Here is a 72,089-nt window from a genome sequence, read left to right as displayed (position 1 = left end):
CAGAATTCGCTGGGGGCAATTTAGGACCTGATTTCGACCCAGTTTTCGGCCCGGAATAGCAGACTAGAGCCAGAGAACATGCAGAAACAGAGAACAACATTCATTCTACACAGCTTTCAGTTTTAGATCTAGTTTTCACTCCTCCTCTAGGTTTTTCTCTTTAGGTTTTAGAATTTAATTTTCAATTGGTCTTAGCATTGGAACATTGAGAAGAGTTATTTCCTCATCAAGACTTCGTCATTCTAGTTCGTTCTCTTAACTTGGTTTATTTCTTCCATGTTCTTTGCTTTGTTCAATTTTGTCATTTGAATACTTTTATGATTATTTAATACAAGAATTATTTCTTTCATTTTAATCCATTTTACCTTCCAATAATCATGTCTTCTTTTAATTCCCTTTCATATGTTATGGATTTATTATTTACAATGAGCGAGTAGTTCCCCTCACTTGATGGGGAGTTGATTTAAAGGAATTCTTGAGTTGGAAGGATTGAAAGAGAATTTGTAATTGGGTTAACTGTTGGATTGCTATCTTGTCACTAACACCAATCCCTTTGAACTAAGTAGGTTGCAACTCGTGAACAGATCTATCATTCCAACTTGTTTGACTTTCCTTTACCTAGTAAAGGATAACTAAACAGAACAACCATTAATTATAAATTAATCCTAAAATCACTCCATCAATAATAGAGATTCCAACTAATCAACTCCCAGTCAAGGCTTTTATTTATATTATTCAAATTTCCTCAATTTAATTTTCCATCTACTTAACTCAACTTTTTAGAAACATCTAATTAATAAAATAGCACACTTTCTTGCAACTTGTTGGGAGACGACCTGGGACTCAAACTCCCAGTAATTTTTAATTTAAATTCTCTGTGACATATTTCTAAATTGATAGGCAGATTTTCGGTGAGTTAAGAACTATACTGGCAACGTAATTAATTTAATAATTTTTAATTCACCACTTTCTGTGCTCCATCAGTGCTTCCAGTTGTTTATTGTAGAAATGTGTTCCCCCATCACTAATGAGTGCCCTGGGAACTCCAAACTTGCTGAAAATGTTCTTTCTTAAGAAGCTCATTAGGACCTTGTTGTCATTTGTGGCGGTGGCAATAGCCTCCACCCACTTTGACACATAATCTACAGCCACAAGTATATAACTATTTGAGTAGGAGGATGGAAAAGGCCCCATGAAGTCAATCCCCATACATCGAATAGTTCTAGCTCCATTATAAATCTATGTGGCATCTCATTATTCCTGGGTAGATTGCCAGCCCTTTGGCATTCATCACACCTTGACACCAAGTCCTTTGCATCCTTGAAAATGCTTAGCCAGTAGAATCCACATTGGAGCACCTTGGCTGCTGTTCTTTCTCCACTAAAGTGGCCTCCATATGCAGATCCATGATATTGCCAAAGCACCTCTTGTCCTTCTCCATGGGATATACACCTCCTCAAGATCCCATCAGCACACTTTTTGAACAAATATGGCTCATCCCAGATATAGTATTTGGCATCTTTGATGTGTTTTCTCCTCATGTGTTTGTTGATGTTGGTTGGTAATTCCCCAATGGCCTTGAAATTGGCTATGTCAGCAAACCAAGGGGTCTCTTGTATCATCATCAATTGCTCATCCGAGAAGCTTTCATTCACTGCAAGATGGTGTGCTCCTTCTTCTTCTTGTAGGATCCTTGAGAGGTGGTCAGCAACTTTATTCTCTGCTCTACTCCTATCCTTAATTTCGATGTCAAACTCTTGGAGTAGTAGGATCCATCTTATTAGCCTTGGCTTGGACTCTTGTTTGGTAAGCAAGTATTTGAGTGTTGAATGATCAGTGAATACAATTACTTTAGAACCAATGAGATATGATCTAAATTTATCAAAAGCAAAGACAATGGCAAGTAATTCCTTCTCTGTAGTGGTATAGTTCCTTTGATTCTCATTAACGACCTTGCTGGCATAATAAATGACATGCACCAATTTATCCTTTCGCTGTCCTAAAACAGCACCCACAGTAAAATCTGATGCATCACACATCAACTCAAAAGGTAGATCCCAACATGGTGGTGCTATGATAGGTGCAGAGGAAAGTTTGTTCTAAAGCTCCTCAAAGGCTAACTTGGTGGACAAAATTGTGATCACATGCTCTTTGTACTTGTATGAAATTTAATAATTGGCTTTATTTGAATTCACAACTCCGTTCAACTAAACCAGCAAGTGTACTGGGTCGTCCAAGTAATAAACCTTACATGAGTAAGGGTCGATCCCACAGACATTGTTGGTATGAACCAAGCTATGGTCACCTTGTAAATCTCAGTTAGGCAGATTAAATTGGTTTATGGGTTTTCGAATAATTAATAATAAACAGAAAATAAAAGGGATAGAAATACTTATGTAAATTAATAGTGGGAATTTCAGATAAGTGTATGGAGATGCTGTGCTCCTCTTGAATCTCTACTTTCCTATTACAGTCGTCCAATCCTTCTTACTCCTTTCCATGGCAAGCTGTATGTAGGGCATCACCGTTGTCAGTGGCTACATCCCATCCTCTCAGTGAAAACGTTCCTATGCTCTGTCACAGCACGGCTAATCATTTGTCGGTTCTCAATCAGGTTGGAATAAAATCCCTTGATTCTTTTGCATTTGTCATCACGCCCAGCCTTCAGGAGTTTGAAGCTCATCACAGTCATTCAATCCCAGAATCCTACTCGGAATACCACAGACAAGGTTTAGACTTTCCGGATCCTCATGAATGCCGCCATCTATCTAGCTTATACCACGAAGATTCTGTTGGGGAATCTAAGAGATATGCGCCCGGCCTAGAGTAGAACGGAAGTGGTTGTCAATCACGCGCGTTCATAGGTGAGAATGATGATGAGTGTCACGGATCATCACATTCATCAAAGTTAAGTGTAGCGTATATCTTGGAATAAGAATAAAAGAGAATTGAATAGAAAGTAATAGTAATTGTATTGAAACTTGAGGTACAGCAGAGCTCCACACCCTTAATCTATGGTGTGCAGAAACTCCACTGTTGAAAATACATAAGTGAAAGGTTCAGGCATGGCCGAATGGCCAGCCCCCAAAACATGATCAATAGTCTCCTAAGATGAAGAATAAAACAAAACTGAGACCAAAGATGTCTAATACAATAGTAAACTATCCTATTTATACTAGACTAGCTACTAGGGTTTACATGAGTAAGTATTTGATGCATAAATCCACTTCCGGGACCCACTTGGTGTATGCTTGGGCTAAGTTTGATCTATCCACGAGCTGAGGCTTTTCTTGGAGTTGAACTCCAAGTTATAACGTGTTTTGGGCGTTCAACTCCGGATCATGACGTTTTTCTGGCGTTTAACTCCAAACAGCAGCATGTACTTGGCGTTCAACGCCAAGTTACGTCGTCAATTTCCGAATAAAGTATGGACTATTATATATTGCTGGAAAGCTCTGGATGTCTACTTTCCAACGCCGTTAAGAGCGCGCCATTTGAAGTTCTGTAGCTCCGGAAAATCCATTTCGAGTGCAGGTAGGTCAGATTCCAACAGCATCAGCAGTCCTTTGTCAGCCTCTTTCAGAGTTTTGCTCAAATCCCTCAATTTCAGCCAGAAATTACCTGAAATCACAGAAAAACACACAAACTCATAGTAAAGTCCAGAAATGTGAATTTAACATAAAAACTAATGAAAACATCCCTAAAAGTAGCTTGAACTTACTAAAAATTACCTAAAAATAATGCCAAAAAGCGTATAAATTATCCGCTCATCATAACACCAAACTTAAATTGTTGCTTGTCCCCAAGCAACTGAAAATCAATTAGGATAAAAAGAAGAGAATATACTATAAATTTCAGAATATCAATGAATATTAATTATAATTAGATGAGCGGGACTTGTAGCTTTTTGCTTCTGAACAGTTTTGGCATCTCACTTTTTCCTTTGAAGTTTAGAATGATTGGCTTCTCTAGGAACTTAGAATTTCAGATAGTGTTATTGACTTTCCTAGTTAAGCATGTTGATTCTTGAACACAGCTATTTATGAGTCTTGGCCGTGGCCCTAAGCATTTTGTTTTCCAGTATTACCACCGGATACATAAATGCCACAGACACATAACTGGGTGAACCTTTTCAGATTGTGACTCAGCTTTGCTAGAGTCCCCAGTTAGAGGTGTCCAGAGCTCTTAAGCACACTCTTTTTGCTTTGGATCACGACTTTAACCACTCAGTCTCAAGCTTTTCACTTGGACCTTCATGACACAAGCACATGGTTAGGGACAGCTTGATTTAGCCGCTTAGGCCTGGATTTTATTTCCTTGGGCCCTCCTATCCATTGATGCTCAAAGCCTTGGATCCTTTTTACCCTTGCCTTTTGGTTTTAAGGGCTATTGGCTTTTTCTGCTTGCTTTTTCTTTTTTCTTTCTAATTTTTTTTTCGCCAATTTTTTTTTCCGCAAGCTTTCTTTATAACTGCTTTTTCTTGCTTCAAGAATCAATTTCATGATTTTTCAGATCATCAATAACATTTCTCTTTGTTCATCATTCTTTCAAGAGCCAACAATTTTAACATTCATAAACAACAAGATCAAAAGACATATGCACTGTTCAAGCATTCATTCAGAAAACAAAAAGTATTGTCACCACATCAATATAATTAAACTAAATTCAAGGATAAATTCGAAATTCATGTACTTCTTGTTCTTTTGAATTAAAACATTTTTTCTTTTAAGAGAGGTGAAGGATTAATGGAATTTATTCATAGCTTTAAGACATAGTTACTACATACTAATGATCATGAAATAAAGACACAAAACATAGATAAACACAACATTAAAAACCGAAAACAGAAAGGCATAAGAACAAGGAATGAATCCACCTTTAGTGGCGCCTTCTTCTTGAAGGACCAATGATGTTCTTAAGCTCTTCTATGTCCCTTCCTTGCCTTTGTTGCTCCTCCCTCATTGCTCTTTGATCTTCTCTTATTTCATGGAGAATAATGGAGTGCTCATGATGTTCCACCCTCAATTGTTCCACATTGTGACTCAAATCTTCTAAGGAGGTGTTGAGTTATTCCCAATAGTTGTTGGGAGGAAAGTGCATCCCTTGAGGCATCTCAGGGATTTCTTGATGATGAGCTTCCTCATGCATCTCTTGAGAACCGTAGAGGGTCTCTCTTGCTTGCTCCATCCTCTTCTTGGTGATGGGCTTATCCTCTTCAATGGAGATGTCTCCTTCTATGATAACTCCAGCTGAGTAACATAGATGGCAAATAAGGTGAGGAAAAGCTAGCCTTGCCATGGTGGAGGGCTTTTCGGCTATTTTGTAGAATTCATTGGAGATGACTTCATGAACTTCTACTTCCTCTCCAATCATGATGCTATGAATCATGATGGCCCGATCCACAGTAACTTCAGATCGGTTGCTAGTAGGAATGATGGAGCGTTGAATGAACTCCAACCATCCTCTAGCCACAGGCTTGAGATCCAGTCTTCTTAGTTGAACTGGCTTGCCTTTGGAGTCTCTTCTCCACTGAGCTCCTTCCACACATATGTCCATAAGGACTTGGTCCAACCTTTGATTAAAGTTGACCCTTCTAGTGTAGGGGCGTTCATCTCCTTGCATCATGGGCAAGTGAAACGCCAACCTCACATTTTCTGGACTAAAATCTAAGTATTTCCCCCGAACCATTGTGAGATAATTCTTTGGATTTGGGTTCATACTTTGATCATGGTTCCTAGTGATCCATGCATTGGCATAGAACTCTTGAACCATTAAGATTCTGACTTGTTGCATGGGGTTGGTTAGGACTTCCCAACCTCTTCTTCGGATTTCATGTCGGATCTCCGGATACTCATTCTTTTTGAGCTTGAAAGGGACCTCGGGGATCACCTTCTTTTTTGCCACAACATCATAGAAGTGGTCTTGATGGCTCTTGGAGATGAATCTTTCCATCTCCCATGACTCGGAGGTGGAAGCTTTTGTCTTCCCTTTTCCTTTTCTAGAGGATTCTCCGGTCTTAGGTGCCATTGATGGTAATGGAAAAACAAAAAAGCTTATGCTTTTACCACACCAAACTTAAAATATTGCTCGCCCTCGAGCAAGAGAAGAAAGAAGAGAAGAAGAAGAAGAAAAAGAGAATATGGTGGATAGGGAGAGATGTAGGTTCGGCCAAGGTGAAGAAGAGAGGGTTGTGTTATGTGAAAATGAAGTAGAATGGAAGGGTATATATAGGAAGAGGGGAGAGTGTATGTTCGGCCATTTAGGGTGGGAATGGGTGGGAAAATGTTTTTGAATTTTTGAAGGTAGGTGGGGTTTATGGGGAAGAGTGGATGGATGTGAGTGGTGAAGGGGGTGATTGGGAAGAGGAATTGAGGTGATTGGTGAAGAGTGTTAGGAAGTGTGACATGGGGAATAGTCATCACAAAAACTAGGATTAGGAGGTAAGGTAAGAATATGTTAGGTGGGGATCCTGTGGGGTCCATAGATCCTGAGGTGATCCTGTGGGGTCCACAGGTCCTGAGGTGTCAAGGAATTCCATCCCTGCACCAAATAGGCATGTAAAATGCCTTTGCACACCATTCTGGGCGTTCAACGCCCATGTAAAGCATGTTTCTGGCGTTGAACGCCAGTTTCATGCTTGTTACTGGCGTTCAGCGCCAGCTTTTCTTCTCTAGGCACATTCCTGGCGTTCAGCGCCAGAATGTTGCTTGTTTCTGGCGTTCAGCACCAGAATGATGCTCTGTTCTGGCGTTGAACGCCGGCCAGATGCATCTTGCTGGCGTTGAACGCCAGCCTGTGCTTCCTCCAGGGTGTGATTTTTTTCTTCTGCTGTTTTTGATTCTGTTTTTAATTTTTATGATATTTTTGTGACTCCTCATGATCATGTACCTAATAAAACACAAAATAACAATAAAATAGAATAAAATAAAAATTAGATAAATAAAATTGGGTTGCCTCCTAACAAGCGCTTCTTTAATGTCAATAGCTTGACAGTGGCTCTCATGGAGCCACAAAGGTGATCAGGTCAATGTTGTATAGTGCCAACACCAAACTTAGAGTTTGGATATGGGGTCTTAACACCAAACTTAGAGTTTGGTTGTGGCCTCCCAACACCAAACTTATAGTTTGACTGTGGGGGCTCTTCTTGACTCTGAACTGAGAGAAGCTCTTTATGCTTACTCTCTTTTGTCACAGAGGGATGGCCATGTGCCTTAAACACAAGGTAGTTCCCATTCAATTGAAGGACTAATTCACCTCTGTTGACATCTATCACAGCTCCTGCTGTGGCTAGGAAAGGTCTTCCAAGGATGATGCAATCATCCTCTTCCTTCCTAGTGTCTAAGATTATGAAATCAGCAGGGATGTAAAGGCCTTCAACCTTTACCAACACGTCCTCTACTATTCCATAAGCTTGTCGCAATGACTTATCTGCCAATTGTAATGAGAACAAGGCAGGTTGTACGTCAATGATCCCCAGCTTCTCCATTACAGAGAGTGGCATAAGATTTATCCCTGACCCTAGATCACACAGAGCCTTTTCAAAGGTCATGGTGCCTATAGTACAAGGTATTAGGAACTTGCCAGGATCTTGTTTCTTTTGAGGTAGAATTTTCTGAATCCAAGTATCTAATTCACTAATGAGCAAGGGAAGTTCACTTTCCCAAGTCTCATTACCAAACAACTTGGCATTCAGCTTCATGATAGCTCCTAAATATTGAGCAACTTGCTCTCCAGTCACATCTTCATCCTCTTCAGAGGAAGAATAGTCTTCAGAGCTCATGAATGGCAGAAGGAGATTTAATGAAATCTCTATGGTCTCTATATGAGCCTCAGATTCCTCTGGATCCTTAATAGGAAACTCCTTCTTGCTTGAGGGACGTCCCAAGAGGTCTTCCTCACTAGGATTTTCGTCCTCCTCCTCCCTTGTGCATTCGGCCATGTTGAGTATATCAATGGCCTTGCACTCTCCTTTTGGGTTCTCTTCTGTATTGCTTGGGAGAATACTGGGAGGAGTTTCAATGACTTTCTTACTCAGCTGGCCCACTTGTGCCTCCAGAATTCTAATGGAGGATCTTGTTTCACTCATGAAACTGAAAGTGGCCTTTGACAGATCAGAGACTATATTGGCTAAATTAGAAGTGTTTTGTTCAGAATTCTCTGTCTGTTGCGGAGAAGATGATGGATATGGCTTGCTATTGCCCAGCCTATTGCGTCCACCATTGTTAAAGCCTTGTTGAGGCTTTTGTTGATCCTTCCATGAGAAATTTGGATGATTTCTCCATGATGAGTTATAGGTGTTTCCATAAGGTTCACCCATGTAATTAACCTCTGCCATGGCAGGGTTCCCAGGATCATAAGCTTCTTCAGAAGCTGCCTCTCTAGTACTGTTGGATGCATGTTCCCATCCATTCAGATTTTGAGAGATCATGTTGACCTGTTGAGTCAACACTTTGTTCTGAGCCAATATGGCATTCAGAGCATCAATTTTAAGAACTCCTTTCTTCTGAGGTATCCCATTATTCACGGAATTCCTCTCAGAGGTGTACATGAATTGGTTGTTTGCAACCATGTCAATGAGTTCTTGAGCCTCTTCAGGCGTTTTCTTTAGGTGAATAGATCCACCTGCAGAATGGTCCAATGACATTTTCGAAAATTCAGATAGACCATAATAGAATATATCTAATATGGTCCATTCTGAAAACATGTTAGATGGACACCTTTTGGTCAGCTGCTTGTATCTTTCCCAAGCTTCATAGAGGGATTCACCATCTTTTTGTTTGAAGGTTTGAACATCCACTCTCAGCTTGCTCAGATTTTGAGGAGGAAAGAATTTATCCAAGAATGTAGTGACCAGCTTATCCCAGGAGTCCAGGCTATCCTTGGGTTGTGAATCCAACCATATTCTAGCTCTGTCTCTTACAGCAAAAGGGAAAAGCATGAGTCTGTAGACTTCAGGATCAACTCCATTCGTCTTTACAGTCTTACAGATCTGCAAGAACTCAGTTAAAAACTGATAGGGATCTTCAGATGGAAGTCCATAAAACTTGCAGTTTTGTTGCATTAATGCAACTAGCTGAGGTTTCAGCTCAAAATTATTGGCTCCAATGGCAGGAATGGAGATCCTTCTTCCATCAAATTTGGACGTTGTCTTTGTGAAGTCACCAAGGATTCTCCTTGCATTATTATTATTTTCGGCTGCCATCTCCTTCTCTTGTTCGAAAATTTCTGAAAGGTTGTTTTTGGATTGTTGTAACTTAGCTTCTCTTAATTTTCTCTTCAGAGTCCTTTCAGGTTCTGGATCAATTTCAACAAGAGTGCCTTTATCCTTATTCCTGCTCATATGAAAGAGGAGAAAACAAAAAAAGAAGAGGAATCCTCTATGTCACAGTATAGAGATTCCTTTATGTTAGTAGAAGAAGAAAGGGGAGAAGAATGTAGAAGAGGGGATTCGGATAATTAGATGGAGAGAGGTGAAGAGAAGTGTTAGTAATTAAATAATTAAATAGAAGAAGAAAAGAGAAGGGAAATTTCGAAAATAATTTTGAAAAAGAGGTTAGTAATTTTCGAAAATTAAAGATAAAATATAATTGAAATTAAAATTTAAAACAATTAATTAATTAAAAAGAATTTTTGAAAAAGAGAGAGGTATTTTCGAAAATTGAAGAGGGAAAAGTAGTTAGGTGGTTTTGAAAAAGATAAGAAACAAACAAAAAGTTAGTTAGTTGATTGAAAAAGATTTGAAATCAAAATTGAAAAAGATAAGAAGATAATAAGTTAGATAAGATATTTTGAAATCAAATTTTGAAAAAGATAAAATTTTTGAAAAAGATCAAATAAAAGATAAAAAGATTTAATTCAAAAATTTTGAAATTATTTACTTCACTAACAAGAAACTTCAAGATAAGATTTTAGAACTTAAAGATTGAACCTTTCTTAACAAGAAAGTGACAAACTTCAAATTTTTGAACCAATCACATTAATTGTTAGCTAATTTTCGAAAATTTGATATAAAGATAAGGAAAAGATTTTGAAAATAATTTGAAAAATATTTTTGAAATTTTCGAAAATAATAAAAAAAATTGACAAAGATATGATTTTGAAAAAGATTTTGAAAAGATAAGAATTTTAAATTAAAAATTTGACTTGACTTGTAAGAAACAACTAATTTTAAAAATTTTTGACCAAGTCAACCCAAAATTTCGAAAATTTGGAGGGAAATAAGGAAAAGATATTTTTTTGATTTTTGAATTTTTAATTATGAGAGAGAAAAAACAAAAATACTCAATGCATGAAATTTTTTAGATCAAAACAATGAATGCATGCAAGAATGCTATGAATGTCAAGATGAACACCAAGAACACTTTGAAGATCATGATGAACATCAAGAACATATTTTTGAAAAATTTTTAATGCGAAGAAAACATGCAAGGCACCAAACTTAGAAATCTTTAATGCATGGAAAATATGAATGCAAAGATGCACATGAAAAACAAGAAAAGACATAAGACAAGAAAATATCAAGATCAAACAAGAAGACTTACCAAGAACAACTTGAAGATCATGAAGAACACTATGAATGCATGAAATTTTCGAAAAAAATGCAAGAAAAATTTTTAAAGCATGCAATTGACACCAAACTTAAAAATTGACTCAAGACTCAAACAAGAACACAAAATATTTTTGGTTTTTATGATTTTATGATTTTTTTGTATTTTTATTAATTTTTTTTTCGAAAATATTTTTGGAAAAACGAAAAAGAAAAGAAAAATTTTGAAAAAGTTTTTGAAAAGAAAATTACCTAATCTGAGCAACAAGATGAACCGTCAGTTGTCCAAACTCGAACAATCACCGGCAACGGCGCCAAAAAAACTTGGTGGACGAAATTGTGATCACATGCTCTTTGTACTTGTATGAAATTTAATAATTGGCTTTATTTGAATTCACAACTCCGTTCAACTAAACCAGCAAGTGTACTGGGTCGTCCAAGTAATAAACCTTACGTGAGCAAGGGTCGATCCCACAGAGATTGTTGGTATGAAGCAAGCTATGGTCACCTTGTAAATCTCAGTTAGGCAGATTAAATTGGTTTATGGGTTTTTGAATAATTAATAATAAACAGAAAATAAAAGGGATAGAAATACTTATGTAAATTAATAGTGGGAATTTCAGATAAGTGTATGGAGATGCTGTGCTCCTCTTGAATCTCTACTTTCCTATTACAGTCGTCCAATCCTTCTTACTCCTTTCCATGGCAAGCTGTATGTAGGGCATCACCGTTGTCAGTGGCTACATCCCATCCTCTCAGTGAAAATGTTCCTATGCTCTGTCACAGCACGGCTAATCATCTGTCGGTTCTCAATCAGGTTGGAATAGAATCCCTTGATTCTTTTGCATTTGTCATCACACCCAGCCTTCAGGAGTTTGAAGCTCGTCACAGTCATTCAATCCCAGAATCCTACTCGGAATACCACAGACAAGGTTTAGACTTTCCGGATCCTCAAGAATGCCGCCATCTATCTAGCTTATACCACGAAGATTCTGTTGGGGAATCTAAGAGATATGCGCCTGGCCTAGAGTAGAACGGAAGTGGTTGTCAATCACGCGCGTTCATAGGTGAGAATGATGATGAGTGTCATGGATCATCACATTCATCAAAGTTAAGTGTAGCGTATATCTTGGAATAAGAATAAAAGAGAATTGAATAGAAAGTAATAGTAATTGTATTGAAACTTGAGGTACAGCAGAGCTCCACACCCTTAATCTATGGTGTGTAGAAACTCCACTGTTGAAAATACATAAGTGAAAGGTTCAGGCATGGCCGAATGGCCAGCCCCCAAAACGTGATCAATAGTCTCCTAAGATGAAGAATAAAACAAAACTGAGACCAAAGATGTCTAATACAATAGTAAACTATCCTATTTATACTAGACTAGCTATTAGGGTTTACATGAGTAAGTAATTGATGCATAAATCCACTTCCGAGGCCCACTTGGTGTATGCTTGGGCTGAGCTTGATCTATCCACGAGCTGAGGCTTCTCTTGGAGATGAACTCCAAGTTATGACGTGTTTTGGGCGTTCAACTCCGGATCATGACGTTTTTCTGGCGTTTAACTCCAGACAGCAGCATGTACTTGGCGTTCAACGCCATGTTACGTCGTCAATTTCCGAATAAAGTATGAACTATTATATATTGCTGGAAAGCCCCGGATGTCTACTTTCCAACGCAGTTAAGAGCGCGCCAATTGGAGTTCTGTAGCTCCAGAAAATCCATTTTGAATGCAGGGAGGTCAGATTCCAACAGCATCAGCAGTCCTTTTGTCAGCTTTTTTCAGAGTTTTGCTCAAATCCCTCAATTTCAGCCAGAAATTACCTGAAATCACAGAAAAACACACAAACTCATAGTAAAGTCCAGAAATGTGAATTTAACATAAAAACTAATGAAAACATCCCTAAAAGTAGCTTGAACTTACTAAAAACTACCTAAAAACAATGCCACAAAGCGTATAAATTATCCGCTCATAACAACACCAAACTTAAATTGTTGCTTGTCCCCAAGCAACTGAAAATCAATTAGGATAAAAAGAAGAGAATATACTGTGAATTCCAAAATATCAATGAATATTAATTCTAATTAGATGAGCGGGACTTGTAGCTTTTTGCTTCTGAACAGTTTTGGCATCTCACTTTTTCCTTTGAAGTTTTGAATGATTGGCTTCTTTAGGAACTTAGAATTTTGGATAGTGTTATTGACTTTCCTAGTTAAGCATGTTGATTCTTGAACACAGCTACTTATGAGTCTTGGCCGTGGCCCTAAGCACTTTGTTTTCCAGTATTACCACCGGATACATAAATGCCACAGACACATAACTGGGTGAACCTTTTTCAGATTGTAACTCAGCTTTGCTAGAGTCCCCAGTTAGTGGTGTCCAGAGCTCTTAAGCACACTCTTTTTGCTTTGGATCACGACTTTAACCACTCAGTCTCAAGATTTTCACTTGGACCTGCATGACACAAGCACATGGTTAGGGACAGCTTGATTTAGCCGCTTAGGCCTGGATTTTATTTCCTTGGGCCCTCCTATCCATTGATGCTCAAAGCCTTGGATCCTTTTTACCCTTGCCTTTTGGTTTTAAGGGCTATTGGCTTTTTCTGCTTGCTTTTTCTTTTTTCTTTCTAAATTTTTTTTCGCCATTTTTTTCTTTTTTTTTTTCAAGCTTTCTTTTTCACTGCTTTTTCTTGCTTCAAGAATCAATTTCATGATTTTTCAAATCATCAATAACATTTCTCCTTGTTCAGCATTCTTTCAAGAGCCAATAGTTTTAACATTCATAAACAACAATATCAAAAGACATATGCACTGTTCAAGCATTCATTCAGAAAATAAAAAGTATTGTCACCACATCAATATAATTAAATTAAATTCAAGGATAAATTCGAAATTCATGTACTTCTTGTTCTTTTGATTTAAAACATATTTCATTTAAGAGAGGTGAAGGATTAATGGAATTTATTCATAGCTTTAAGACATAGTTACTACATACTAATGATCATGAAATAAAGACACAAAACATAGATAAACACAACATTAAAAATCGAAAACAGAAAGAAATAAGAACAAGGAATGAATCCACCTTAGTGGCGTCTTCTTCTTGAAGGACCAACAATGTCCTTAAGCTCTTCTATGTCCCTTCCTTGCCTTTGTTGCTCCTTCCTCATTGCTTTTTGATCTTCTCTTATTTCATGGAGAATGATGGAGTGCTCATGATGTTCCACCCTTAATTGTTCCACATTGTGGCTCAAATCTTCCAAGGAGGTGTTGAGTTGTTCCCAATAGTTGTTGGGAGGAAAGTGCATCCCTTGAGGCATCTCAGGGATTTCTTGATGATGAGCTTCCTCATGCATCTCTTGAGAACCGTGAGGGATCTCTCTTGCTTGCTCCATCCTCTTCTTGGTGATGGGCTTATCCTCTTCAATGAGGATGTCTCCTTCTATGATAACTCCAGCTGAGTAACATAGATGGCAAATAAGGTGAGGGAAAGCTAGTTGTGCCATGGTGGAGGACTTATCGGCTATTTTGTAGAATTCATTGGAGATGACCTCATGAACTTCTACTTCCTCTCCAATCATGATGCTATGAATCATGATGGCCCGATCCACAGTAACTTCAGATCGGTTACTAGTGGGAATGATGGAGCGTTGAATGAACTCCAACCATCCTCTAGCCACAGGCTTGAGGTCCAGTCTTCTTAGTTGAACTGGCTTGCCTTTGGAGTCTCTTCTCCATTGAGCTCCTTCCAATCAAATGTCCATTAGGACTTGGTCCAACCTTTGATTAAAGTTGACCCTTCTAGTGTAGGGGCGTTCATCTCCTTGCATCATGGGCAAGTAAAACGCCAACCTCACATTTTCCGGACTAAAATCTAAGTATTTCCCCCGAACCATTGTGAGATAATTCTTTGGACTCGTGTTCATACTTTGATCATGGTTCCTAGTGATCCATGCATTGGCATAGAACTCTTGAACCATTAAGATTCTGACTTGTTGCATGGGGTTGGTTAGGACTTCCCAACCTCTTCTTCGGATTTCATGTCGGATTTCCGGATACTCATTTTTCTTGAGCTTGAAAGGGACCTTAGGGATCACCTTCTTCTTTGCCACAACATCATAGAAGTGGTCTTGATGGCTTTTGGAGATGAATCTTTCCATCTCCCATGACTCGGAGGTGGAAGCTTTTGTCTTCCCTTTTCCTTTTCTTAAGGATTCTCCGGCCTTAGGTGCCATTGATGGTAATGGAAAAACAAAAAAAAGCTTATGCTTTTACCACACCAAACTTAAAATCTTGCTCGTCCTCGAGCAAAAAAAGAAAGAAGAGAAGAAGAAGAAGAAGAAGAATAGAATATGGTAGAGAGGGAGAAAGGTAGGTTCGGCCAAGTGGGAGAAAAGGGGGTTGTGTTGTGTGAAAATGAAGTAGAATTGAAGGGTATATATAGGGAGAGGGGGTAGTGTGGATTCGGTTATTTAGGGTGGGAATGGGTGGGAAAATGGTTTTGAATTTTTGAAGGTAGGTGGGGTTTATGGGGAAGAGTGGATGGATGTGAGTGGTGAAGGGGGTGATTGGGAAGAGGAATTGAGGTGATTGGCGAAGAGTGTTGGGAAGTGTGACATGGGGAAGAGTAATCACAAAAACTAGGATTAGGAGGTAAGGTGGGAATATGGTAGGTGGGGATCCTATGGGGTCCACAGATCCTGAGGTGATCCTGTGGGGTCCACAGGTCCTGAGGTGTCAAGGAATTCCATCCCTGCACCAAATAGGCATGTAAAATGCCTTTGCACACCATTCTGGCGTTTAAACGCCATGTGGTGCACATTCTGGGCGTTCAACGCCCATGTAAAGCATGTTTCTGGCGTTGAACGCCAGTTTCATGCTTGTTACTGGCGTTCAGCGCCAGCTTTTCTTCTCCAGGCACATTCCTGGTGTTCAGTGCCAGAATGTTGCTTGTTTCTGGCGTTCAGCGCCAGAATGATGCTCTGTTCTGGCGTTGAACGCCGGCCAGATGCATCTTACTGGCGTTGAACGCCAGCCTGTGCGTCCTCCAGGGTGTTATTTTTTTCTTCTGCTATTTTTGATTCTGTTTTTAATTTTTATGATTTTTTTGTGACTCCTCATGATCAAGTACCTAATAAAACACAAAATAACAAAAAAATAAAAATTAGATAAATAAAATTCGGTTGCCTCCCAACAAGCGCTTCTTTAATGTCAATAGCTTGACAGTGGCCCTCATGGAGCCACAAGGTGATCAGGTCAATGTTGTATAGTCCCAACACCAAACTTAGAGTTTGGATATGGGATCTTAACACCAAACTTAGAGTTTGGTTGTGGCCTCCCAACACCAAACTTAGAGTTTGACTGTGGGGGCTCTTCTTGACTCTAAACTGAGAGAAGCTTTTCATTCTTACTCTCTTTTGTCACAGAGGGATGGCCATGTGCCTTAAACACAAGGTAGTCCCCATTCAATTGAAGGACTAGTTCACCTCTGTTGACATCTAATACAGCTCCTGCTGTGGCTAGGAAAGGTCTTCCAAGGATAATGCATTCATCATCTTCCTTCCTAGTGTCTAAGATTATGAAATCAGCAGGGATGTAAAGGCCTTCAACCTTTACTAACACGTCCTCTACTATTCCATAAGCTTGTCTCAATGACTTGTCTGCCAATTGTAATGAGAACAAGGCAGGTTGTACCTCAATGATCCCCAACTTCTCCATTACAGAGAGTGGCATAAGATTTATCCCTGACCCCAAAACACATAGAGCCTTTTCAAAGGTCATGGTGCCTATGGTACAAGGTGTTAGGAACTTGCCAGGATCTTGTTTCTTTTGAGGTAGAGTTTTCTGAATCCAAGTATCTAGTTCACTAATGAGCAAGGGAGGTTCACTTTCCCAAGTCTCATTACCAAACAACTTGGCATTCAGCTTCATGATAGCTCCTAAGTATTGAGCAACTTCCTCTCCAGTCACATCTTCATCCTCTTCAGAGGAAGAATAGTCTTCAGAGCTCATGAATGGCAGAAGGAGATTTAATGGAATCTCTATGGTCTCTATATGAGCCTCAGATTCCTCTGGATCCTTAATAGGAAACTCCTTCTTGCTTGAGGGACATCCCAGGAGGTCTTCCTCACTAGGATTTTCGCCCTCCTCCTCCCTTGTGCATTCGGCCATGTTGATTACATCAATGGCCTTGCACTCTCCTTTTGGATTCTCTTCTGTATTGCTTGGGAGAATACTGGGAGGAGTTTCAATGACTTTCTTACTCAGCTGGCCCACTTGTGCCTCCAGATTTCTGATAGAGGATCTTGTTTCACTCATGAAATTGAAAGTGGCCTTTGACAGATCAGAGACTATATTGGCTAAATTAGAAGTGTTTTGTTCAAAATTCTTTGTCTGTTGCTGAGAAGATGATGGATATGGCTTGCTATTGTTCAGCCTATTGCGTCCACCATTGTTAAAGCCTTGTTGAGGCTTTTGTTGATCCTTCCATGAGAAATTTGGATGTTTTCTCCATGATGAGTTATAGGTGTTTCCATAAGGTTCACCCATGTAATTAACCTCTGCCATGGCAGGGTTCTCAGGATCATAGGCTTCTTCAGAAGCTGCCTCTTTAGTACTGTTGGATGCATGTTGCCATCCATTCAGATTTTGAGAGATCATGTTGATCTGTTGAGTCAACACTTTGTTCTGAGCCAGTATGGCATTCAGAGCATCAATTTCAAGAACTCCTTTCTTCTGAGGTATCCCATTATTCACTGAGTTCCTCTCAGAAGTGTACATGAATTGGTTGTTTGCAACCATATCAATGAGTTCTTGAGCCTCTTCAGGCGTTTTCTTTAGGTGAATAGATCCACCTGCAGAGTGGTCCAATGACATTTTCGAAAATTTAGAGAGACCATAATAGAATATATCTAATATGGTCCATTCTGAAAACATGCCAGATGGACATCTTTTGGTCAGCTGCTTGTATCTTTTCCAAGCTTCATAGAGGGATTCACCATCTTTTTGTTTGAAGGTTTGAACGTCCACTCTCAGCTTGCTCAGCTTTTGAGGAGGAAAGAATTTATCCAAGAAGGCTGTGACCAGCTTATCCCAGGAGTCCAGGCTATCCTTAGGTTGTGAATCCAACCATATTCTAGCTCTGTCTCTTACAGCAAAAGGGAAAAGCATGAGTCTGTAGACTTCAGGATCAACTCCATTCGTTTTTACAGTCTCACAGATCTGCAAGAATTCAGTTAAAAACTGATAAGGATCTTCAGATGGAAGTCCATAAAACTTGCAGTTTTGTTGCATTAAGGCAACTAGCTGAGGTTTCAGCTCAAAGTTATTGGCTCCAATGGCAGGAATGGAGATGCTTCTTCCATTAAACTTGGACGTTGGCTTTGTGAAGTCACCAAGCATTCTCCTTGCATTATGATTATTTTCGGCTGCCATCTCCTTCTCTTGTTCGAAAATTTCTGAAAGGTTGTTTCTGGATTGTTGTAATTTAGTTTCTCTTAATTTTCTCTTCAGAGTCCTTTCAGGTTCTGGATCAATTTCAACAAGAGTGCCTTTTTTCCTGTTCCTACTCATATAAAAGAGAAGAAAACAAGAAAAGAAAGAGGAATCCTCTATGTCACAGTATAGAGATTCCTTTATGTTAGTAGAAGAAGAAAGGGGTAGAAGAATCCAAACACAAGGGATATAATGAGTTTGGATTTTTAGATGAAGAGAGGTGAAGAGAAGTGTTAGTAAATAAATAATTAAATAGAATAAAAAGAGAGGGAGAATTTCAAAAATAATTTTGAAAAAGGGGTTAGTAATTTTCGAAAAATAAGATTAAAATTAAAATTTAAAACAAAAAGAATTTTTGAAAAAGGGATGAGATATTTTCGAAAATTAGAGAGGGAAAAGTAGTTAAGTGATTTTGAAAAAGATAAGAAACAAACAACAAGTTTGTTAGTTGACTGAAAAAGATTTGAAATCAAATTTTAAAAAGATAAGAAGATAAGAAGTTAGATAAGATATTTTGAAATCAAATTTTGAAAAAGATAAAATTTTCAGAAGGATAGGATAAAAAGATAAGATAAAAATTTTAATAAAAAGATATTTTGAAAAAGATTTAATTTTTAAAATTACTTAACTAACAAGAAACTACAAGATAAGATTCTAGAATTTAAAGATTGAACCTTTCTTAACAAGAAAGTAACAAACTTCAAATTTTGAATCAATCACATTAATTGTTAGCATATTTTTGAAAATATGATATAAAAAAAAAAGATTTTGAAAAATATTTTTGAAATTTTCGAAAATGATAAAAAAAAATGAAAAAGATATGATTTTTTAAAAAGATTTTGAAAAGATAAGATTTTTAAAATTGAAATTTTGACTTGACTTGTAGGAAACAACTAATTTTTAAAATTTTTGACCAAGTCAACCCAAAATTTTTTAAATTTGGAGGGAAATAAGGAAAAGATATTTTTTTTTATTTTTGAATTTTTAATTATGAGAGAGAAAAACAACAAAAATACTCAATGCATGAAATTTTTAGATCAAAACAAAGAATGCATGCAAGAATGCTATGAATGTCAAGATGAACACCAAGAACACTTTGAAGATCATGATGAACATCAAGAACATAATTTTGAAAAAAAAATTTATGCAAATAAAACATGCAAGACACCAAACTTAGAAATCTTTAATGCATGGACTCTAACAAACGAAAAATGCATATGAAAAACAACAAACAACATAAAGCAAGAAAACATCAAGATCAAACAAGAAGACTTATCAAGAACAACTTGAAGATCATGAAGAACACTATGAATGCATGGAATTTTCGAAAAAATGCAAAAACAATTTTTAAAGCATGCAATTGACACCAAACTTAAAACATGACACAAGACTCAAACAAGAAACACAAAAATATTTTTTGATTTTTTATGATTTTCTAATTTTTTTTTTAGATTTTTATTAATTTTTTCGAAAATATAGTTTGGAAAAACGAAAAATAAAAAGAAAAATTTTGAAAAAGATTTTTGAAAAGAAAATTACCTAATCTGAGCAACAAGATGAACCTTCAGTTGTCCATACTCGAACAATCCCCGGCAACGGCGCCAAAAACTTGGTGGATGAAATTGTGATCACATGCTCTTTGTACTTGTATGAAATTTAATAATTGGCTTTATTTGAATTCACAACTCCGTTCAACTAAACCAGCAAGTGTACTGGGTCGTCCAAGTAATAAACCTTACGTGAGTAAGGGTCGATCCCACAGAGATTGTTGGTATAAAGCAAGCTATGGTCACCTTGTAAATCTCAGTTAGGCAGATTAAATTGGTTTATGGGTTTTCGAATAATTAATAATAAACAGAAAATAAAAGGGATAGAAATACTTATGTAAATTAATAGTGAAAATTTCAGATAAGTGTATGGAGATGCTGTGCTCCTCTTGAATCTCTACTTTCCTATTACAGTCGTCCAATCCTTCTTACTCCTTTCCATGGCAAGCTGTATGTAGGGCATCACCGTTGTCAGTGGCTACATCCCATCCTCTCAGTGAAAACGTTCCTATGCTCTGTCACAGCACGGCTAATCATCTGTCGGTTCTCAATCAGGTTGGAATAGAATCCCTTGATTCTTTTGCGTTTGTCATCACGCCCAGCCTTCAGGAGTTTGAAGCTCGTCACAGTCATTCAATCCCAGAATCCTACTCGGAATACCACAGACAAGGTTTAGACTTTCCGGATCCTCATGAATGCCGCCATCTATCTAGCTTATACCACAAAGATTCTGTTGGGGAATCTAAGAGATATGCGCCCGGCCTAGAGTAGAACGGAAGTGGTTGTCAATCACGCGCGTTCATAGGTGAGAATGATGATGAGTGTCACGGATCATCACATTCATCAAAGTTAAGTGTAGCATATATCTTGGAATAAGAATAAAAGAGAATTGAATAGAAAGTAATAGTAATTGTATTGAAACTTGAGGTACAGCAGAGCTCCATACCCTTAATCTATGGTGTGCAGAAACTCCACTGTTGAAAATACATAAGTGAAAGGTTCAGGCATGACCGAATGGCCAGCCCCCAAAACATGATCAATAGTCTCCTAAGATGAAGAATAAAACAAAACTGAGACCAAAGATGTCTAATACAATAGTAAACTATCCTATTTATACTAGACTAGCTACTAGGGTTTACATGAGTAAGTAATTGATGCATAAATCCACTTCCGGGGCCCACTTGGTGTATGCTTGGGCTGAGCTTGATCTATCCACGAGCTGAGGCTTCTCTTGGAGTTGAACTCCAAGTTATGACGTGTTTTGGGCGTTCAACTCCGGATCATGACGTTTTTCTGGCGTTTAACTCTAGACAACAGCATGTACTTGGCGTTCAACGCCAAGTTACGTCGTCAATTTTCGAATAAAGTATGGACTATTATATTTTGCTGGAAAGCCCTGGATGTCTGCTTTCCAACGCCGTTGAGAGCGCGCCAATTGAAGTTCTGTAGCTCCAGAAAATCTATTTTGAGTGCAGGAAGGTCAGATTCCAACAGCATCAGCAGTTCTTTTGTCAGCTTTTTTCAGAGTTTTGCTCAAATCCCTCAATTTCAGCCAGAAATTACCTGAAATCACAGAAAAACACACAAACTCATAGTAAAGTCCAGAAATGTAAATTTAACATAAAAACTAATGAAAACATCCCTAAAAGTAGCTTGAACTTACTAAAAACTACCTAAAAACAATGCCAAAAAGCGTATAAATTATCCGCTCATCATCCAGCCTATAGCATCCTTGTGTTGTTTCAGCACTTGGATGAGCTCTTCTTCTTGCTCCTTACTCAAGCTTGAGTTGATGATCACTGGGTAGGTGCTATTGTCACCTAGATAAGCATATTTCAAGCTTGGAGGTAGGGTTTTTAGCTCTAGTTTTGGTGCCTCTTCTCCATTGTTGTCCGTGTGGTTTGTCATGATTGAACTTTCCATGGTTCCTTGTGGTGGTTCTTCACGTGGTGCTGGTTGCTCCAATTCAATACTTTCTTCATATTGCTCTTCTTCCAAAACTCCTTGGATTATTTGTTCTATGGTGTCCACCATCATGTATTCTGCTATTGCTTCCTTGGGATAACTCATTGCCTTGAAGACATTGAGGACCATCTTTTTCTCATGTAGTCTCAAGACTAGTGCTCTTTTTTGCACAACAATGATGGCTCCAGTAGTAGCTAGGAATGGTCTTCCTAGGATAATTGAAGTGTTTGCCTCTTCTTCCATATCCAGCACAATAAAGTCAGCTGGGAAGATGAATTCTCCCACCTTCACCAATAAACCTTCCACCACTCTATGTGGAAACTTAAATGTCCTGTCAGCTAGTTGGAGTGCCATTCTTGTTGGTTTGGCTTCCTCAATTTTCATCCTTCTCATCATGTTCAAGGACATGAGATTGATGCTAGCCCCCAAGTCACATAAAGCCTTTTCAATAGTGATATCCCCTATGATGCAGGGGATTTGGAAGCTCCCTAGGTCCTTCATTTTCTGGCGGAGTTTCTTTTGTATGATGGTACTACACTCCTCAGTTAGGACTACAGTCTCCTTTTCTCCCCAGTTTCTTTTTCTTGTCATGAGATCCTTCAGGAACTTTGCGTAGAGGGGCATTTGCTCCAGTGCTTCAACAAATCGTATGCTGATTTGGAGATTTTTGAAGATTTCCAAAAATCTGGAAAACTGGCTGTCCTTTCCATCCTTCCTTAGCCTTTGTGGGTATGGTGCCTTTGGCACATAAAGCTTCAAGATTGGCTTTGAGGAAGATGGGCTAGGGACCTCTTCTTTCTTCCTGTTTTCTAGCTTTTCTACAGCTTCTTCTTCGTGGTTCTCCTGGTTTGGGGTGGCCTCTTCTACCACTTTTCTACTTCTAAGTGTGATGGCCTTGCACTCCCCTCTTGGGTTGGCTATGGTGTCACTTGGAAATGTGTGTGTAGGCATTGGGATTTGCTTGGATAAGAATTCCATTAGTGCTTCCAGTTTTGACATTGCTGCACCTTGGTTCTTCAAATTTGACCTATATTCTTCTTGGTTGGCATCTATCTTCTTTTTAGCTTGTGCTTGCCTTTCCAAGAGGGTGAAAATGGCCCTGTGAGTTGTGATGATAGCTGTGCTATTGTGGCCTCTACTCTCTCAAAGTTACCCTTGATTTCACATGGTTGTGAGGTTGGGGTTAGTGTGTCTTGATGGTGGTGTGTTTGCTGGTTGGAAGGATATGATGTGTGAGGTGGATTATGGTAAGGTCTGTTGTTATTTGACTGATGGTTGGAGTTGTGATTCTGGTACTGATTGGCTTGGTATGGTTTGTTGTGATCTTGGTTGTGATTTTGTTGGTTCCCCCACCCAAAATTTGGGTGGTTCTTCCATCCTGGGTTATATGTCTTGGAGTTAGGGTCATATGGTGGTCGAGAGGGGTTATGCACATAGTTTGCTTGCTCAAATTCAACTTCTGGTTCATTTTCTTCTTGGGGTGGTTCTTGAGCTTGGACAACTGCAACTTAATTGTTTTCCATTTTCTTCGTTAAGGCTGCCAATTATGCTGCAATTGCCTTGTTTTGTGCCAATAGCGCATCCATAGAATTAAGTTCCAGCACCCCCTTCTTTTGGCCTCTTTCTGAAGCATAGAAGTAGTCATTCTCAGCTACAGTTTCAATGACATCTATGGCTTCCTCAATGATCTTCTTCTTGTTGAGTGAACCCCCTGAAGAGTGGTCCACAGCCTTCTTCGATTCATAGGTTAATCCTTCATAGAAAATGTGGAGCTGCACCCACTCATTAAACATATCTGGTGGGCATTTTCTTGTTAGATCTTTGAACAACTCCCAGGCCTCATAGAGTGTTTCACCATCTAGCTGTCTGAAGGTTTGCACCTCAGCTCTTAGCATACTGATCCTCTGTGTAGGGTAAAATCTTGCTAGAAATTTGTTCACAGCATCCTCCCATATGGTTAGGCTCTCCTTGGGGAATGATTCTAACCACTTTGTTGCCTTATCTCTGAGCGAAAACGGGAACAGAAGTAGTTTATAGGTGTCAGGGTGTACACCATTGGACTTTACAGTATCGCATATCCTCAAGAATGTGTTGAGATGTTGATTTGGATCTTCTTGAGAACCTCCTCCATATGAGCAGTTATTCTGGACTAGTGTGATGAGTTGAGGTTTCAACTCAAAATTGTTGGCATGGATTATTGGCTTGAGGATGCTGTTGCCACAGTTTTCTGGATTTGGGTTGATGTAGGAGCCCAAGACTCTCCTCTCTTGCCTAGCTTGATTTCCAGCTCCTCCTCCAAGATCTTCGTGCAGTTCGTCTTCCATGGGGGTTGTTAGATCTTCTTCTACTGGTTCTTCTCCAACTATAACCTTGCATCTAGCCTCCCTTCTCAATCTAAGGAAGGTTCTCTCAGGTTTGCTAACAAAAGAGGATGAAGTCTCTCCTCTTCTACCTGTCATACAATCAACACACAGCAAGAAAAGAGCAAGTGAACGAATCTCCTCAGTTAAAATTAGTGGTTAGCTTGAGTGATGCAATTAATCAAACATTTAGAAGAGTGAAAGTATAAACAATGAATAGCTAAAGAAATCTCAAAAAGACAAGAATGAAACAAAGAGATTAGAAAGGAATTTAAAAGTTACACTGAGAAATGAATAAGAAAACAATTAAGGAAAAATAAAAATAAAAAAATGCTTAATCTAGCTCTCTAATCAATTTAATCATTGTCAAATTCACTACCCTTTCCCAATAATATTGATGAATCCGCTCTTGGCAAGTGATGAGCGGATAATTTATACGCTTTTTGGCATTGTTTTTAGGTAGTTTTTAGTAAGTTCAAGCTACTTTTAGGGATGTTTTCATTAGTTTTTATGTTAAATTCACATTTCTGGACTTTACTATGAGTTTGTGTATTTTTCTGTGATTTCAGGTAATTTCTGGCTGAAATTGAGGGACTTGAGCAAAACTCTGAAAAAGGCTGACAAAAGGATTGCTGATGCTGTTGGAATCTGACCTCCCTTCACTCAAAATGACTTTTCTGGAGCTACAGAACTTTAAATGACGCGATCTCAACGGCGTTGGAAAGTAGACATCCAGAGCTTTCCAGCAATATATAATAGTCCATACTTTATTCGGAAATTGACGACGTAAATTGGCGTTGAACGCCAAGTACATGCTGCTGTCTGGAGTTAAACGCCAGAAACACGTCATGATCCGGAGTTGAACGCCCAAAACACGTTATAACTTGGAGTTCAACTCCAAGAAAAGCCTCAGCTCGTGGATAGATCAAGCTCAGCCCAAGCATACACCAAGTGGGCCCCGGAAGTGGATTTATGCATCAATTACTTACTCATGTAAACCCTAGTAGCTAGTTTAGTATAAATAAGACTTTTTACTAATGTATTAGTCGTCTTTTGACCACGTTTCATCTTTGGTCTCAGTTTTGTTTTATTCTTCATCTTAGGAGGCCATTGAGCACTTTTTAGGGGGGCTGGCCATTCGGCCATGCCTGAACCTTTCACTTATGTATTTTCAACGGTGGAGTTTCTGCACACCATAGATTAAGGGTGTGGAGCTCTGCTGTACCTCAAGTTTCAATACAATTATTATTACTTTCTATTCAATTCTCTTTTATTCTTATTCCAAGATATACGTTGCACAACACTTTGATGAATGTGATGATCCGTGACACTCATCATCATTCTCACCTATGAACGTGCGTGACTGACAACCACTTCCGTTCTACCTTAGGCCGGGTGCATATCTCTTAGATTCCCCAACAGAATCTTCTTGGTATAAGCTAGATAGATGGCGGCATTCATGGGGATCCGGAAAGTCTAACCTTGTCTGTGGTATTCCGAGTTGGATTCCGGTATTGAATGACTATGACGAGCTTCAAACTCCTGAAGGCTGGGTGTTAGTAACAGACGCAAAAGGATCAATGGATTCTATTCCAACCTGATTGAGAACCGACAGATGATTAGCCGTGCTGTGACAGAGCATTTGGACCATTTTCACTGAGAGGATAGGATGTAGCCATCAACAAGGGTGATGCCTCCAGACGATTAGCCGTGTAGTGACAGCGCATAGGACCATTTTCCTGAGAGGATTAAAAGTAGCCATTGATGATGGTGATGCCCTACATACAGCTTGCCATGGAAAGGAGTAAGAAGGATTGGATGAAAGCAATAAGAAAGTAGAGATTCGAAAGGATTCTAGCATCTCCACACGCCTATCTGAAATTCCCACTATTGATTTACATAAGTATTTCTATCCCTTTTTATTTTCTATTTATTATTAATTATTCGAAAATCCATAAACCAATTTAATCTGCCTAACTGAGATTTACAAGGTGACCATAGCTTGCTTCATACCAACAATCTCTGTGGGATCGACCCTTACTCACGTAAGGTATTACTTGGATGACCCAGTACACTTGCTGGTTAAGTTGAACGGAGTTGTGTCCACACATAGTTGAAAAAGCAATGAATTTTACAAAATACAATAACAAAGGAATCACAATTTCGTCCACCAAGTTTTTGGCACCGTTGCCGGGGATTGTTCGAGTATGGACAACTAACGGTTCATCTTGTTGCTCAGATTAGGTAATTTTCTTTTCAAAAACTTTTTCAAAATTTTTCTTTTCTTTTTCATTTTTCCAAAAATATTTTTGAAAAAAATTAATAAAATCATAAAAACCAAAAATATTTTGTGTTTCTTGTTTAAGTCTTGTATCATGTTTTAAGTTTGGTGTCAATTGCATGCTTTAAAAATTTTTCTTGCATTTTTCGAAAATTCCATGCATTCATAGTGTTCTTCATGATCTTCAAGTTGTTCTTGATAAGTCCTCTTGTTTGATCTTGATGTTTTCTTGTTTTGTGTTGTTTGTTGCTTTTCATATGCATTTTTCGTTTGTTAGAGTCCATGCATTAAAGATTTCTAAGTTTGGTGTCTTGCATGTTTTCTTTGCATCAAAAAATTTTTCAAAAATATGTTCTTGATGTTCATCATAATCTTCAAAGTGTTCTTGGTGTTCATCTTAACATTCATAGTGTTCTTGCATGCATTATGTGTTTGATCCAAAATTTTTATGTTTTGGGTCATGTTTGTGTTTTTCTCTCTCATAATTGAAAAATTCAAAAATCAAAAACATATCTTTTCCTTATTTCTCTCCAAATTTTCAAAATTAGTTGTTTCTTACAAATCAAGTCAAAATTTCAATTTTAAAAATCTTATCTTTTCAAAATCTTTTTCAAAAATCATATCTTTTCCATTTTTTTCTTATTTTCGAAAATTTTAAAAAATTATTTTTCAAAATCTTTTTCTTATCTTTTATATCATATTTTCGAAAATATGCTAACAATTAATGTGATTGATTCAAAAATTTGAAGTTTGTTACTTTCTTGTTAAGAAAGGTTCAATCTTTAAATTCTAGAACCTTATCTTGTAGTTTCTTGTTAGTTAAGTCATTTTAAAAAATTAAATCTTTTTCAAAATATCTTTTTCTTAAAATTTTTATCTTATCTTTTATATCTTATCTAACTTCTTATCTTCTTATCTTTTTAAAATTTAATTTTAAAATCTTTTTCAACTAACTAATTAACTTTTTGTTTGTTTCTTTCTTTTTCAAAACCACCTAACTACTCTTTCCTCTCCAATTTTCGAAAATATCTCACCCCTTTTTCAAAAATCCTTTTTAATTAACTAATTGTTTCATGTTTTAATTTTAATTACATTTTATCTCTAATTTTCGAAAATACTAATCCCTTTTTTCAAAATTATTTTCGAAATTTCCCCTCTCTTTTCTTATTCTATTTAATTATTTAATTACTAACACTTCTCTTCACCTCTCTCCATCTAAATATCCGAACCCACTCTTCTGCATTCTTCTCCCCTTTCTTTTTCTACTAACATAAAGGAATCTCTATACTGTGACATAGAGGATTCCTCTTCTTTTCTTGTTTTCTTCTCTTTCATATGAGCAGGAACAGGGAAAAAGGCACTCTTGTTGAAATTGATCCTGAACCTGAAAGGACTCTGAAAAGGAAACTAAGAGAAACTAAATTACAACAATCCAGAAACAACCTTTCAGAAATTTTCGAACAAGAGAAGGAGATGGCAGCCGAAAATAATAATAATACAAGGAGAATGCTTGGTGACTTCACAAAGCCAACGTCCAAAATTGATGGAAGAAGCATCTCCATTCCTGCCAATGGAGCCAATAATTTTGAGCTTAAGCCTCAACTAGTTGCTTTAATGCAACAAAACTGCAAATTTTATGGACTTCCATCTGAAGATCCTTATCAGTTTTTAACTGAGTTCTTGCAGATCTGTGAGACTGTAAAGACGAATGGAGTTGATCCTGAAGTCTATAGACTCATGCTTTTCCCTTTTGCTGTAAGAGACAGAGCTAGAATATGGTTGTATTCACAACCTAAGGATAGCCTGGACTCCTGGGATAAGCTGGTCACAGCCTTCTTGGATAAATTCTTTCCTCCTCAAAAGCTGAGCAAGCTGAGAGTGGATGTTCAAACCTTCAAACAAAAAGATGGTGAATCCCTCTATGAAGCTTGGAAAAGATACAAGCAACTGACCAAAAGATGTCCATCTGACATGTTTTCAGAATGGACCATATTAGATATATTCTATTATGGTCTCTCTGAATTTTCGAAAATGTCATTGGACCATTCTGCAGGTGGATCTATTCACCTAAAGAAAACGCCTGAAGAGGCTCAAGAACTCATTGATATGGTTGCAAACAACCAATTCATGTACACTTCTGAGAGGAATTTCGTGAATAATGGGATACCTCAGAAGAAAGGAGTTCTTGAAATTGATGCTCTGAATGCCATATTGGCTCAGAACAAAGTGTTGACACAACAGGTCAACATGATCTCTCAAAATCTGAATGGATGGCAACATGCATCCAACAGTACTAAAGAGGCAGCTTCTGAAGAAGCTTATGATCCTGAGAACCCTGCCATGGCAGAGATTAATTACATGGGTGAACCTTATGGAAACACCTATAACTCATCATGGAGAAATCATCCAAATTTCTCTTGGAAGGATCAACAAAAGCCTCAACAAGGCTTTAACAATGGTGGACGCAATAGGCTGAGCAATGGCAAGCCTTTTCCATCATCTTCTCAGCAACAGACAGAGAATTCTGAACAAAACACCTCTAATTTAGCCAATCTAGTCTCTGATCTGTCAAAGGCCACTTTCAGTTTCATGAGTGAAACAAGATCCTCCATCAGAAATCTGGAGGCACAAGTGGGCCAGCTGAAATTGAAACTCCTCCCAGTATTCTCCCAAGCAATACAGAAGAGAATCCAAAAGGAGAGTGCAAGGACATTGATATAATCAATATGGCCGAATGCACAAGGGAGGAGGAGGACGAATATCCTTATGAGGAAGACCTCCTGGGACGTCCCTCAAGCAAGAAGGAGTTTCCTATTAAGGATCCAAAGGAATCTGAGGCTCATATAGTGACCATAGAGATTCCAATAAATCTCCTTCTACCATTCATGAGCTCTGAAGACTATTCTTCCTCTGATGAGGATGAAGAATTGACTGGAGAGCAAGTTGCTCAATATTTAGGAGCTATCATGAAGTTGAATGCCAAGTTGTTTGGTAATGAGACTTAGGAAAGTGAACCTCCCTTGCTCATTAGTGAACTGGATACCTGGATTCAGCAAATTTTACCTCAAAAGAAACAAGATCCTGGCAAGTTTTTGATACCTTGTACCATAGGCACCATGACCTTTGCAAAAGCTCTGTGTGATCTGGGGTCAGGGATAAATCTTATGCCACTCTCTGTAATAGAGAAGCTGGGGATCATTGAGGTACAACCTGCCTTTTTCTCATTACAATTGGCAGACAAGTCATTGTGACAAGCTTATGGAATAGTGGAGGACGTGTTAGTAAAGGTTGAAGGCCTTTACATCCCTGCTGATTTCATAATCTTAGACACTAGGAAGGAAGAGGATGAATGCATCATCCTTGGAAGACCTTTCCAAGCCACAGCAGGAGCTGTGATAGATGTCAACAGAGGTGAATTAGTCCTTCAATTGAATGGGGACTACCTTGTGTTTAAGGCACATGGCCATCCCTCTGTGACAAAAGAGAGTAAGCATGAAGAGCTTCTCTCAGTTCAGAGTCAAGAAGATCCCCCACAGTCAAACTCTAAGTTTGGTGTTGGGAGGCCACAACCAAACTCTAAGTTTGGTGTTAAGACCCCATATCCAAACTCTAAGTTTGGTGTTGGGACTATACAACATTGACCTGATCACCTTGTGGCTCCATGAGAGCCACTGTCAAGCTATTGACATTAAAGAAGCGCTTGTTGGGAGGCAACCCAATGTTATTTATCTAATTTTTATTTTATTTTATTTTATTGTTATTTTGTGTTTTATTAGGTACATGATCATGTGAAGTCACGAAAAAAATATAAAAATTAAAAACAGAATGAAAAAAATAGCACAAGAAAAATCACACCCTAGAGGAAGCACAGGCTGGCGTTCAACGCCAGTAAGGAGCATCTGGCTGGCGTTTAACGCCAGAACAGAGCATGAATCTGGCGCTGAACGCCAGAAACAAGCAACATTCTGGCGCTGAACGCCAGGAATGTGCCTAGAAGAAAAGCTGGCGCTGAACGCCAGTAACAAGCATGAAACTGGCGTTCAACGCCAGAAACATGCTTTACATGGGCGTTGAACGCCCAGAACGTGCACCACTCGGCGTTTAAACGCCAGAATGGTGTGCAAAGGCATTTTACATGCCTATTTGGTGCAGGGATGGAATTCCTTGACACCTCAGGATCTGTGGAACCCACAGGATCACCTCAGGATCTGTGGACCCCACAGGATCCTCACCTACTATATTCCCACCTTACCTCCTAATCCTATTTTACTCTTCCCCGTGTCACACTTCCCAAAAACCCTTCACCAATCACCTCAATCTCTCTTTCCAATCACTTATTCACCACTCACATCCATCCACTCTTCCCCATAAACCCCACCTACCTTCAAAATTCAAAAACATTTTCCCACCCAATCCCACCCTAAATGGCCGAACCTACCCTCTCCCCTCTCCCTATATATACCCTTCCATTCTACTTCATTTTCAAACAACACTACCCCCTCTACTATACCTTGGCCGAATCCATCTCCCCTCACTCTCCTCCATTTTCTTCTTCTTCTTCTTCTTCTCTTCTTTCTTCTCTTGCTCGAGGGCGAGCAATATTTTAAGTTTGGTGTGGTAAAAGCATAAGCTTTTTGTTTTTCCATTACCATCAATGGCACCTAAGGCCGGAGAATCCTCTAGAAAAGGAAAAGGGAAGACAAAAGCTTCCATCTCCGAGTCATGGGAGATGGAAATATTCATCTCCAAGAGCCATCAAGACCACTTCTATGATGTTGTGGCAAAGAAGAAGGTGATCCCTGAGGTCCCTTTCAAGCTCAAGAAAAATGAGTATCCGGAGATCCGACATGAAATCCGAAGAGGTTGGGAAGTCCTAACCAACCCCATGCAACAAGTCGGAATCTTAATGGTTCAAGAGTTCTATGCCAATGCATGGATCACTAGGAACCATGATCAAAGTATGAACCTGAGTCCAAAGAATTATCTCACAATGGTTCGGGGGAAATACTTAGATTTTAGTCCGGAGAATGTGAGATTGGCATTCCACTTGCCCATGATGCAAGGAGATGAACGCCCCTACACTAGAAGGGTCAACTTTAATCAAAGTTTGGACCAAGTCCTTACGGACATATGTGTGGAAAGAGCTCAATGGAAGAGAGACTCCAAAGGCAAGCCAGTCCAACTAAGAAGACTGGACCTCAAGCCTGTGGCTAGAGGATGGTTGGAGTTCATTCAATGCTCCATCATTCCCACTAGCAACCGATCTGAAGTTACTGTGGATCGGGCCATCATGATTCATAGCATCATGATTGGAGAGGAAGTAGAAGTTCATGAAGTCATCTCCAATGAATTCTACAAAATAGCCGAAAAGCCCTCCACCATGGCAAGGCTAGCTTTCCCTCACCTTATTTGCCATCTATGTTACTCAGCTGGAGTTATCATAGAAGGAGACATCCTCATTGAAGAGGATAAGCCCATCACCAAGAAGAGGATGGAGCAAGCAAGAGAGACCCTTCACGGTTCTCAAGAGATGCATGAGGAAGCTCATCATCAAGAAATTCCTGAGATGCCTCAAGGGATGCACTTTCCTCCCAACAACTATTGGGAACAACTCAACACTTCCTTAGAAGATTTGAGCCACAATGTGGAACAATTAAGGGTGGAACATCATGAGCACTCCATCATTCTCCAAGAAATAAGAGAAGATCAAAGAGCAATGAGGGAGGAGCAATAAAGGCAAGAAAGGGACATAGAAGAGCTTAAGGACATTGTTGGTCCTTCAAGAAGAAGACGCCACTAAGGTGGATTCTGATGTGTGGAAAACGATCCGACACAAAACTCACCGGCAACTGTACCGGGTCGCATCAAGTAATAATAACTCACATGAGTGAGGTCGATCCCACAGGGATTGAAGGATTGAGCAATTTTAGTTTAGTGGTTGATTTAGTCAAGCGAATCAATTATTGGTTGAGTGTTTTGTATCCAACAGGAAGTAAATGACAGGAAATGTAAAGGGGGAAGGGAGAATTGCAGTAAATTAAAGAGCAGGAAAGTAAACTTGCAGAATCTTAAAGAGCAAGAAAGTAAATGACTGAAACTTAAAGTGTAAGAAATGTAAATTGCAGTAACTTAAAATGCAAGGAATATAAATTGCTTGAATGTAAAAGGGATTTGAGGAATGGGATTTCAGAATCTAAGCAAAGAGGAACTGAATTGCAAAAATTAGTAAAGCAGAGATTGAATTAAAAGTAATTAGAGCTCAAACAGTAAGGAAATTTAGTGCAGCAAAGGTTCACAGAAGAACCAAAAGTAAATTGGGATCTCAGGTCTCCAGAGACTAGGTAGCAAAGCCTAGATCTCAATTGCCTTCCCAGATCCAAGCTAACAAAGCGATTGACAAGAAATAGAAGAAGAAGCAGTAAAGGAAATTGAAGTTGAATTCAATTATGCAGAAAGGAACTAAAGAGATTTTGAATGGAGATTGAGACAGAATTTCCTCAATTCTTCACACCCAAAACTCAAAACAAGAAAAGTAAAAGTGCCTAAGCAAGAACGAGGAAGAAGAGAGATCAATTCTCCTCCCCAATTCTCTGAATTCTCAGTGAAGTCCCCAAGAGAAGTTTCAACAGCTTCAAATAAAAGCAAAGGTTCAAAGGAAAATTCAAAGTTCAAAAGCAAAGCCAAAAGTTCTAATTACATCAAACTAGCTCCTATTTATACACTTTCCATTCTTGGATCTTAGGATTTGGATGGGCTTTTGATTTGGTGAAGAAATGAATTAAATTGGATTTTTAATCCAATTTTCAGCCCAAGAACAATTGCTTCCAGGAGGCTGCCCTGCCCTTGTGGAGGGCAGGGCAGGATTTGGTGCTTGGTGCGTGCGTAGTGCGTGCGTGGTGCAGGCTTGGTGCGCAGGATGCTGCCCTGCCCTCGCGGAGGGCAGGGCAGAAAAAGTTGGTGCGCCAGAATTGTTGCCTTGGTGCGTGCGTGGTGCTGCCAGATGATGTTGTGGTGCGCCAGATTCATGCCACAACAAAATGCTGCCCTGCCCTCGCGGAGGGCAGGGCAGTGTTTCCACTTTGACGTCCCGAGTTCGAAACTTGGATGCTACACACGCTACCCATTTTCCTTGGCTTTCTTGGTACCAAAGTGAGGCTTAATTCCTTGCTTCCTCATGGTCCCGTGTTCAACTCTTGTGGCAAGCATTGTAGGCATTTTCCTTTGATTTTCTTCCCTTGGTGAGCCCGATACTGCCCTTGTGGAGGGAAGGGCAAGGTTTTGTTCTTCTTGATTCCAAGGCACAAATTTGTGCTCTGCCCTTGTAGTGGGCAGGGCAGAGTTGCCTTTCATGCTTTGTTCCCTTATGTTGCCCTCCTAGAGGGCAGTGTGCCCTTGTGGAGGGCAATGCTTGCCTTCCTCATTTTGTGCGCCATACTTCTTCTCTCTTTGACCACATTTTCTTCTCCTTGGGCCACACTTCCTTAGGCCACGCTTTTCCTTTTTTTTCTTTTCTTCACCTACAATAAACCAAAACAACCACTCAAAGTATCACTAAATTCAAGAGGCTTATAAATCAATTAAAAATCAATTAAATTTAGCTTAAACTCATGAGTTAACATTAATTTCATGGTGGTTGTTTGATTTAAAGAAGTTATGCATTTTCACTCCAAATCACTTACTTAGGATGCAAGAAAGTGCATAAATGCTAATAAAACAAGTGAAATTAGCTTGAAAAATGGGTATATGATGACTTGTCATCAGATTCATTCCTTGTTCTTATTTCTTTCTGTTTTTCGGTTCCCATGTTATGTTTATCTATGCTTAGTGTCTCTACTTCATGATCATTAGTATGTAGTAACTATGTCTTAAAGCTATGAATAAAATCCATTAATCCTTCACCTCTCTTAAATGAAATATGTTTTAATTCAAAAGAACAAGAAGTACATGAATTTCGAATTTATCCTTGAAATTAGTTTAATTATATTGATGTGGTTACAATACTTTTTGTTTTCTGAATGAATGATTGAACAGTGCATATTTTTTATCTTGTTGTTTATGAATGTTAAAATTGTTAGCTCTTGAAAGAATGATAAACAAAGAGAAATGTTATTGACAATCTGAAAAATCATAAAAATTGATTCTTGAAGCAAGAAAAAGCAGTGAAAAAGCAAAAAACTTGCGAAAAAAAAAAGAAAAAAATGGCGAAAAAAAAAGAGAGAAAGAAAAAGCAAGCAGAAAAAGCCAATAGCCCTTAAAACCAAAAGGCAAGGGTAAAAAAGATCCAAGGCTTTGAGCATCAATGGATAGGAGGGCCCAAGGAAATAAAATCCTGGCCTAAGCGGTTAAACCAAGCTGTCCCTAACCATGTGCTTGTGTCATGAAGGTCCAAGTGAAAAGCTTGAGACTGAGTGGTTAAAGTCGTGATCCAAAGCAAAAAGAGTGTGCTTAAGAGCTCTGGACACCTCTAACTGGGGACTCTAGCAAAGCTGAGTCACAATCTGAAAAGGTTCACCCAGTCATGTGTCTGTGGCATTTATGTATCCGGTGGTAATACTGGAAAACAAAGTGCTTAGGGCCACGGCCAAGACTCATAAGTAGCTGTGTTCAAGAATCAACATGCTTAACTAGGAAAGTCAATAACACTATCCGAAAATCTAAGTTCCTAGAGAAGCCAATCATTCTAAACTTCAAAGGGAAAAGTGGGATGCCAAAACTGTTCAGAAGCAAAAAGCTACAAGTCCCGCTCATCTAATTATAATTAATATTCATTGATATTCTGGAATTTATAGTATATTCTCTTCTTTTTATCCTAATTGATTTTCAGTTGCTTGGGGACAAGCAACAATTTAAGTTTGGTGTTGTGATGAGCGGATAATTTATACGCTTTTTGGCATTGTTTTTAGGTAGTTTTTAGTAAGTTCAAGCTACTTTTAGGGATGTTTTCATTAGTTTTTATGTTAAATTCACATTTCTGGACTTTACTATGAGTTTGTGTATTTTTCTGTGATTTCAGGTAATTTCTGGCTGAAATTGAGGGACTTGAGCAAAACTCTGAAAAAGGCTGACAAAAGGATTGCTGATGCTGTTGGAATCTGACCTCCCTTCACTCAAAATGAATTTTCTGGAGCTACAGAACTTTAAATGACGCGCTCTCAACGGCGTTGGAAAGTAGACATCCAGAGCTTTCCAGCAATATATAATAGTCCATACTTTATTCGGAAATTGACGACGTAAATTGGCGTTGAACGCCAAGTACATGCTGCTGTCTGGAGTTAAACGCCAGAAACACGTCATGATCCGGAGTTGAACGCCCAAAACACGTTATAACTTGGAGTTCAACTCCAAGAAAAGCCTCAGCTCGTGGATAGATCAAGCTCAGCCCAAGCATACACCAAGTGGGCCCCGGAAGTGGATTTATGCATCAATTACTTACTCATGTAAACCCTAGTAGCTAGTTTAGTATAAATAAGACTTTTTACTAATGTATTAGTCGTCTTTTGACCACGTTTCATCTTTGGTCTCAGTTTTGTTTTATTCTTCATCTTAGGAGGCCATTGAGCACTTTTTAGGGGGGCTGGCCATTCGGCCATGCCTGAACCTTTCACTTATGTATTTTCAACGGTGGAGTTTCTGCACACCATAGATTAAGGGTGTGGAGCTCTGCTGTACCTCAAGTTTCAATACAATTATTATTACTTTCTATTCAATTCTCTTTTATTCTTATTCCAAGATATACGTTGCACAACACTTTGATGAATGTGATGATCCGTGACACTCATCATCATTCTCACCTATGAACGTGCGTGACTGACAACCACTTCCGTTCTACCTTAGGCCGGGCGCATATCTCTTAGATTCCCCAACAGAATCTTCGTGGTATAAGCTAGATAGATGGCGGCATTCATGGGGATCCGGAAAGTCTAACCTTGTCTGTGGTATTCTGAGTAGGATCCTGGGAATCCGGAAAGTCTAACCTTGTCTGTGGTATTCCGAGTAGGATTCTGGTATTGAATGACTGTGACGAGCTTCAAACTCCTGAAGACTGGGTGTTAGTGACAGACGCAAAAGGATCAATGGATTCTATTCCAACCTGATTGAGAACCGACAGATGATTAGCCGTGCTGTGACAGAGCATTTGGACCATTTTCACTGAGAGGATGGGATGTAGCCATCAACAAGGGTGATGCCTCCAGACGATTAGACGTGTAGTGAGAGCTGGTGGACGAAATTGTGATCCTTAAAGTTGTACTTGTATGGAATTTGAAATTGGCACGTGTGATCACAACTCCGTTCAGCTTAACCAGCAAGTGTACTGGGTCATCCAAGTAATACCTTACGTGAGTAAGGGTCGATCCCACAGAGATTGTTGGTATGAAGCAAGCTATGGTCACCTTGTAAATCTCAGTTAGGCAGATTAAACAGTTTTAGGTTTCGAAAATTAATAATAAAAAGAAATAATAAAAGGGAGAGAATACTTATGTAAATCAATAGTGGGAATTTCAGATAGGCGAATGGAGATACTGTATGGCTCGAGAACGCCTGCTTTCCTACTGCTTCAACTCAATCCTTCTTACTCCTTTCCATGGCAAGCTGTGTATAGGGGTTCACCGTTCGACGATGGCTACTTTGTATCCTCTCTGGAAAATGGTCCTCTGCGTTGTCACTCGCATGGCTAATCGTCTGGAGGCATCACACTGGCCGAAGGCTACATCCCATCCTCGCAGTGAAAACTACGCTCACGCGCTCTGTCACCGCACGGCTAATCACTGGTTGGTTCCCGCTCTTGCTGGAATAGAATCCCTTGATTCTTTTGCGTCTGTCACTAACGCCCAGCACTTGCGAGTCTGAAGCACATCACAGTCACTCATTACCGGAATCCTACTCGGAATACCACAGACAAGGTTAGACTTTCCGGATCCTCATGAATGCCGCCATCTATCTAGCTTATACCACGAAGATTCTGTTGGGGAATCTAAGAGATATGCGCCCTGCCTAAGGTAGAACGGAAGTGGTTGTCAATCACGCGCGTTCATAAGTGAGAATGATGATGAGTGTCACGGATCATCACATTCATCAAAGTTAAGTGCAACGTATATCTTGGAATAAGAACAAGTTGAATTGAATGGAAGAAAATAGAATTGCATTAATACTTGAGGTACAGCAGAGCTCCACACCCTTAATCTATGGTGTGCAGAAACTCCACCGTTGAAAATACATAAGTAAAAGGTTCAGGCATGGCCGAATGGCCAGCCCCCAAAGTGATCAAAAGACTGAATGGTCAAGAGATGTCTAATACAATAGTTAAATGTTCTATTTATAATAAACTAGCTCCTAGGGTTTACATGAGTAAGTAATTGATGCATAAATCCACCTCCGGGGCCCACTTGGTGTATGTTTGGGCTGAGCTTGATCAATCCACGAGCTGAGGCTTCTCTTGGAGTTGAACTCCGAGTTATGACGTGTTTTGGGCGTTCAACTCCGGATCATGACGTTTTTCTGGCGTTTAACTCCAGACAGCAGCATGTACTTGGCGTTCAACGCCATGTTACGTCGTCAATTTCCGAATAAAGTATGGACATTATATATTGCTGGAAAGCCCTGGATGTCTACTTTCCAACGCCGCTGAGAGCGCGCCATTTGGAGTTCTGTAGCTCCAGAAAATCCATTTTGAGTGCAGGGAGGTCAGATTCCAACAGCATCAGCAGTCCTTTTGTCAGCCTTTTTCAGAGTTTTGCTCAAGTCCCTCAATTTCAGCCAGAAATTACCTGAAATCACAGAAAAACACACAAACTCATAGTAAAGTCCAGAAATGTGAATTTAACATAAAAACTAATGAAAACATCCCTAAAAGTAGCTTGAACTTACTAAAAACTACCTAAAAATAATGCCAAAAAGCGTATAAATTATCCGCTCATCACAACACCAAACTTAAATTGTTGCTTGTCCCCAAGCAACTGAAAATCAAATAGGATAAAAAGAAGAGAATATACTATAAATTCCAGAACATCAATGAATATTAATTATAATTAGATGAGCGGGACTTTTAGCTTTTTGCTTCTGAACAGTTTTGGCATCTCACTTTTTCCTTTGAAGTTTAGAATGATTGGCTTCTCTAGGAACTTAGAATTTCGGATAGTGTTATTGATTCTCCTAGTTAAGTATGTTGATTCTTGAACACAGCTACTTATGAGTCTTGGCCGTGGCCCTAAGCACTTTGTTTTCCAGTATTACCACCGGATACATAAATGCCACAGACACATAACTGGGTGAACCTTTTCAGATTGTAACTCAGCTTTGCTAGAGTCCCCAGTTAGTGGTGTCCAGAGCTCTTAAGCACACTCTTTTTGCTTTGGATCACGACTTTAACCACTCAGTCTCAAGCTTTTCACTTGGACCTTCATGACACAAGCACATGGTTAGGGACAGCTTGATTTAACCGCTTAGGCCTGGATTTTATTTCCTTGGGCCCTCCTATCCATTGATGCTCAAAGCCTTGGATCCTTTTTACCCTTGCCTTTTGGTTTTAAGGGCTATTGGCTTTTTCTGCTTGCTTTTTCTTTTTCTTTCTATTTTTTTATTTTTTTTCGCCATTTTTTTTTCGCATGCTTTTGCTATTCACTGCTTTTTCTTGCTTCAAGAATCAATTTCATGATTTTTCAGATTGTCAATAACATTTCTCTTTGTTCATCATTCTTTCAAGAGCCAACAATTTTAGCATTCATAAACAACAAGATCAAAAGACATATGCACTGTTCAAGCATTCATTCAGAAAACAAAAAGTATTGTCACCACATCAATATAATTAAATTAAATTCACGGATAAATTCAAAATTCATGTACTTCTTGTTCTTTTGAATTAAAACATTTTTCATTTAAGAGAGGTGAAGGATTAATGGAATTTATTCATAGCTTTAAGGCATAATTACTACATACTAATGATCATGAAGTAAAGACACAAAACATAGATAAACACAACATTAAAAACCGAAAAGCAGAAAGAAATAAGAACAAGGAATGAATCCACCTGAGTGAGGGTGGCGCCTTTTTAAAGGTCCAATGGTGCTCTTTGAGCTCCTCTATGTCTCTTCCTTGCCTCTGTTGAATGATTCCTAGTAATTTTGGTGTTCCTACCCTTAGTTGCTTCCAATATTTGTGTGGAGGACAACTTATCCCCTGAGGTATCTCAGGGATCTCTTGATTTGCAGCCACATGTTCTACCACTGAGCTATGACGGCTTTATATGAGTCTTTCCATCTCCCAAGACTCAGAGGTGGAAGCTTTTGTCTTCTCTTTTTTTTTTTGGATGTCTCTGGCCTTAGGTGCCATTAATGGTTATGGAAAAGTAAAAAGCTGTGCTTTTACCACACCAAACTAAGAAAATTGCTCGCCCTCGAACAAGAAAAGAAAGAAGAGATGAAGAAGAAGAAGAAGATATGGAGGAGATGGAGGCATGTGTGTAGTCGGCTATATGTTGGGTTTGGGTGGTAAAGAGTTTTGAATTTTGAGGGTGGGTGGGGTTTATGGGTAAAGAGTGGATAGAAGTGAGTGGTGAATGAAAAACAGAAGGGATGACCATGAATGGAGAGAGAGAGGGCGAGGTAGGTGGATCCTGTGAGGTCCACAGATCCTGAGGTGTCAAGGAATTCCATCCCTGCACCAAATAGGCATGTAAAATGCCTTGGCACACCATTCTGGCGTTTAAACGCCCATTGGTGCACGTTCTGGGCGTTCAACGCCCATGTAAAGCATGTTTCTGGCGTTGAACGCCAGTTTCATGCTTGTTACTGGCGTTCAGCGCCAGTTTTTCCTCTCTGGGCACATTCCTGGCGTTCAGCGCCAGGATGTTGCTTGTTTCTGGCATTCAGCGCCAGAATGGTGCTCTGTTCTGGCGTTGAACGCCGGCCAGATGCACCTTACTGGCGTTGAACGCCAGCCTGTGCGTCCTCCAGGGTGCAAATTTTTTCTTCTGCTGTTTTTGATTCTGTTTTTAATTTTTATGATTTTTTCGTGACTCCTCATGATCATGTACCTAATAAAACACAAAATAACAATAAAATAAAAATTAGATAAATAAAATTGGGTTGCCTCCCAACAAGCGCTTCTTTAATGTCAATAGCTTGACAGTGGCTCTCATGGAGCCACAAGGTGATCAGGTCAATGTTGTATAGTTATCCACACCAAACTTAGAGTTTGAATATAGGATTTTAACACCGAACTTAGAGTTTGGTTGTGGCCTCCCAACACCAAACTTAAAGTTTGACTGTGGGGGCTCTTCTTGACTCTGAACTGAGAGAAGCTCTTCTTGCTTACTCTCTTTTGTCACAGAGGGATGGCCATGTGCCTTAAACACAAGGTATTCCCCATTCAATTGAAGGACTAATTCTCCTCTGTTGACATCTATTACATCTTCTGCTATGGCTAGGAAAGGTCTTCCAAGGATGATGCATTCATCCTCTTCCTTCCTAGTGTCTAGGATTATGAAATCAGTAGGGATGTAAAGGCCTTCAACCTTTACTAGAACGTCCTCTACTAACCCATAAGCTTGTCTCAATGACTTGTCTGCCAATTGCAATGAGAACAAGGTAGGCTGTACCTCAATGATCCCCAGCTTCTCCATTACAGAGAGTGGCATAAGATTTATCCCTGACCCCATATCACACAGAGCTTTTGCAAAGTTCATGGTGCCTATGGTGCAAGGTATTAAGAACTTGCCAGGATCTTGCTTCTTTTGAGGTAGAGTTTTCTGAATCCAAGAATCCAGTTCATTAATGAGCAAGGGAGGTTCACTTTCCCAAGTCTCATTACCAAATAACTTGGCATTCAGCTTCATGATAGCTCCTAAATATTGAGCAACTTGCTCTCCAATTACATCTTCATCTTCTTCTGAGGAAGAATAGTCTTCAGAGCTCATGAATGGCAGAAGGAGATTCAATGGAATCTCTATGGTCTCTATATGAGCCTCAGATTCCTTTGGATCCTTAATAGGAAACTCCTTCTTGCTTGAGGGACGTCCCAGGAGATCTTTCTCACTAGGATTTTCGTCCTCCTCCTCCCTTGTGCATTCGGCCATATTGACTATGTCAATGGCCTTGCACTCTCCTTTTGGATTCTCTTCTGTATTGCTTGGGAGAATACTGGGAGGAGTTTCAATGATTTTCTTACTCAGTTGGCCCACTTGTGCCTCCAGATTTCTAATGGAGGATCTTGTTTCACTCATGAAACTAAAAGTGGCCTTTGACAGATCAGAGACTACATTGGCTAAATTAGAGGTGTTTTGTTCAGAATTCTCTGTCTGTTGCTGAGAAGATGATGGATATGGCTTACTATTGCTCAGCCTATTGCGTCCACCATTGTTAAAACCTTGTTGAGGTTTTTGTTGATCCTTCCATGAGAAATTTGGGTGATTCCTCCATGATGAGTTATAGGTGTTTCTATAAGGTTCACCCATGTAATTAACCTCTGCCATGACAGGGTTCTCAGGATCATAAGCTTCTTCAGAAGCTCCCTCTCTAGTACTGTTGGATGCATGTTGCCATCCATTCAGATTTTGAGAGATCATGTTGGCCTGTTGAGTCAACACTTTGTTCTGAGCCAATATGGCATTCAGAGCATCAATTTCAAGAACTCATTTCTTCTGAGATATCCCATTATTCACGGAATTCCTCTCAGAGGTGTACATGAATTGGTTGTTTGCAACCATGTCAATGAGTTCTTGTGCCTCTTCAGGCGTTTTCTTCAGGTGAATAGATCCACCTGCAGAATGGTCCAATGACATTTTCGAAAATTCAGAGAGGCCATAATAGAATATATCTAATATGGTCCATTCTGAAAACATGTCAGATGGACATCTTTTGGTCAGCTGCTTGTATCTTTCCCAGGCTTCATAGAGGGATTCACCATCTTTTTGTTTGAAGGTTTGAACATCCACTCTCAGCTTGCTCAGCTTTTGAGGAGGAAAGAATTTATCCAAGAAGGCTATGACCAGCTTATCCCAGGAGTCCAGGCTATCCTTAGGTTGTGAATCCAACCATATTCTAGCTCTGTCTCTTACAGCAAAAGGGAAAAGCATGAGTCTGTAGACTTCAGGATCAACTCCATTCGTCTTTACAGTCTCACAGATCTGCAAGAACTCAGTTAAAAACTGATAAGGATCTTCAGATGGAAGTCCATAAAACTTGCAGTTTTGTTGCATTAAGGCAACTAGTTGAGGCTTAAGCTCAAAGTTGTTGGCTCCAATGGCAGGAATGGAGATGCTTCTTCCATCAAATTTGGACGTTGGCTTTGTGAAGTCACCAAGCATTCTCCTTGCATTATTATTATTTTCGGCTGCCATCTCCTTCTCTTGTTCTAATGTTTCTGAAAGGTTACCTTTAGAATAATTTAATTTAGCTTCTCTTAATTTTCTCTTAAGAGTCCTTTCAGGTTCTGGATCAATTTCAACAAGAGTGCCTTTATCCTTGTTCCTGCTCATATGAAAGAGAAGAAAACAAGAAAAGAAGGAAAATTCTCTATGTCACAGTATAGAGATTCCTTTATGTTAGTAGAAGAAGAAAGGAGAAGAAGAATGAAGAAGGAGATTCGGATTTTTGGATGAAGAGAGGTGAAGAGAAGTGTTAGTAATTAAATAATTAAATAGAAGAAGAAAAAAGAAGTGAAATTTCGAAAATAATTTTGAAAAAGAGGTTAGTAATTTTCGAAAATTAGAAATAAAATGTAATTAAAATAATTAGTTAATTAAAAAGAATTTTGAAAAGGGGGTGAGATATTTTCGAAAATTAGAGAGGAAAAAGTAGTTAGGTGGTTTTGAAAGAGATAAGAAACAAACAAAAAGTTAGTTAGTTGATTGAAAAAGATTTTAAAATCAAATTTGAAAAAGATAAGAAGATAAGAAGTTAGATAAGATATTTTGAAATCAAATTTTGAAAAAGATAAAAATTTTTGAAAAAGATATAGTAAAAGATAAAAAGATTTAATTCAAAAATTTTGAAATTATTTACTTCACTAACAAGAAACTACAAGATAGGATTCTAGAATTTAAAGATTGAACCTTTCTTAACAAGAAAGTAACAACTTCAAATTTTTGAACCAATCACATTAATTGTTAGCTAATTTTCGAAAATATGATATAAAGATAAGAAAAAGATTTTGAAAATTTTTTTTTTTTAAATTTTCGAAAATAAAAAAAATGGAAAAGATATGATTTTTGAAAAAGATTTTGAAAAGATAAGATTTTTAAAATTGAAATTTTGACTTGACTTGTAAGAACAACAAATTTTGAAAATTTTTGACCAAGTCAACCCAAAATTTCGAAAATTTGGAGGGAAATAAGGAAAAGATATTTTTTGATTTTTGAATTTTTAATGATGAGAGAGAAAAACAACAAAAATACTCAATGCATGAAATTTTTAGATCAAAACAATGAATGCATGTAAGAATGCTATGAATGTCAAGATGAACACCAAAAACACTTTGAAGATCATGATGAACATCAAGATCATAATTTTGAAAAATTTTTAATGCAAAGAAAACATGCAAGACACCAAACTTAGAAATCTTTAATGCATGGAAAATATGAATGCAAAGATGCACATGAAAAACAAGAAAAGACACAAAACAAGAAATCATCAAGATCAAACAAGAAGACTTACCAAGAACAACTTGAAGATCATGAAGAACACTATGAAAGCATGAAATTTTCGAAAAATGCAAGAAAAATTTTTAAAGCATGCAATTGACACCAAACTTAAAAATTGACTCAAAACTCAAACAAGAAACACAAAATATTTTTTTTATTATTTTTATGATTTTCTAATTTTTTTTGGATTTTTATTAATTTTTTTTCGAAAATATAGTTTTGAAATACGAAAAATAAAAAGATAAATTTTTGAAAAATATTTTTGAAAAGAAAATTACCTAATCTGAGCAACAAGATGAACCGTCAGTTGTCCATACTCGAACAATCCCCGGCAACGGCGCCAAAAACTTGGTGGACGAAATTGTGATCCTTAAAGTTGTACTTGTATGGAATTTGAAATTGGCACGTGTGATCACAACTCCGTTCAGCTTAACCAGCAAGTGTACTAGGTCATCCAAGTAATACCTTACGTGAGTAAGGGTCGATCCCACAGAGATTGTTGGTATGAAGCAAGCTATGGTCACCTTGTAAATCTCAGTTAGGCAGATTAAACAGTTTTGGGTTTCGAAAATTAATAATAAAAAGAAATAATAAAAGGGATAGAATACTTATGTAAATCAATAGTGGGAATTTCAGATAGGCGAATGGAGATACTGTATGGCTCGAGAACGCCTGCTTTCCTACTGCTTCAACTCAATCCTTCTTACTCCTTTCCATGGCAAGCTGTGTATAGGGGTTCACCGTTCGACGATGGCTACTTTGTATCCTCTCTGGAAAATGGTCCTCTGCGCTGTCACTCGCATGGCTAATCGTCTAGAGGCATCACACTGGCCGAAGGCTACATCCCATCCTCGCAGTGAAAACTACGCTCACGCGCTCTGTCACCGCACGGCTAATCACTGGTTGGTTTCCGCTCCTGCTGGAATAGAATCCCTTGATTCTTTTGTGTCTGTCACTAACGCCCAGCACTTGCGAGTCTGAAGCACGTCATAGTCACTCATTACCGGAATCCTACTCGGAATACCACAGACAAGGTTAGACTTTTCGGATCCTCATAAATGCCGCCATCTATCTAGCTTATACCACGAAGATTCTGTTGGAGAATCTAAGAGATATGCGCCCGGCCTAAGGTAGAACGGAAGTGGTTGTCAATCACGCGCGTTCATAAGTGAGAATGATGATGAGTGTCACGGATCATCACATTCATCAAAGTTAAGTGCAACGTATATCTTGGAATAAGAACAAGTTGAATTGAATGGAAGAAAATAGAATTGCGTTAATACTTGAGGTACAGCAGAGCTCCACACCCTTAATCTATGGTGTGCAGAAACTCCACCGTTGAAAATACATAAGTAAAAGGTTCAGGCATGGCCGAATGGCCAGCCCCCAAAGTGATCAAAAAACCGAATGGTCAAGAGATGTCTAATACAATAGTTAAATGTTCTATTTATAATAAACTAGCTCCTAGGGTTTACATGAGTAAGTAATTGATGCATAAATCCACTTCCGGGGCCCACTTGGTGTATGTTTGGGCTGAGCTTGATCAATCCAAGAGCTGAGGCTTCTCTTGGAGTTGAACTCCGAGTTATGATGTGTTTTGGGCGTTCAACTCCGGATCATGACGTTTTTCTGGCGTTTAACTCCAGACAGCAGCATGTACTTGGCGTTCAACGCCAAGTTACGTCGTCAATTTCCGAATAAAGTATGGACTATTATATATTGCTGGAAAGCCCTGGATGTCTACTTTCCAACACCGTTGAGGGCGCGCCATTTGGAGTTCTGTAGCTCTTGAAAATCCATTTTGAGTGCAGGGAGGTCAGATTCCAACAGCATCAGCAGTTCTTTTGTCAGCCTTTTTCAGAGTTTTGCTCAAGTCCCTCAATTTTAGCCAGAAATTACCTGAAATCACAGAAAAACACACAAACTCATAGTAAAGTCCAGAAATGTGAATTTAACATAAAAACTAATGAAAACATCCCTAAAAGTAGCTTGAACTTACTAAAAACTACCTAAAAACAATGCCAAAAAGCGTATAAATTATCCGCTCATCAACAGCGCATAGGACCATTTTCCCGAGAGGATTAAAAGTAGCCATTGATGATCGTGATGCCCTACATACAGCTTGTCATGGAAAGGAGTAAGAAGGATTGGATGAAAGCAATAAGAAAGTAGAGATTCGAAAGGATTCCAGCATCTCCACACGCCTATCAGAAATTCCCACTATTGATTTACATAAGTATTTCTATCCCTTTTTATTTTTTATTTATTATTAATTATTCAAAAATCCATAAACCAATTTAATCTGCCTAACTGAGATTTACAAGGTGACCATAGCTTGCTTTATACCAACAATCTCTGTGGGATCGACCCTTACTCACGTAAGGTATTACTTGGATGACCCAGTACACTTGCTGGTTAAGTTGAACGGAGTTGTGTCCACACATAGTTGAAAGAGCAATGAATTTTACAAAATACAATAACAAAGGAATCACAATTTCGTCCACCAGCAAGCGCACCAAAATTATCGTCAAGTATTAACCCACAGTGGAGTGGGATCATATCCACAGAGATTGGTAGATTTCAACAATTTTAATCAATTAGTGAATTAGTCAAGCTCAACAGAATAAGTTGTAAGTGCAGAATTATAAATGGCAGAAACATAAATGGCAAAGGATTAAAAAAAAGTAATAAAATGTAGAAATGGAAATAACAGGAATGTAAAGGGGAATGGGATTTCTCAGAATGTAAATAATGCTATAAAATAATGCGAGAGATAAGAATGAGGGAATTCATTGAGATCAGGAGATATTGTCTCTTTGGATTAAATCCAGCTCATATCCTCTTCAATCATGCAACTCATTGACCTCTTGGCAATCATGATTGATTGAGCCCCAATTCCTTGATGACTCAATATCTCAGATCTTGATCAATAGCCAATTCCTTGGTCTAATTGCTCATGAAGAGAGATATGCTTGGTCCCTGATTATACCACACATCATCGTAGGTCCAAGTAGAGGGAGGATTGTATGTCACCATATCAAAACACCAAAACCCAGATTCTACTCAAGTGTGAGAAGGGATTTCTAGCATGGTTTCATGTTTCCTTTTCCAAGGTTCCCATGAAACCCATTTTGTATTCAATCTCTTTTCCAAGTTAATTGAACACTAAGCATGAAAATCGAAATTCCTTCTAGCAAATCAAAGAGAAGATGAAGAGAAGAAGAAATTCACTATCATTAATCCATCAAGTACAATAGAGCTCCCTCTCTCAATGAGAGGGAATTTAGCTACTCATAGCTTAGAGAGAAAGCACAAAAGATGGAAGAGATGAAGTGTGAAAAGTAAAAAGTAAAATCCAAAACTAAACTCTGTGACTTGCTAACCTCTTTTCCAATACTTCCAAGGGTATTTATGCTACTCCTAGATCTAGAAAATAAAGAAAAACTACAAAAGTTAAAAGAAAATTAGAATTTGGAAGGAAGAGAAACTCAACAAACATGATCTTCCAGCTGGCGTGTGACTGGCGCTTCTCTGGCGTGTCACGCCCCTTCTGTTTCTGATTTAGCGCGCCACGCCTCTCCATTCAAGTGGCACGCCGTCCTCTGTTTAACCCCTGGTATGCTACGCCTTCAAGTCAAAGTGGCACGCCCAATGTCTTCTTCCTCATCTTTATGCTTATGGAAATTTGTACCCGCGTGGCAAGCCCAGGGTCTGGCGTGCCACGCCCTTCTTAAAGCTTCACCCTCTTGCTGGCGTGCCACGCCTCGTCATCCAAGTGGCACGCCTGAGTTCATTAGCTCCTCTTCTTCCTCTCTGGAAAATACTACCAGCGTGTCATGCCATGAGACTGGCGTGTCACGCCCTTCATTTGCTTCATCTTTTTGCTGGCGTGCCACGCCTCATCTCCCAAGTGGCACGCCTAAGTTCACTGGCCCTTTAATTCCTCCTCTGGAAAACACTACCAGCGTGCCACACCATGAGACTGACGTGTCACGCCCTTCATTTGCCATGGTCCCAGAGGTTGGCGTGCCACGCCTAGATGTTCAAGTGGCACGCCAAAGTGGGATGATTGAGCTGGCGTGCCACGCCTTCGATACCAAGTGGCACGCCCAGCTTTATTTGGCCTCCTTAGGTGCTGGCGTGCCACGCTACATCACTCAAGTGGCACGCCTTAGTGGGACTTCTTGAGCTAGCGTGCCACGCTTTCGATACCAAGTGGCACGCCCAGCTTTTGCATTGTATCCTTGTTCACTGGCGTGCCACGCCTTGTTGCTCAAGTGGCACGCCCATTCAATTGTGGGTCTTATAGGCTTGGCATGCCACGCCTTGGTCCTCAAGTGGCATGCCCAAGTGAACTTTGGGGCTGGCGTGCCACGCCTTTGACACAAAGTGGCACGCCATAGTGATGGTTCTTCTAGTAAAGAATTGGCGTGCCATGCCCTGCTTCTAGCGTGCCACGCCCCTTTGATGGTCTTCATTTTTTCTCTCTGGAATGTTGTACCAGCGTGCCTCGCCCAGCTTCTGTCGTGCCACGCCAATACATTTTTATGGCATTTGTTCCAAGTGGCACGCCTGCTTCACACGCCCGACTTGTTTTGTTGTTTTATTTCCCATTTTTTATGTCTTTTCCACCTGAAATCCAGCACAAACTCATTTCAAAGCAATGTACTATGATATTCATCAATTAAGGCATGAATTGAAATGATCAAATGAGATTATGCCTCATTTATGGTCCTTTTTATGCAAGAAAAAAGGGTAGATTATGTAAGTCATCAATTCCCTCCCAAAGGACTTAATGGAAAGTCATAAAGAAGGAATGGAGGAAGATAATCAAAAGAAGGCACACTCAATTGAGGCAGAAAAGTCCATAGAGGAAGGGCTCACAGAACCACCAATTCAAGAGGCTCTTGATGAAGAAAACACTCCAATAATCACACACCCACAAGTTTTGATATCCAAGAAGTGAAGGCAACTAACAAGAGCACCAATCCTACCCCTAATCCAGCAAGCAAGCTCAATCAAGCCATCAACAAAAGAAAGCTTGCTAAGGAGAGGCCAAGACAGGGGACACCATCTGGTTTATCTCTTCCCTTGAGGTCATTCCTCTTAACAAACTGGAAGAAGAAGAAGAAAGTGAAAAACAACATGTCAAGCTAGTGACAATAAAAGAGCGCTTATGGGAGACAACCCAACCTGAGGTAATCTCTTTTTATAGCTATTTCAATAAAAAGGTTGAATAGTCTTATCTGTATTGCAAGGAGCTAAGTTTGGTGTTGTACACTAAAACAATTTAATGGAGAATGAAGAATGCTAAGTTTGTTGTTCCACCAAAATCTCATTTAAAAACACATTTTCACCTTCTGCATAAATAGTTGCTAGCTCTAAGCAATCAGAGAAACTACTTAATCATTGTCTGTTTTCTAGTTTTTAACTTATGACCTTTAGCAAAGGCAAAAGGTTTCATATATATGTGTGTGTGTGTGTGTGTGTGTGTGTCTGTGTGTGTGTGTGTGACTAGTTGTATAAGAAACATTGGTAAGGAATTAAGTTTGGTGTTCACACACCAAAAATAAGTTGAAAAGCCTACAAGCAAATCTTGCATACTAACCAGTTGCCTAAGGGCTTGAGAAACAAGCAACTTTTAAGGATTATACAGGAAAACATTCAATCTATGAAAGGGTTCTACATCATCATCCAAAGGAGGAACAATAGAGAGAAATAATGATGATAGAAGGAAATGTTGAGAGATGTTCCCAACAGGTTCTATTGACACTTAATCCTTGTTGCTTTGAAGTATTTTAACTTGGGGATTCCTATATGTCTTGCTGAGGTGTTCAATTAGGTGCAAGTGGAGATGTTTACCCAAAAATGCTAGCCTGCATTGTGCTTGTCATTCATTAGCTTAAATTCTGATTTGTTTCCTTCTGCATCAATAAAAGAAAAATGTTTGAAACAGAAACTGAGTGTCCAATGCTGTAGGAATTAGAATGAGAATTTAGTGGTGGTACTTATTTGATTTAATGATTAGCTCAATAATAAAAGCTGCATGATAGAATGTCCTTGAAGTATGAATTAAGTTGCTGCTATAAAACCTTTTATTAGTGAATATCCCTTGAGAATAAAGCAAAATAAGAAAGAAAAAGAAAAAGAAAAGCCAAGAAGTGGCAAAGAAACAAACAATAAGGCTAGGCACCGATAGCTTGGACCTTAGGACATATGCCTGTGGTATTTTTGTACTAGGATATGCTTGGACAATTAGGTTCTGAAGAGTATTTTAAAACTTGGCCACTTGGATTAACTAATCTGGGATTGCCAACCAAAAGTCCACTATCAAGAGCAACGTAGTTACAAAGCATTTAGTGATCCAAAGAGATGCTGAGCATCAATGTTCCTAGGAAGAAATTGTGGGCCAAGTGTCTGTGGTGAAGAAGTGTTGAGCAAAAATGGAGCCAAAAGGCTGTTGCAACACTTGCCACCAAGCTCTCATTAATAAATAAGCTTTCTAAGGAAAAGAAAGAAAGAAAAAGCTAGCAAGGGAACAATCAAAAGTAAGGCATTATAGCAGCAACTCTAGTGAACCTTTAAAGAAACATTTCTTATCTATCACCAAAGAATAAGTGAGCTACATTTGTCTGCATAAAACCCCATGAACCAAGTTCAATTATCTGCTAAATAAGGGCATGTATGCTTCTTTGTTTCATTTCATTCCTTCTTATGTTTAGGCTTGCTTGGGGACAAGCAAGATTTAAGTTTGGTGTTATGATGATAAGTCATCTTATGCTAGCTTTTCAAGCATTTTTCACTTGTTTCATTAGGTTTTATGCACTTTCTTGCATTATAAGTAAGTAATTTGGTGTGGATTTGCATGGTTATGTCAATTCAATCAACCATCATTTATTTGACACAAAATCATAAGGTTTAAGTTAGAATTAGTTGGTTTTTGAATAAATTAGAGATCTTGTGAATTTGGTGATGCTTTGATTGGTTATTTTGATTACTTGTAGGTGAAGAAATGATGAAAAAAAAAAGGAAAAAGGAATCTTAGAGCACGCTTTTGACCTTAGGCCACGCTTTGAAAAGCGTGACCCAGGAAAATAAAGCGTGGCACTCAACCAAGGAAGCAAGGTGTAGCACTCAAGGAACCAAGCATAGCGCTCTCTAATCGAGCGCAGCGCTCTTTAATTGAGCGCTAGCAAGGAGAGCCAACACCAAGCGCCCAACACCAAGGCACAAGGCCAAGGGCGCTACGTTGAGTTTTGTAACTGAGCGCTACAAGGAGGCATCAAACATGGAGCGCTTTGTTAACTTGTTTAACTTTATCGGGCTCCCATCAAAAGAAACAAGGCGCGACACTCTCATGAATGGGGCAGCCAAAGTTCAAACTATGCACACAAGGCATAGAGAAAGCGCTACATCACAAGGAAATTGCTAGCAAATGAAGCCAGCAATGTTCGAAATGGGGACCTTATGCAATCAAAGAAGGGTGCTACGTTGAAGCCTTTCACTGAGCGCTACTAGTGGCACAAGGAACTTGGCTAAAATGGGAGAGCTAAGAATTGAAGAGGGAGACAAGAGGAAGCAAGGGGCGCTGCGTTAAAATAACTCACTGAGCGCTATGTGAACTTGGCACGAGACAAATTAAAGGCACACAAGGGGACTAGTGAGCGCTGCGATTACCTCACTTAATCGAGCGCTCCACTGGAGCTAGCCCCTGTACCACTTTTCAATAAAAAGCCGTCTTGGATCCACTTCTTCACCAACTTGAAAAGCCCACTCCAAGTTTTGAAAATCAAAATTAGAAAGTGTATAAATAGGAGTTAGTTTGATCTGTAAAGGACCTTTTTGCTCACTTTTACTTTCACTTTTACCTTTAGCTCATTTTTAGTTTTCATTTTGTCTTTGAATTTGGGAATTGGAATCGAGATCTAGTTTTCTTTTTTGATTGTTCTTGATTTGGCAACTTCTACTTTCTGTTTTGAATTTTGGATGGAGATTGAAGAAATTCTGTTTCAATTCTCGATCTAAAATTTATCTTTGTTCTTCTTCTGCATAATTCTGAGAATTGAGGAATTAGATCTATGTTTTATTTGCCGTTTCATTTACATTTCTTCTACAATTTATTTTCTATTTGATCAAGGGAGAAATTAAGATCTAAATTTGTTTTCTAATCTCATTGCTCCTCTTTGATCTTCAATTTCTCTTTTAGATTTCACAATTGAGTTAAGTTTTCTTCTGTTTTGCTTCTTCAAGCAATTTTTCCTTTCTGCTTAGATCTTCTACAACTCATTTCATCTTCTACTTCTTTGATTGATTGCACCTTATATTTTCTTGTTAAATTCTGAATCCTGGCTCCCAGATCCTTTTACTCTTCAAGCAATTTAAGTTTTTCAGCAATTTAGATTCAGTGATTTGGATTTCTTGCACTTTAAGCTTCAGCCATTTTCATTTCTTGCAATCTAAGTTTCAGTCATTTACATTACTTGCGCTTTAAGTTTTAGCTCTTTTACTTTCTTGCACTTTAAGTTTCATGCAATTTACTCTTTTTCACTTTACTTTTCTATCAATTCCCATCTCCCTTTTATTTTCCTACAATTTAACTTTTGTTGATCACAATTCACTTAAATCATTAATTGTTTGTTTAACTAAACTAATCACCTAAAAAAATTGCTCAATCCATCAATCCCTGTGGGATCGACCTCACTCATGTGAGTAATTACTACTTGATGCGACTCGGTATACTTGCCGATGAGTTTTGTGTGTGGAATCGTTTTTCCCTCATCAGTGAATCACAAGAAGGACAATGAACCACAGGCGCCAACAAAAGGCAAGCAAGTCTCAGAGTCACAAACACAAGATAAGAAAGAGGAAGTGAAGCCATATGTTCTTCAACTACCTGACCCTCAGAGATTGCACAAGGAAATGAAGGATCAACAATTCCCTAAGTTCTTGGAGATTTTTTAGAAATTGGAGATCAACATTCCACCAGCTGAAGCCTTGGAATAAATGCCACTTTATGCAAAGTTTCTCAAAGAACTCATCACCAAAAAGAGGAGCTGAAAGGAGAAGAAAACTGTGATCCTCACCCAAGAAAGCAGTTCTGTTATCCAAAAAAGGGTTGCTACCTAAACTCAAAGATCCAGGAAGCTTTTTCATACCATGCACCATTGGGAACATACCAATTGACAAAGCATTATGTGACCTGGGAGAAAGCATCAATTTGATGCCATTCTCTATGATGAATAAGCTGTCAATAGAGGAGGTCAAACCCATGAGAATGTCACTACAGCTTGTTGATAGATCCCTCAAAATACTCAATGGAGTGGTGGAGAACCTTCTAGTTAAGGTTGGCAAAATGATTTTCCCTGCTAACTTTCTAATTTTGGACATGGAAGAGGAAGGAAGCGACCCAGTTATTCTAGGAACATCATTTTTGGCCACAGCAAAGGAAATTATTGATGTGGAAAAAGGTGAAATGGTTCTAAGGGTACATGATGAACAGATAGTCCTCAATGTTTTCAAAGCAATACGGTACCCTGCTGAAAAAGAAAATTGCATGAGGATTGAGATGAAGACCCAAACTGGAAGGAGAAGCCCAAGGAGTCACCTCTAAAACTCATAAGCTCATCCTTGGAGTAGAAGAAAGTAAACGAAAAGAGAAAAGGGGTTTAAGAAGTCAGAAATTCTAAAGAAGAACTACAAACAAAGACCCCAGTGGTGACAACTAATAAGAAAGGTCCTGACATTGAGGCTGCTAAGACGGAAGAATCATCAAAAAGGGGGAAGAACAACAAGAAAAGGGTGCCTAAAGGGTGAAAGAATAAGAAAATTCCAACTGAAGGATTCTCACCTAGAGATAAAGTGAGGCTAATCTATCAACAAGTGGAAACATCTTCGCACTTTTCTGGATACTACACAGTGAACAAAATCCTTTCACTTGAGCATGTGGAAATCATCAAGAAGGATAATGGAAGAAATCTTACAGTGAGAGGGGAGAAATTGAGGCACTATGATCATCAACCTCCTTAACAGAGGACAACCGTGAAGCTAGTGACATTAAAGAAAAACTTGTTGGGAGGCAACCCAACCAGAGGTAACTTTCTTTTTTTTAGCTGTTTTAATAAGAGAGTTAAGTAGATTTCCCTGCATTGCAATGAGTTAAGTTTAGGATTGCACACCAAAGTGAGGTCATAACTGAACAATTCAAGGTTGAATGTGTGATGCTAAGTTTGGTGTTCCACCATAGATTTTATTAAAACACATTGCAACCCTCCAAATAGCATGACTAGTCACTAACTCTAAATAATCATAGAACTACTTAACAACTGTTTACTTTTTAGTTCATAGTTCATTTTATTAACAAAAGCACATGATGTTCAAATTTGCTACATATAGAAGTAGGCAAGGAACTAAGTTTGGTGTTCACACACCAAAGTAAGTTCAAAAGTTTACAAACATACATGCATGCTAACCTTTTCTCAAGTGCTTGGGGAACAAGCAACTTTTAATATCATTGCTGGAAGTTATTCAATCTCTTGGAGGAAACAAGTGGACATCGAGAGGTTGTATTGTTACTTGACTATCTCTAGCTTAAATGTGTTTATTGAAAGTGCAATTATGCCCCTATTGATCAGTGTGCTTTTAGTCATGATTCATTTGCATTAGATTTATTTTCATTTTGGTTTACTAGTTTAAGTACCTATATCACTCCATCTTGCTTGAATTGTATGCTTTGTTTCCTAGGCTTCAATAAAAGAAAATGTTATGAACCAAAGAAGAGCAAAGTCCATGAAAAATGAATAAAGTCTTAGGATATATGGTGGTACATGCTTGAGTACTTAGTAATTTCACAATTAAAGTGGAAGGGGAGAATGTTCCCTTAAGTATAGGCTCAGTGTGCATTCTATGAAACCCTTTAAAACATCCTTGCAAAAAGAAAGAAAAAGAAAAATAAGAATGAAGAAAAAAGAGAGCAATGAATAAGCTAAGCACCAATAGCTTGACCCTAAAGATATATACCTGTGATGCTTTTGTACAAGGATATGCTTGGATGATTAGGTTCTAAGGAGTGCTTCATCACTTGATAACTTGGGTTAACTAACTCGAAATTATCAACCAAAAGTCCATTATCAAGGGCAACCTTGCTACAAGGCATTTAGCAACCCAAAGAGGTGCTGAGCATCAATGTCTCAATGTTAAATTGCAAGTTAAGTGTATGTGGTGTGTATGTGTTGAGAAGAGGTTTGAGTCAGCAAGTCCTAAAAGGTGCTTCAACACCTAACACCTTGAACCAACTGGGTCGAGAGTGTTGACTGAAAGCTTATCATAAAGAGCTGCCTTAACATAGAGCACTAAGCTTCAACAAAAAGAATAAACCTCTAGCAAGGAGAAAAAGAAAAACAAAAAGTTCAAACTAAGGATCAAAGAATAAAAGGGTTTCATAGAAGCAGCAAAGTTAGTATTTAAAGGGTTGCTATAACTTGGAAACCAATAAGAATATGAACTTCAAAGATGTCATGCATGAAACTCCATGAACCAAGATTGAATATATTTCAATAAGGGCTTATATCTCTTTGTGTTTTCATTCATTCTTCTTATATTTTACTACTTGCTTGGGGACAAGCAAGATTTAAGTTTGGTGTTGTGACGCCTAGGCATCTTTGGCTAGTTTCACAAGCCATTTTCTATACTTTTCATCATTAAGTAAGCATTTGGATGAGTTATCTATGCATACCTTGATTCATCAAACATTAGTGAAATATAATCATTTGCATGAGATTTATGCAAGAACTACTTGATGCATTGAATGAGGCAATATCTTGTGATTATGACAAAGCTTTGATGTACTTGTTTGATTGATGATAGGCAAAGAGAAGCAGAGGAGAAGTAGAGAAGAAGCAGAGAGGCTGTGGCGTTAGTGGCTAAGTTAGCACACTAACGCCATAGTTAACGCTCAACCAAGGAGGGTGCTGAAATTAGTGGCCAAAGTTAGCTCACTAACGCTAGCGATAACGCTGGCTCAATAATGGAGGGTGCTGGCGTTACTGGCCAAGTTAGCTCACTAATGCCAGTGCTAACGTGCTTTACAAGGAAGAAGCTGGCATTAGTGGCAAAGTTAACCCACTAATGCCAATGCTAACGTTGCCAAGGAGGAAGAAGAAGCTGGCATTAGTGGCCAAGTTAGCCCACTAACGCCAGTGCTAACATGACTCAAGAAGAATGGCAACGTTAGTGGCCAAAGTTAGCTCACCAACGCCATTGCCCAAGGAAGAAGGTGCCAAAGTTAGTGTGCTAACGCTACCAATGTTAGCACACTATCGTCTTCGATCATTGCACGAAGTTGGGGCTGGAAGATATGGCTAGTGTGCGTACGCACCAGAGAAAAATTGGTGAGTGTGCGCACGTACGAAGCAGTGTGCGTACGCATAAGTGGCTAAACTCACCAGGATGTGCACACACGAAGCAATATGCGCAGGCACAAGAGATAAAAATTACAAGGATGCGCACGCACGAGTCAACATGCATACGCACAACAGGCGCTAGCGTTAGTGGCAGCGTTAGCACACTAATGCCAGCTTGGAAGAGAATTGTGGCATTAGAAATGCTGTTAATGCCAGTACCAACGCCAGTTTCAGGGCACTCATGCAAGTATGAAAGCATTAGTAAGCTAACACCAGTGTTAACTTCAGAAAGGACCACTCCTAACTTGTTTTAACTAAGGCCAAAGGGCCCACATCCAAGTATTTGAAGACTCATTTGAAGATCACAAAAGTAGCATATATAGGAAAAGTTTTGAACTTGAAGAAAGGACGAACTCTTACACAAGAGGATCTGAATTAGGAAACTCTGAATCATTTTTCCTTTCTTCTTTTTACTTAGTTTACTTTTTATGTACTTTCTTTTTCTTCGTAAGTTTTCCAGAGCAATGATCAACTAAACCCCTCATCATTAGGGGGAGAAGCTCTATTGTAATTCAAATGAATGAATGAAAATTTTCTTCTTCTCAATCCGCTTGTTGTAGCTAAGAAAAAATTTCTGTGCATGATAGATCTATTCACTACCGGAAGGGAATTTAGGTCTACTTGAATCTCTATGTGAGCGTTGGAAGAGGGATCATAGAATTCAATTTGAAGCTTTTTCCCTCAAAAGTCTTTTAATCAATAAATTCTTGGTTTGAATTGAGATCCTAAGAGCTTGTGTGGCTTATGGATTAGAGAATTGAACTAAACCTCTTCTCTTGAACACTTAGATCAAGGAATTGGCAATTAATTGTGTTAAGAGAAATTGGGTTGCCAAGGAATTAGAACTCAATTAATTATAATCCGCCATAGATCTACTTCATATGATTGAGAATGAAGTTGAGACTCATTGATTCATGAAGGATTATAACATCTCCAATCCTTAATGAATCTCACCCATTGTTATTCTTCATTTCAATTGCTTTAAGTTTCTTTTTATCTTTGATTCCCAGCACCCAAAGCCCATTTACATTTCATGCAATTTATCTTTCACTGCCATTTACATTCTTGCTTTTACTTTCTTGTCATTTAAGTTTTAGTTCTTTAACTTTCTTGTCATTTAAGTTTCTGCCATTTACATTTCACAATTTACTTTCAGCACTTTATTCTTCAGCAATTTACTTTCTGTACATTTACTTTCTTTGTAAATCACCATTTTGTGCACTCAATTACACAAAATCATCAAATATTTGCTTGACTAGATGAATCACCTAATTAAAGTTGCTTAATCCATCAATCCCTGTGGGATCGACCTCACTCAACAGTGAGTTATTACTTGGCGATTCGGTACACTTGCCGAAAGAATTTGTGTGGTGCGAATTTCCAGTCATCAATAGGTCTCTGCCTCCTTTGGGGAGTTGAACTAGGGATTGCAAAACTCTACAAGACGCAGGGATCCCTGTGGGAGCTGCCTCGAATGGGATCCGACTGTGGGAAATTTTTCTCGCGGGATGTGGATGGGGGACAAAATTCCCCGAGGAAGACGCGGGGACATAATTGTTTCTGGAGCATTTATAAACTTTTTTACCTACAAATGATAATTTCTTGAGCTAAACATTAGTGGGGCTACACTGAATTGCAAATTGTAATGTAATATTCTAGGGCAACAGTTACAAAAATGGTAAAACCAGGAATTGTTTAATTGTTTACTTTTTGCAAGCTGGAGGTTCCATATCCACTATAAGAAGATGACATGAGGAATTGAACCAGTGACCAATTTTCACGGTCTAAGGCATTTGTGAGATGTTCCAACTTGCTGGAGGAAGGAATAAGGAAGAACTCATTATGACAATAAAGCATTAAATAAACTATCAACTGAAAAAAAATCACCTGGCATCCTTTGGTAACAGCTATTACAGAACTCTGGTTTCCATTAACTACATTCTGGATGAAGTTTAAGAGGACTCTGGTTTCCATTAACTACATTCTGCATGAAGTTTAATGAGGTAGGATGCCAAAGCCTGAAATATAGAAAAATAACTAAGGAATTCTAGCAACTAAAAGTGAACATATACAAGTAAGATAGATACATAAACTTGATTGCCTTGACTAATAAGCCAACTTATGTCCAAGGAAACAAAAAAGAAAAATTAAGAAAATAAGCCAATTATTTAAATATAAGCTCAGCCTCATTATAATCAGCAGCAAGGTTTTCAACTTCAACCAGAATCTTGCAAGGTTTTCAACTTCAGCCAGAATCCTACAAAACCATTCAATTTTACTGCATAAATATAAGCTCAATCTCATTAATTACGAGTAAATTTTCTAACACAAGCTCCTGAGCTAATGAGCATTCACTTAAACAAGGAGAGAACAGAGAAAGATGATCATTCCCATTCAATAAAGTGAATTTACTTGCCAAGCATACTAGAGAGAAATTTTGATAATACTCACGGTTCAAGCATCTAATAGCTTCGTCTCTGAAATTTTTCATTTTTTTCACCATGGGCATAATAGCAATGCAACACGTCAACACTTCCCACCTAAATTTGATTGAAAAATGCCACAACCTCTGCATCATATAATTATTTGAGGATAAAAAGACTTGATTATACACAAACTCCAAACTCAAGAAACTTTAAAGCTTACCTTCAATCTTTCATGAGCTTCTTTCACGGTTTTTCCATGTTTTTTCTTTCTCCAATTATGCCCATTCTTTCTAAAGTATCCTAAAACCGTTCAATTAAATAGAAATAGTAAACCACCTGCAATAATTAAATGCAAGTCATGAAGTAACGTCTTCAAGATCATTTAGCAAAAACTATGAACCTAGAGATGAACTAAAATCATAAACCCTAAACAACGCCAAATTTTATGCTAAACAACAAAACACTATTAATAATTCCAAATACCATGTGAACTAATAAAGTTATGCAACATGAATACATATGCTCTTTTACTACCATACTTGAGGGAGAAATTATTTACCAAATTTACTGAAGTGCCATAATCATTGTAGTGAAATTTACAAGATCTATTAGAACACTAGAACATGAATACCTTAACTTCAGATATATTTTTTTGATAGAAGACTTTAACATTAGATAGTGAGCAACTAAAAATATCTTTACAGTAGAAACTAATTCAACTAAATGAATAACATGAGGACTATAGTGAACGTCAGAAAAAATACTACACAAAACAATAATCAACCGCCTTAATATTCAAAAGTTCTGATAATAAAAAATAATATCCCTAATCAGAAGTTCTAATAATCAAAATCAACACTTTTACCGCAAGTCAGAAGTTCTGATTATCAAAATCCTTATTCTCCAATCAGAATATCAATTCATTATAATAATTAATTATTTACCTGATAAGAGAAGAAGAGGACGATTGAAGAAGAGAGCAGAGAAGAAGTGGCGAAGCTAACAGAGATGAAGAAGGTGACCAGACCGAGAAGAAAAGCGTCACCAGTCACCGAGAAGCTGGTATCTCTGAGGATCAGTCGTCACTCATCCATCATCAACCGAGGAGTTATGCTGAGGGCCGAGGTGTCTCTGAGGCTGGTGTGTGGTGACAGTTGCTGGTCAGGGTGGCGTCGTGCGTGAGGGGAGAAAAGTGCCTGGCTAGGAGAGAGGGTTAGGCTCCATGGATGGGTTGGGAAATGGGGTTAGGAAAAAGGCTCCATGGTCACGCGTGAAGAGAATGAGGGTTAGGGCTCGATGGTTATGATTATGAATGAATGCGGAATTTGGGGGAGGGGGATTGGGAATTTTGGGAGGAGAGAAAATTGGAGTCAAAACGGCATAGTTTGGGAAGGGGTTTCTCAAAAAAAAAATTAAAAAACTATGATAGTAGGGGAGGGAACTCTATTGACACGTTTTTGTACGGTGCCAGATTAATCATAGGATAGCCACGCTTTTCAAGCATGTCGGTTTCCCTCTCTGGTCACGCTTTTCAAGCGTGGCAAAAAAAGCGTGGCCAAGTATCAAATCAGTGCCACTCTTGTAAAAGCATGCCAATTTCTCTCTATGGGTACGCTTTTCAAGCGTGGCAATAAGAAAACGTGGCCAAATTTCAAATAAGTGGCCACCCTCGTAAAAGCGTGCCGATTTCCCTCAAAGCGTAGCAAAAAAAGCGTGGCCAAATCACAAATCAGTGGCCACCCTTGCAAAAGCGTACCCATAGACCACTTTTGGGCACGCTTTAAAAGCGTGACAAGAAAAAGGTGTGCCGATGATGAGCGGATATTTTATACGCTTTTTGGGGGGTAATTTCATGTAGATTTTAGTGTGTTTTAGTTAGTTTTTCGTATTATTTTATTAGTTTTTAGGAAAAATTCATATTTCTGGAATTTACTATGAGTTTGTGTGTTTTTCTATAATTTCAGGTATTTTCTGGCTGAAATTGAGGGAGCTGAGCAAAAATCTGATTTAGGCTGAAAAAGGACTGCTGATGTTGTTGGATTCTGACCTCCCTGCACTCGGAATGGATTTTTTGGAGCTAAAGGAGTCCAATTGACGCGCTCTGAATTGGGTTGGAAAGTAGACATCCAGGACTTTCCAGCAATATATAATAGTCTATAATTTGCGCGAAGATAGACAACGTAAACTAGCGTTCAAAGCCAGTTCCATGTTGCAGTCTGGCGTTCAGTGCCAGAAACAGGTTACAAGTTGGAGTTCGACGCCAGAAACAGGTTACAACCTGGCGTTCAACTCCATAAACAGCCTAGGCACGTGAGAAGCTTAAGTCTCAGCCCTAGCACATACCAAGTGGGCCCCAAAAGTAGATTTCTGCACCAATTATCTTAGTTTACTCATTTTTTGTAAACCTAGGTTACTAGTTTAGTATTTAAACAACTTTTAGAGACTTATTTTGTATCTCATGACATTTTTAGATCTGAATTTTATACTCTTTGACGGCATGAGTCTCTAAATTCCATTGTTGGGGGGTGAGGAGCTCTACAGCGTCTCGATGAATTAATGCAATTATTTCTGTTTTCCATTCAAACATGCTTGTTCCTATTTAAGATGTTCATTCGCGCTTCACTATGAAGAAGGTGATGATCCGTGACACTCATCACCTTCCTCAATCCATGAATGTGTGCCTGACAACCACCTCCTTTCTACATTAGATTGAATGAATATCTCTTAGATTCCTTAATTAGAATCTTCGTGGTATAAGCTAGAATTGTTGGCGGCATTCATGAGGATCTGGAAAGTCTAAACCTTGTCTGTGGTATTTCGAGTAGGATTCTGGGATTGGATGACTGTGACGAACTTCAAGCTCGCGAGTGTTGGGCGTAGCAGACGCAAAAGGATCAATGGATCTTATTCCGACATGATCGAGAACCAAAAGATGATTAGCCGTGCTGTGACAGAGCATTTGGACCATTTTCACTGAGAGGATGGGAAGTAGCCATTGACAACTATGACACCCTACATACAGCTTGCCATGGAAGGAGCCTTGCATTTTTGAAAGTGAGGAAGCATTATGTTACAGAAATTCAGAAGACAAAGCATCTCCAAAACTCCAACATATTCTCCATTATTGAGTAACAATTATTTATTTTATTCCTTTTCACCTTTTACAATTGAACTTGAAAAACACTGTTGTTGGCATCCTGACTAAGAATAATAAGATAACCATAACTTGCTTCAAACCAACAATCTCCGTGGGATTCGACGCTTACTCACGTAAGGTATTACTTGGACGACCCAGTGCACTTGCTGGTTAGTTGTGCGGATTGCAAAAGTGTGATTGCAATTTTGTGCACCAGCCGAAAGGCCTTTTTTCTTGTAGTGTTAAGTAATTGCGGTGCATTCTGAATTTAAATAAGGTATACTTTTAATCTCAACTTGTTTTAAACTAAATTTGTTTGTATGTCGTCATCATTAAGAAATTTCGATGCATTTTGGATATGAACTATTATACATATAAAAAGAAGACAACAATGATAATAATAACAATAATGAAAGAGAAAAATAAGGAAAAAAAAAGAAGTAGAAGAAAAAGCAACAGTAACTTCTTCAAGTTTGTTAAAAGTCATTCCAACCTTTGACATAAACTGCTCATCAACATCATAGATAAACACAAAAAAAAAACAAAAGGGTTCCTAATTAAACCAAAATGTCTTTTCAAATACGCCAAAACTAAGAATAAAAGCAGATTCAATGAAAAAAAATTGAAAAATCCTACGCTACCTACCAATTCAAGCTTTAACCATAAACACCAATTTTCACAAATAAAAATGAAATTATTCAACTAAAGGAGTATCAAATACTAATAACGGACTACGTTAACGAGGTTTGAACCTAACCTTATTCATTTGATTCGTTTCAAAATAATATTCCAATTCGTCCTGGTTCAACTGATAGTGTGAGCTTGCATCACTCATTGTTTTCGAAAACGAAATACCTATTCAAACTTAATTTTACAGCTTAATTTTAAAAAAATTTGATCCAAATCTTTAAATTAGATCAAAGAGCATTGATCGTGAATGAAAAGAATGCAGAGAAAAAAAAGAACACAAAGAAAGAAGAGAACGCAAAACAGAAAGATAATACAGAAAACGTTAAAAAAATTTGAAAAAGAATGCGAAAATCCACATAGAAAAAAGAGTTATATATAGTCGCACTTTAAGTCAAAAAGTTATTAGAAATAACATCGCCTGGAGCTGAATTAGATTATAACGTCTTGGTTGGACTTAAATTGTTAAACGACTTGAATGCAGAGCTTTATAGATAAGGTATATAGACTTTTAACTAGAATTTGAAAGTCAACTCATTTTCATTTTCAACCTAACTCCCCCCTCCCCAAATCTTGTAATTTGATTTAATCGCTTGATCTTCATTCGCAAGCTAATTCTTTTAGGAATGGATGAAGATAGTGTTATCTACTAGAATAATTAGCTTGCGTGTTTTCTTTAATATGGAATGTAAATTTTTTAAATGATAAAGTATATTTTTTATCTCTAAAATTTGTTTAAAATTTTAAAAATATCTCTAAAATTTATTTTATTTTAATTTTATCGTAAAAATTTTTTATTTGAATTTAATATACTCCTGTCAACTATTTTTTCAAAAGATTAAGACTAATTCAACAGTATTTCCAAGAATAATTTTTAACACAAACAAACTAAATATAACTATCATACATCTTTATTAGATTAGTCATAAACTTTTTGAAAATTTAGTTGTTAGAGCTATATTTAAAAACTTTTAAAATAAAATTAAAACAAAATAAAATTTATAGATCCTTTTAAATTTTTCGCAAACTTTATAAATAAAAAATATATTTCATAAATTATAATTAATAAATCATACGTTTCAATTTGAATAATAATAAAATTTATAAAAAATATCGGATGATCCGATTTTATGTAGACTGAATTTTAAAATTCTAAAATATACAAATTAGAGAGTCCTGTTTGACTTATTAATATCTTTTAATTAAAAATATAAATCGAATAATCTGATTATTAACATTTAAGCATTTGATTCACATATGACTACAAATCGAACTACCACATATGGGTGAAACACACCCACTTTCTATGCCCGTGCATATCATACTTCCTTTTCAATATATTAATTAATTAATTTCTGATCTTCACATGCACCGCGAACCCTAGTTTAAAATAATAATATTGATTGATTAATCCTCCAATTTGGATGGTGTCGATCATCCAAAACCCCTTCCATGTATATAAAAAACAAAATATCAAGCCATGTCTTAGACCAGACTTAGATGACGGATAATCTGATAGAATGAGAATATATTTATGGTGACTGCTGAGTCAATTAAATCATAAACCGCAAAAATCCGAGGTGAATTTTTATTGTCCTAGAAACCAGAGGCAGGTGAAACTTTGTTATTATAATAATTAATTTATTATATATATGGTCTTAAAATTGACGAAATGCTGTGTAAATACTAAATACTAGTAATTAAAGCCATCTACACCCAAAATAAATCTTTCTAGTTATATATTTGAATTGATAGCGAGAAGAAGATACATATAAAAAAAATATAAATACACCCGTAAAAAATTTTTTACATAAAATATTATAAGTTATTAAATTGTTCAATTAAATATATCCACTCAGATATATCAAATAATTTAATAATTTATAAAGTTATCTTTATTTAAAATAAAAAAAATCTAAAAAAGTGCACCAAAAAGAAATAAGTATACAAAACAATATCATAATTCGTGTGGTATAGATTTTGGGACACACAAGCTTTATAATGGCAATTGGGACATATATGGTAACGACCAAATTTTTAGTATAGCATGCTTGTATCGAAATGTTGAGTGTTACTAACTTAACTATATTGATACTATTCTTAATAATATCAAACTTGTAAATGGTTTAATGGCACTCAATTTTTATAAAAAAAAAAAACTTTGTTTAAAGATAATTTGCAAATAAAAAAAAAGTGAGATTTTTTTGTTTTTAAAATTTTGGGTCATTCCCAACATTACAAAACATTATAGAATTATCATTTTCACAAAAAATAATAATTTTTGACAATTTTACTGATGCCAGGACATCTAGGCTAGTTTCACTGGCCTTTTCTTTACTGTTTCAGGGTAGTTTCATGCATTTTCTTAGTGAATAAGACAAGTTTTGGATGAAAATACACTTACACCTTGATTCAAGTAACTATTGTGAATTTCACATGATTTCATAAGGATTTTGCAAAGATTGAATGACAAATTGATGATGCATAATCTCATGACTTGGGCTAGAGTTTTGATGCACTTTATTTGCTTGATTTCAGGACAAAGGAAGCCTGGAAGAACCACGTTAGTAGCTACGTTAATCTAGTTAACGTGACTACTAACGTGGAATGGGATGAGCTTGCAACGTTAATGAGAAAAGTGATCACCAATAACGCCTGTGAAGCCATCATAAGCCCACGTTAATTGCCACGTTAACTAGGTTAACGTGGTAGTTAACATGGAGATAAAGAGAGCTCCAGCGTTAGTGGTAAACGTGAACACCACTAACGCTCCAAAAGTTGGCAAATTAGCCACGTTAAGAGTCACGTTAACTTAGTTAACGTGAACTCTAACATGGAAGGGAGGAACAATGCCAACGTTAGTGACACTCACATTTGTCACTAACGTTGGATCAAGCTAGCATTGCCCACATTAGTGGTTGTAAAACCCGGTTAATTAACGGCTAATTAACCCATAAATGAGAATTTATTCTAGAAAGCCTAAAATGTGATTTTTATGGCTAAATGTGATAGAGGAGACTGAGACGAGAATTTTGGTACCAATTTTATAGAATTCGGACCAAGATTGGACCGAACGGGCCAAACCGGGCCAATTGGACCCAAAGTGGGCCCTTGGCCCAACATAACTAGACCAAAACCCTAGTTTTCAGCATTCTCTCTCCTCACTAAACACACTCACATGCTGAAAATTAGAGAGAAAGGGAGAAGAACACTCTCTCAAGTTCTTTCTCTCACTTGATCTTCAAACCACCATAACTTTTGATCTAGAGCTCCGATTGCCGCCCCGTTTGCGGCCACGCGTTCACCGCGGAGAGATCTACAAAACCCATACCATCAATCTTGAGGTAAGCCACACTTTTCTGTTCGAATCTCAGCCCTTATTTTCGAGTTTCATGGGTGAAATGTTGAGATTTTGGGTTCTTTGATGTTATAGGACCCAACTCTCTTGAAGGAGAAGGTTAATCTTGTCTCCTTGGACCTTGGGTATGGTAAGATTCTCAACCCTAGTGTATTTTGTGGTTTTATGATGTTTGGGTTTTGAGATGTTGTGTATGGGTATGATGATTGTGGCTTAGGTTGTGTATATGTGTATATTGGAGCTTGGTTGGTGACTTTGAAAAGCTTGGAAAGGGTTTGGTGGTGAAAAATCTGTTCTTGGAAGGGTTGAGGCCTTGAAAGCTTGTGGATAAGTGGTTTGGAAGTGCTCCGGTGGAGCTTGGGGAATTCGGCTAAGGTATGGTTTCGGTTTCCCGTATCTAATATGTAATGTGGTAGGAAATACTTAGGCTAGAGGCCCTAAGATAGGCATTGAATGGTTGATGTTGTTAAATGCTTGAGATATATGATGTGGTCATATATGTGATGATGATTATTGATGCCTTAATGGTATGATGTATGAGAAATATGCATGTTGTAATATATGCTTGATGAATGGTTATGGTTGAATTGTGGGTTGAACCATGTTGATGGTGAGTATGATGTTGATTGTGTACAATAATGATTTATTGGAATTGGTGTTGTTGATAATTGGCAAGAGGAATAGTATATGATATGTCAATATGTTTGAGTTTGAGCCACTTGGGTGAAGTGGAGTAAAATGATGAGATAGTGATTTTGGTAAATTGTGGTAATGTGTCAATGTGTGAGTTGAGGAGGCTTGATGTTGAATTTGATACATTTTGATTGATCTTAAAGAAAAGGGATGAAATTGGCATGTTTTGATTGATTTTGGAAAGAGTTGAAAATGGTTTGTTTTGAAAATGGCATATTGTGGTTTTGAATGAAATTATGGTTTTTGGGCATACTTTGACGGGACATAACTTGGACCACGGATCTCCGTTTTGTACCAAATCTGTTTAAAAATGAAATTGGATCCGGGATGTCCATGCCGTTCGAAGAACGGGTGAAAAACAATTTAAAATGAGGAAGTTATGTCCGTCGGAAGATTGGGGTGTAAATCTGTGAAATTCTGCAGCTTTTTAACTTAGAAAATTTTTAGCAGAATGACCCCTTGCGCGTGGGCGCACCTGGCGCGTGCGCGCCGATCTTCCGAAAAGTGCCATCCACGCGTACGCGTGATGTGCGCGGGCGCGCCGATTGTGCTGCACCCAATGCCGAGCCATTTTCCAGAGAGTTGTGCCGGAACTGTGCCGGTGTTGTGCCTGGGGCACGAGAACACCCGCGCGTACGCGTGGTTGACGCGTGCGCGGCGATGGGCAAGTTTGGAATCCACGCGTTAGCGTGCATGACGCTTCCGCGTCGATGAGTTTTTGAGGCCATCCACGCGTGAGCGTAGAGTGCGCGTACGCGCGGCCCTGTTTTCATCCCAAAGTTGATTTTTGAGTTTTAAAAGCCAAATCTCATACTTCTAAGCCTCCGATCTCACCATGTATGTCTTAAATCATTATGGCATGCCTAGCTATTAAAAAGGGGCTAGTGAATGAGGTAACTTGCGAGTGAAGCAAGGGAAATATGAATGATCAATGAGGATCAAGATGATTATGTGAGATGCGGAGGATGGTGGTGGAAGTGCTTGTTATGCCATTGGCCGAAGGGCCGTGATTATTTATGAATATGGCTGGTTATGGATTTAACCGTGAGTCGGAATAGCTGTGTATGCTATGAATACTGGCTGGTTCTGGATTGAACCGTGAGCCGGAATGGCTAGTATGGATGTTGATCCATGGATGAGAATTCACGCATGTTGATGCTGAATTATTGATAATTGTGATTTGCACTTCCACTATCAGAGATACGAGTTTCCCTGGGTAGTAGCAGTGGCTAGCCACCACGTGCTCCAGGTTGAGGCTTGAGACTCTGTTGACCCTATGTTGTAAGTGTGGCCGGGCACTGTGAAAGGCCCGGATGAGCTCGAACCCCCGTAAATATTCACCAGTGAGGGTGATATATATGGATCATGTTTATGATCAAGTTTATAACGAGTATAACTCGAGTTTGGGGATGCACGACAGAGGGACAGTCCAATGGTTAGCGACCAGGACTTGTCGGGTTGGCTATATAACCGACAAGATGATATCATCGGCCACTAGGAACAGGCATTCATCATATGCATACTATGTGAATTATTTGAGATTGCCTATTTGACTGCATATTAATTGCTATTTGTCTAAATGTCTTAACTGCTCCTATTTGTATATTCTTTGTTTGATATAACTGTGTTTGCTATATTATACTCCTGCTGGTGGTTGGGAGGTCTGAAGGAATTGGAAAGGGAAGTATTAGTTAGACTGAAGAATCTTTAGTCAGATGCCCTTATATGGTTTAGCTTGTTTATAAGCTTTGATATTTCTTGGAGGGAGTTCTAGGATTGCCTTCGGCTTTCCTCCATTATTATGTATTATATATGTGGAAGCTGTTACCTGCTGGGAACCTCTGGTTCTCACCCATGCGGATTTTGTGGTTTTCAGATGCAGGACGTGAGGTTTCCCGCTGAGGCATGCTGGAGACTTCTTGATTGCGAAGATTCCTTGTTCTTGGGGACCATGTCTTTGGTTTATATGTTTTGTTTAGATACTTATATCTCCATTAAATAATACAAACTGTGATGACTCCTCTTATGGGATATTTTGGAGAATAGGTTTTCTGTATTCGTGTCCCTTTGGGTTTCCTTTGGGGTTTTCCTTATTTTATCATATGTATATATTGTTATGCTCGGACCGGTTATCTTCGCATCCGGATCTTGAGTCTTGATATTCCTGTTTTTGACACTCTTTTGTATATATATATATAATCACGCGTTGGATTATCCTTGTTCGTTATGTTATCGATCTGAGTGTTGCGCTTTAAGGTTGCGGTTTTTTTGTTTACCCCTTTTTTCTACAAAGGCTCCTAGTTATAATCAATTATTCATATTACTATACGTACTAATTTTTGTTTTAGAGGTCGTAATACCTTGCCATCTCTGAATTATGACTTAAGCATAAGACTTTGTATGGTAGGGTGTTACATTATGGTATCAGAGCAGTTCGTTCCTGTAGAGCCTGAGGGATGGACTGATTATGCTTCTGTGCATTCTCTGTGTGTGTGTTATGTGCTGTTAGTATATCTGATACGTAAAAATTAGATTTCACGTATAACCGGCAAGTATACCGGGTCGTATCAAGTAATAAAACTCACAAAGAGTGAGGTTGATCCCACGGAGATTGGTAGATTAAGCAACTTTAGTTAATGGTAGATTTAGTCAAGCAAACATAGTTTTGATTTCATGAGCATTTTGATTTTTGAACATAATTGCATGAATGTAAATGACACAAAATGTAAACAACTAGAATAAAGAAATGAAGTGCAAGTAAATGACGGAAACTTAAATTGCAAGAAAATTAAATAACATCAAAGGTAAATGGCAAGAAATTAAAGGGTGCAGAAATTTAAAGAGCATAAAAGTAAATGGCAAGAAGTAAATGAACAGAATGTAGAAGGGGATTGGGAAATGGGTAATCAAATAACTAGAGCAAGAGAAATGAGAATTAATGATAGAGAGGATCATTAGGGATTAGAGATGTTAGTTTTCATGAATTGATGTTAGTCAAATCCTCCTCAATCATGGGTATAGATCCATGGCAAATGGGTGATTGAATCCCAATCTCTTGGTGATTCAATCTCTCTCAACATAGCCAATTGCCACTCTCGTGATCTACTTGTTCATGAGAAGAGATGAAGATCAATTTTAATCCAGCCACACAATCTCCAAAATCTCAACCAAGGAGAGTTACATCTCACATACTAACCAAGGTATGTTGATTGAGGAAATCATGAGAGGATGAACTCTAAACTGAATTATGTGGCTCATTCATCAAATTCACCACATAATTCATATAGATTAACCCCTCTCTCGATGGTGGTTGAATCTTTGAAGAACAAGAGTTCCCTCTTTAGATCAACCACTAAAATTGAGAAAGAGAAGATGGGTTCACCAATTCATTCCAACCAACAGAGCTCCTCCCCCTAATGAAAGGGGTTTAGTGAATCATAGCTCCAATTTCAACAACAATTGCCATCAATCAAAGTTAAACTAAATTGCAAAGAAAGATGAAAAAGAAGAGGTAATTGCTTGAAGATTAAGAAAATGAAGAAGAGAAGTTCCAAGATGAACCAAGAGTAGCTCTCTGGGTCTTCTCTCGGAAGTACCAAAAGAGTTTCCAAAATACAAGTGCTAAAAGTGTAAAAAATGACTAAGTGTAAAAAGTAGAGTAAAAGTGTAAAAAGTAGAGTAAAAGTGTAAAAAGTCGAGTAAAAGTGTAAAAAGTCCCCCCAAAAGTACAAACTCAATCTCTATTTATACTAGTCCTAAAGATCTTCAAGTGGGTTAGCAAGATGGGCTTCCTCTTTGTTGAATTCTTGGTTCAATTGGAGAAGCTTTGGCCTTTGTGATGAATGGGAGAAGTAGAGCAATTTGGCACCAATTCTGGCCCATTGACCTTGGCGTTGTTGTCAATAACGTGGCCTTAATGCAAGTTGGCAACGTGCATGGCATTTTTCCTGGGAGTGAAGTATGAGACTTGGGCGTTGCTAGCCCAAGTTGTTGCCAACAACTTGCTTTTCCTCTTCTTGGCCTTACTTTCATGCTAAATGTAGCCCAGAGTTTGAGTGTCAACCTTCAGCTTCAATATGGACTATTATACATCATTGGAAAGCTCTTGATGTCTATTTTTTAATGCCACTGGAATCACCTCAATTGGACTTTCCTAGCTCAAGTTATGGTTCCTCAAAGAAGGTAAGGTTAAGCTGCCAAGTTGTTGCCAAGTTGTTGTGAATAACGCCCATTCATCCCCAAGTTAGCAACGTGCTCGAGCATCACTCTCCCTAGGCAAGGATTGAGGCTGGCGTTGTTGCAAAACACGCCTCCCTTGTGGCACGTTGGCAACGTGCTCGACCACACCCCCAAGGCCAATCTCTAGCTTTCTTGAATTTCACTTCATGTTCTTGTTTTTAGGGCCTAAAGATGACTCTGGTTTGGCTCCAATCTTGTGCTCCACCATGGACTATTATACATGTTGGAAAGCTCTGAATGTTAGCTTTCCAACGCAACTGGAAGCATTCAATTTGGATCTCTGTAGCTCAAGATATCTTCCATTGAAGTGGACATGTTCAGGCTGCCTTGTTTTGGCGTTGGCAACGCCCATCCCGCGTTGGCAACGTGAGTGGTGCGCCAATGGGCGTTTGGAACTTGGCTGGCACGGCATTTGGGCGTTTGGAACTTGGCTGGCACGGCATTTGGGCGTTTGAACGTTGGTTGGCACGCCATTGGGCGTTTGCAACGCGGTTGGTGCGCCATTGGGCGTTTGGCAGCCTGGTTGGTGCGCCATTGGCGTTTGGCAGCCTGGTTGGTGCGCCAAGACTTGGTGCCAAAATTTGCTTGTGTGTGGCGTTGGCAACGCCAGATTCAAGTTGGCAACGCCAACTTTGCTTCTTCCAGGGCCAAGCTTGATAGTGTGGCGTTGTTAGCCTGCGTTGTCCTCAAACACGCCAATGCTTCCTAGCTCAAACAACGTGCTCGAGCTTCCATATTAGTGCCAAAATTGCTTGTGTGTGGCGTTGGCAACTTGGTTCTAGAGTTGGCAACGCCAACCTTGCTTCCAGGGCCAAGTTTGCTTGCTTGTGGCTTCTGGCGTTGCCAACTTGGTGTTCAAGTTGGCAACTTGCAATGCTTCATTTCCTTGCATTTGGGGCTTAAGTTTCCCTCTGATTTGAGCTTCCATTCCTTGCCACATTATGGACTATTGTATATCGTTGGAAAGCTCTTGATGTCAGCTTCTCAACGCAATTGGAATCATGTCAATTGGATCCTTGTGGTTCGAGATATTCATCCTTGAAGAGGGGAAGGTCAGGCTGCCATTTCTGCTGATCATGCACTAGCACGTTGCCAACTTGGTTTCCAAGTTGCCAACGTGCTACACCTCCTGGCAGCACCAATTTGGGCGTTGGCAACTTGGAAACCAAGTTGCCAACGTGCTCTCTCATCCTGGTTGCATCAATTGGGCGTTGCCAACTTGAGGATCAAGTTGGCAACATACATCTCCTTCTTGCTCCAAGA

General features: G+C 38.6%; 1 protein-coding gene and 1 long non-coding RNA gene across 7 annotated transcripts; both read right to left on the bottom strand.

Annotated features, from left to right (window-relative positions):
• Positions 1-21,289: 21,289 nt before the first annotated feature.
• LOC130949716 (uncharacterized) lies at positions 21,290-22,552 on the bottom strand. The gene has a single exon (XM_057878364.1). It carries the CDS (start codon positions 22,550-22,552, stop codon positions 21,290-21,292), a length of 1,263 nt encoding a protein of 420 aa, XP_057734347.1.
• Positions 22,553-45,109: 22,557 nt separating this feature from the next.
• Positions 45,110-60,095, bottom strand: LOC130950929 (uncharacterized). Of its 6 annotated transcripts, XR_009073773.1 has the most exons (6): positions 59,658-60,093; positions 58,934-59,049; positions 58,739-58,827; positions 58,175-58,544; positions 57,995-58,100; positions 55,277-57,872 (listed from the first exon to the last, which is right to left on the bottom strand). It is a non-coding gene; the product is annotated as an uncharacterized LOC130950929 (long non-coding RNA). The 6 variants fall into 6 exon arrangements; XR_009073775.1 differs by lacking the exon at positions 55,277-57,872 and adding an exon at positions 45,110-45,728 and having other exon boundaries at positions 57,995-58,544; positions 59,658-60,095; XR_009073776.1 differs by lacking the exons at positions 55,277-57,872; positions 57,995-58,100 and adding an exon at positions 45,110-45,728.
• Between the last annotated feature and the right edge of the window lie 11,994 nt (positions 60,096-72,089).

The sequence above is a fragment of the Arachis stenosperma genome, chromosome 9 (assembly GCF_014773155.1).
Source record: "Arachis stenosperma cultivar V10309 chromosome 9, arast.V10309.gnm1.PFL2, whole genome shotgun sequence".
Taxonomy (NCBI): domain Eukaryota; kingdom Viridiplantae; phylum Streptophyta; class Magnoliopsida; order Fabales; family Fabaceae; genus Arachis; species Arachis stenosperma.
The sequence above is the reverse complement of the archived record's forward strand: the minus strand, read 5'-3'. Positions and strand labels throughout refer to the sequence as shown.

Bases quoted from the DNA above. Each gene is read 5' to 3' on its own strand.
- LOC130949716 (XM_057878364.1), bottom strand. From the start codon at position 22,552: ATGTCAAAACTGGAAGCACTAATGGAATTCTTATCCAAGCAAATCCCA.